The following is a 52,424-nucleotide window of genomic DNA, read 5'->3' on the forward strand; positions in this document are numbered from 1 at the left end:
CTGAGGTACAGACAGACACTCAGACTCACAGACACACACACACACACACACACACACACACACACACACACACACACAGAGAGACACAGACACACACTGAGGTACAGACAGACAGACAGACACACACTGAGGTACAGACAGACAGACAGACACACTGAGGTACAGACAGACAGACGGACAGACAGACAGACGGACAGACAGACAGCTTGTGTGTATATTTTTCATCCACCCTCTCCCGGATAGTGTCTGGTGAGGTGTTTTATTTAGATCAACATGAAAACATTTATCAGAAAGAGGGTCTGTAGAAACTGTTTCTGTTTCTTCCTCCAGGTTGGACCATGGTGGACCGCACAGACTCAGAGCTGGTCTGAAGAAATGTGAGTGTGTTTAAGTTTGATTCGTCAAACAGCCGCACAAAGACAAGTTTAAATCAGGATCTAGTTTGTTTTTGTTTGTGAATTTAAAGATTGTAGAATTAAGATGATTTAAAATCTACAAACTGTATGCAGAAGTCCAACAAAAATAAAAGATACATTTTGTTTGGGTTCATTATTTTTTTAAATGAACTCAGTTTGAAATTATAGTTGTGAACTTTTAATATGACCTCTGAGGGCAGAACAGTTTGAGACAGTGGATGGTTCACAGCTTCTCTGTGCTGCAGTTTTATTAGAGATACTTCATTCAGAGCATGAGTTTGATGATTTGGATCTCTGTTAATCTCAGACTGAACTGTTAACTGGATTTTAATTTATTATACCTGGATTATTAATGTCTAATACTGTTCATTACATTATTCAGAGCTGAATATGAAGTGTAAGGTTGATTAGCTCTCAGTAACTGTCAGTAAACAGAAGATAACCTGCAGCTGTGTTTGTCTCGTTCTCTCAATCAGATGCCTGTGAGCTGGAACTGGACACAGACACTGTGAACAGAAACCTCAAACTGTCTGACAACAACAGGAAGGTGACAGGTGTGAAGGAGCCTGAGTCATATCCTGATCATCCAGACAGATTTGACCCCTGGCGTCAGCTGCTGTGTAGTACTGGTCTGACCGGTCGCTGTTACTGGGAGGTCGAGTGGAGAGGAAACGTTAATGCATCAGTGAGTTACAGAGGAATCAGCAGGAAAGGAGAAAGTACTGGATGTTTGTTTGGAAAAAATGATCACTCCTGGGCACTGCTCTGCTCTGATGTAAATGGTTACTCTGTCTGGCACAATGACAAAGTAAGACACATCCCTTCCGCCTCTGCCTCTCACAGAGTAGGAGTGTATGTGGACCATCCTGCTGGCACTCTGTCCTTCTACAGTGTCTCCTCTGACACACTGATCCACCTCCACACCTTCAAAACCACATTCACTGAACCTCTGTATCCTGGGTTTGGGTTTGGGCTTGGGCTTGGGCTTGTGCTTGGGCTTGGGCTTGTGCTTGGGCTTGGGCTTGGGCTTGGGTATAGGCTCTGGACTGATTCCTTGCTGTCTCTGTATCGTCTGTTGCTTAAAGAAACACTGTTCACTGAAGATCAGCTGACTCTGTTCACTCTGTGAAGCAGATCAGTCTCAAACTATTGAATCAGTCTGATTTCATCTATTTGACTCTAAACTTTTATCACATGAACAGATAATGCTCAGTGATTTGTAACATCTTTAAAAAATAACATTTGTTCATTTGTATTTCATTTATATTTTGAATAATATCACATATTTTATTAAAGTCGCGACTTTATCAAAGGGAAATATATTATGAGTTCTTTCTTCAGTTGATTTTTAACACCTTCATTACATTCAGGTGTTCATCAGCTGTTCTATCTAGGGCTTCACACCTGTCCACCACCTTTCGACCGGGGCCAGTTGGTCTTCATCACACCACTGTCTTACTGTACAGACTGTATCTGTTTCTTCTTTATATCACTCTCAAACTTTGCTCATTACTCAGCACCTTAAAGCTTGATTGTAGCTCTGTTTAGATGATAAACTGCATTTTATTATTGTATTGCAATGCTCTGTATGCAGGGTTATCTAAACAATCCGTAGGAAGGCTTCAGTGCAGCAGCCAGAATCCTGACACACACAAGAAAATTCAAACATATCACCCGGTTCTCATAACACTTCATTGGCTTCCCGTCAAATACAGAATCAATTTCAAAATCCTATTATTAGTCCATAAAGCACTCAATGGTTCAGTTCTACAGTACATTTCTGACTTGCTCACAGTCTATAACCCGACCCGGACCCTTAGGTCATCAGGTGGAAGACTTTTAAGTGTACCCAGAGTCAGATCAAAGTCTAGTGAAGGGGCCTTTAGTTACTGTGGTCCTTCTCTCTGGGATAAACTGCCTCCTGACCTTTGGTCCATCACAGCTGTCAGTACTATAAAAAAAAACCCTCAAAACTTAATGATTGCCAGAGCGTATGAATAATATGATGAGTGATGTGACTGGCTGCATGTGCGGCAACACTAGCTTTTGGTTTGATTGCTGTGTGATGTATGCTGAGTGTATCTATTCTTTTTATGTTTTTATTGTTGTTCTTTGTTTGTATCCTCAATGTAAATCACTTTGAGATTTCGTGTAATGAAATCTGCTTTATAAATAAAATTGCTATAAATTCAAAACATTAGCATTTTTTTGTTATCATTCCTAGCAGATGCAGAAAATAACAGCATCTGTGTGACGTCCTCTTCCTGTCACTTTTCTGTTGGTATTTTATTTTCATTCAACCAATCCTGTTCCTCTTCCGAAGCCCAAACCGTGTAGCAGTTTGTGTTTGCTTTCTTTAACTGGGTAGACATCACTCACATACTTAGAGAAAAAGAACATTTTTATGAATGTCATAACCCGGCTCGTGAGCCAAGACAAAAGACAGGAGGAGACAGGAGTGATAAAAATGTTATTCAATATAAAATAAGTGAAATGAACTGAATAAGAATGGATATGAGGTGTTAGAAGTCAACAGTGTCAGTAGTGTGTGTGTGTGGGTGTGTGAACATGTTGAAGTGAGAGATGTTGAGGAGTGCACTAACAGGGTATCTGACTCAAACACAGCTGTGCAGATGCTGGTCTGACAGCAGAGAGAGGTCGAGGCTGCAGGAAGCCTGCTTTGATATCAGGTTTGGAGCAATGGGTCCAGGTGCTCCAGATCCCAGAGGATGATGCCAATCAGGTCTACTGTCACCTGGAAGAAACATAACAGCTACTAGAAGAACTCTAAACACATAAACCCAAAGCAGAGTCTAACACACGAGCCTTCAAAATAAGAGATGAAATGTGGAGTCATTTTTAGGAACAAGGATACACTACTGTACAACTTACTGTCTATAAATTACTATAAACCAGGGTTTTCATAATCAGATTCTTAATCTATGGAAACAAACAGCCTTTGTGTTTCCTGACAGTCTGCTGGAGCATCATGTGACTGCTTTCATTCCCTCTGACAGGTTAATGTGTGAAACTTGAGCTCAGTAGCTCTCTGACACATAAAGTCAGACTGCTGTGAAATCATCATTAAATGATCACACAGACAGTTAGTGTTAAAAAGGTGGATGTTAAAGAATAAAACTTTATTTCTGGTGTTTTCTTCATGTATAATGTCAGTCTGAATTTCTTCTGTTGGTTGAAAGCTGAGGTGTCACATGAGGACAATCTCTGCAGCTTCTGATCACACACACTTTTATTTCTTCTCATAAATCATAAATGATTAACTTGTTTCAGTAAGAAATGGAGGAAGTGATCTTTGAAACCCTGTTGCAGTGGTGATAAAGAGACATTGGAGTTTGTCCCTTCATTTTCTCCTGATGTGACGCAGTTCAGCTCTCCGTGTTGAAGTTTTGGTAAGTGACACTTTTAACTTTTTCAAAGACTCTTGGTTACATTCAACAAACTGTTAGCTTACTGTTAGCCTCCGGGGTCATTAGCTGAGAACAGAAACTGTGAGATTTCTTCTGCTCAACAGAGCGCCACATATATAAGCATGCTAACAGTGCTAATGCTAACAGGACTCTATAACCCTCCTGTTACCTGGGGTCAATTTGAACTCAGCAATTTAAACCTCCAGAAACTGATTTTTACCCAGGTTTATGTGTCAGGTACTTTATGTTTCTTTATTGACTACCTAAATAGGCCTTTAAATAAAACATATTTTTAAGCATAGACACAATTTAAAGCATTTAGAAGGAATTTATTTGTACAACAGAACATCAAACTGATGCGAGTTTGTCCTGATCTCGTCGGCCCTGTCTTGTTTCTGTTATCAGAACGTATAACACAGGACACATGTCTGTGTCTTCAGAGACATTGAGGCTGGAAATATTATATCTCAATCTGAAGGTTGGCGGTTTGATCCCAGCTCCTGCTATCACATGTGGAAGTGTCCTTGGTTATAGTGACCTCAATATCATCCAAAACAACCAAAACAAATGTGTGTAAAATGTTGATATTTAGTAATATACAGCTAAAACAGCCTGGGGTCAAATTGACCCCACGGAACACTGATGCGTACATTTTTTTTTACAAGAAATTGGAACATATCAACATTTTAGTTTTACGTTTTCCCAATTGTCCCATTAAATTAGGAAAAGTCATGAAATATGAAGCCAAAAAAATTATAGTCATTAATTTAGAGACTTTAAACATTGAATGGGGTCCAATTGACCCCACGGACAATAGGAGAGTTAAGACAGTCAGGAAAGAAGAAGAGGCTGAACATGAAACATCTAACTAGCTTTTAAAATAAATGTTGAGAGTTCAAACTGAATAAAAGTCCGTCTGTGATTGAAGCAGAGGTTAGAGAGCACACAGGGTTTGTTTCTTTCAGCTTTTCACAACTTTTCAAATCTTTTGTTGCCACTGTTCAAACTTTATTAATGTGCTGCTGACATCAAATTCAAAATGTGAATATAAATTTACGCAGAGATTAAATTTTCAAGTTTCAACATCTGTGGTGATATTTTCAATAAATAATGAATTTTAAATGTTTTATAAAGTTATCACATTATGTGTCTTTCTCCATCTTACACAGCGTCTCTTTTACTGAATGTGGGGATGTAAATTTGTATCAGCTACATGTACTTTCAGAAGAGAAATCACTGTTTAAATGTAATTCATTATATGGTAACATCCTTGCTGTTCTCATATGCAGTGTTTAATTTTCAAGTTCAGTTTTACTAGAAGGTGGAGTAGTTCCTTATTTGATATCTGGGGACTGTTTTTATCACTTTATGATATCCAATAATCTCAAAGTCTACTTGTATTACTGTAAATGTTACATGCTATGTTAAATGCGAAAAAACTTCAGAAACTTTCATTTTAAAGTTTAAATAATGTCCGAACTACAGTGTTTGCAGGTTAAATACACACAGTACACACCTGTTCAGTACTTTAGTTATAACTGCAGTACCAGTGCTGAGCTAGTTCAGAAAGGTCTTCTTATCCTGATGGTGTTGAAGTCATGAAGGTATGATGTTTGTAACCAGTGATCACTAAACAGGATTTCAACAATTATATGTTGTTATTAACAGAGTGAAATCATGTCTGAATGTCAGAGTCCTCTTTGAAACAATTTTCAAGCGTCTAAGTTAAAGCTATAAAAACTTGTTTTATAAACAATATTTGATTAAAGGATGACGAGAATGATGATTGTAGCAGATTTTCTCCAAAATTGTTTTACAGTTTTAGATTAACTTTTACACATTTCACTTTGATACAAACTCATATGTACAGAGATTAATGGGCAGACTGATGTAAAGAAGGTTCAGAGACATTGTAAAGGAAGCAGTTCTTCCACTGTGAAGCTCTGACTATAAAGGACAGACTTTGAGCTGGAAGTCTTGAGACTTAATCTGACTCTGCTCTAAATCTTTTCCTTGTTGAATGAGATGCACTGTAAAACAATAATTTTAGCCGCAATATAAACAAGATGTCTCTGTTAATGTGTGAGGAATCTTGTGACAGAACCCAGAGAGCATTTTTCCGTTGAAATGAGTTGTAAAAACGTCCAAAGAGTTCAAATTGAATGTTTTTTCAACATCTATTTGCAGACCATAATTCAAGTGCTTCAACCATAATTCAGCTTTTGTCACAAGGTTCATCAAACATTCACACACATACTAACAGTGATGTACTTTTTTAATACTTTTTATTGAAAGTTTTTAAGAAATAAAGTAGAGAGAAAATATACACACACAAAAAAGAACAAGACAAAACAAAGACATAACAGCATGTCAGCATTAGCATGGATGAGTTTGCTTATAATTTGTATAACACATCCATGAGTTTAGTGTTTGATAACTCATGTAGAAACAAACTTAAAAGAAAATGTTCAATTAGAAAGAGCTACAACAATGACAAGATTAAAAATAGAAATAATGAAAGAGAAAGCATAGAGCAAATTTAACCTAATTTTATTTAGGGCCTGGAAATGTATTTATTATATGTATCTATATATTTTTTTCCCCTTTAGTTTTTTTGCTGTTTGGGTCCTTACCGTCTGTTTCTGGCTCAAATACAATACTCAAGTACGCACACATCTACATTTGTCAATCATCTCCTATCATGTTACATCAATGTTAGTTAAAAAACATTGTTTAAATTCCCTATCCTATGTGTTATTCTTTCCATTTCAGCCAGTTTCTAGTCACCTCTTTCATTGCTGTTATTCTTAAAATCCGATACAGGTATTTGTCTGATGTAAGAAAGACACATCACCTGGGGGATGGTTCCTAAAAGAAGGTGTTGTGGACCTAGGGAAAGATTACAATTAAAGACCTCATTTATTTCAACTGAGGACCAGAACTGATTCAACACAGGAGAAAAGTATAATACAGTGGGTACGGAAAGTATTCAGACCCCTTCACTTTATCTACATTTTGTTATGTTAGCCTTATTCCAAAATTGATGGAATTCATGTATTCCCTCAACATTCTACACACAATACTCCATACTGACAAAGTGAAAAATGTTTTTTTGGGTTTTTTTTTTGCAAATTAATTATGAATAAAATATTATTTAAAAAAATATTCCTTATTTTTAGGAATTGATATTGTTGAGTCTAGTTAATTTCTTTCTCCAACAAATGAGGGGGCAGGTATTGCACTCAGTAACATTATTTCAATATTCCATTATCATCCTTCTTCCTTCTTCCATTACTTTCTTTTTATAAGTTACTGTGTTGAAATTAACGATGCTTTTCAAGCTTTGTGTCATAGACTTAGTAGCTTAGATAATTGTAAAGGGGACCAGTAATCATAGTCGTCATTGAAAAACTTAAAAACCTGACCCAGAATCAAACCTAGGACTCCAGCACTCATCACTGTCAGACACACTAATCTGGAGAGCTCCTGATCTTTTCACATCTCAGTCTCTCTTCATAGTCAGAGTGGCATTATGCCAAGTATTTTTTTTTCTTCTATTGTAGAGAATGTTTGAAACTGCTCCTTTTACAATGTATCTGGCCCTTTTCAAAACAACCCAGTACATAAAGATTCATGACTTTGTATGGAAAATAAATTGCATTGAAATTATATCATTGCATAGACTTCATAGCTTTAAAGTCACGTTGATGTCCAAGTCATCTGTTCAGCTCTTGAAAAATGATTGAACTCAGGTCTAAGATGTCTAAGATAGACCTGAGGGGTTCACCAGTAAGCCAGATTTGAGGTTATCAAGTTAACTTCAGTGTTAAGTCTGGATTTTCAGAACCACTAAGGGGGTTCATTCCCTACCAGTGTAGATCATAAGGGTTTCTAATGCTGAACTCCTAACCTCTTATCAAGAGGACTGCCCCCCCCCCCCCCCCCCCCCCCCCCCCCACCCCCACCCCAAAAAAAAAAAAAAATATATATATATTTAACAGAGAAATGCTCACTGTGCAGACTGATGACGATGGTGATGATGAAGCAGCTTCTTTTCTCTCTGTGTTTCCTCCACAGCTGAAGATACAAAGTCTCTGAGTCTGGATGTGACTCCAGCTGAACTCCGCCGCTGTTGTTATTGTAGAGACAGAGTTCAGCTCTCCCAGCAGGGGGCGCTCTGCTATGGATCAGAGTGAGGACACAGAGGAGGGAGCCCCTCCCTCTAAAATCTCTCTGTGTGAGGAACATGAAGCTCTGAGGTGAGATGAGGATCTCTAACTGTCCATGACTCTTCTCCATGTCACAGCTCATCACATCACTCCTCCATCATCACTCACACTCACTGTCATTCTGCTGCTCAAATACTGAAGAACTGCTTACAGTCACTGATGATGTTGTTTGTTTGTATCAGGATGAAGAAGCAGAGACCAGAGTCTCCTGGACCCAGCTGTGTGTCCATGAAGAGTGACCGGTCTAAAGACATCATTGACTATAAAGGTGGATCTCCTGCTGATAAAAGGTGAGAATTAGACACTAAAGTTTATGATCTCCCTCTCCTGAGAAAATACTCATGTCTCAGCCCAGAGCTTCAGAGTGTTGTAGGTCTCATCATATTGTGTCTGTGAAAACATCACAGCAGTGATCAGAGCAGCAGATGACTTCAGTGATGCATCTTCATGAACTGAGGTCATGATGTTGAAGGATCTCAGATTAATAAACAGAGAACACAAATGAATGAACTATGAACATGATCTGAACAACATTCCTGAATGTATCAGTGTAGATCTGGACCTTATGAACTGTATCAAGTAAAAGTAAAGGTACATGAAGCGGCTCAGTTTGTACGGTGCCGCAGAGACTAAATGGGGTTGTGTTTGCGACGCGTCTTGCCATTAAATCAAAATCAAAGTTCAAAGTATGTTTACTATTTATTATCAAACACTCAAAACAAATCAATATCAAAAAAGGTTCGAAACAAACAATGAAAATGACGATGACGGTGGCGGTGGCGATGGCGTGGCGGTCAACAAAAAATACTCAACCCCCACTCACCCTCTATGTGTGTGCCCCACCCCCAACTGAACAGGTAGATAAAAGGTAAACCACACCCATGAACCCCAAACCGGAAATGAAGTAAGCAATAAAAAAAGGAAATAATCATGGTTAACGAATAACATAGAAAATCAACATTATGGCCCCTACAATACCGGCCCCTAATTATTATGCCACAAAATAATAATTACATCATACGAGATGACATCATGCATTATAACATTTTAAATCGAACATAATTACAATCTTCTTACTGCATTGTTTTTTTGTTTTTTTTAAAGTTCGAAAGTTCGTTATTCAACAGTCCTTTCTTTCGCTTTTTTAAAGTTCGAAAGTTCGTTATTCAACAGTCCATTCTTTCGCCTTTCGGAAATCAGTAAGAATGTTCAGTCTGGGAAGGTGTGTGCTTTGGGCAAGGGGTAAAGTCAAAGTCAAAAAACAAAGATAAGTCAGGTTGACTCTCAAAAATCCTCGGCTTCCAGTAGAAGACAGACTTTGGTGATAGGTCTGTTCAGGAACCCAGTCTTAGTCCTGATCCGAAGCTGACGTACAAGTCCTCTTCTGTCAATGATGACCTCCACAACTTTTCCAGTAATCCAGGAGTTCCTAGGCGCCATATCATCCACAATGATCACAATGTCTCCTGGAGTGAAGTTGCGTCTGATGTTTGTCCACTTTTGTCTTTCCTGGAGTTGAGGAAGATATTCCTTTGTCCATCTTTTCCAGAATAAGTCCGACATGTATTGTACTTGTCTCCATCTGCGTCGAGCATAGACGTCCTCCTTTGCAAAGATTCCTGGTGGTAGAGATGGCGCTGATTTAAGAAGCAGAAGGTGGTTGGGGGTGAGTGCCTCAAGGTCGTTAGGATCTGTGGAAGCCTTGGTGATGGGGCGACTGTTGAGGATAGCTTCAACTTCACAAAACACTGTCTGGAGTCCCTCCTCGTCGAGGCTTTGCACAGACAGAGTAGAATTTAGTACCTTTCTCACTGATCTTATCAGTCTTTCCCACACACCTCCATGGTGTGAGCCAGCAGGGGGGTGGAAGATCCATTTTATCCCCTTTTGAAGGAGTGTATCATGGATTTTCCCATGATTCCAGCTTTCAATTGCTTCCTTCAACTCGCGCTGAGCTCCCACAAAATTGGTGCCATTGTCTGACCGCAGTTCTTTCACCTGTCCACGTCTTGCTTTAAAACGTCTCAGAGCATTGATAAATGAGTCAGTGTCCAGAGATGATGCCACTTCGATGTGAACAGCTCTTATGGCCAAACAAGTGAAAATGACGCCGTAGCGTTTAACAACAGTCCGTCCACGTTTCACTCCAAAAGGTCCAAAATAATCCACTCCAACATACGTAAAGGGGGGTTCATCTGGTGACACTCTATCCAGGGGCAAGTCTGCCATCTGCTGTTGACCAGGGGTAGCATTCAAACGCCGACAAACAACACATTTAGAAAGGATTCTTCTTATGGACACAGTGGCACCAGGAATCCAATACTTCTGTCGCAACCTGGACAACATGTGGTTGCGGCCGCCATGACCAACTTGTTCATGGACATGTCGCAGAATGAGATCCGAGACATGTAAATCTTTGGCCAGAATGACGGGGTGTTTCATCTCTTCTGGCATTGCTGCTCTGCTGAGTCTGCCACCAACTCTTAGAACACCATTCTCCAGCACTGGGTTAAGTTTATGAATGGGACTTGTCTTCTTTACATTCATTCCTTTTTCCAAGTTTGAAATCTCATCTGCAAACTTCTTCTGACAGAAGCAGATGGTGTCCATTTCAGCCTCTGCTAATTCTTCGACTGTTAGACCAACGCTTTCTTTAGCCTTTGATCCTCTTCCGTCCTTCAGTAGCAAATCTCCCTGTTTGCTATGTTGATTAAGTTGAGCTTGTTTCCTTTTCCTAGAGCGGTACAACAGAAGTCTTTTGAGTCTCAACATCCAAGCCACTGCCCTTTTCAGGTGAGTCCATGATGAGTAGTAGTGGATGAAGTGAGTCGTTGGGTCTGTATGTTCTGAAATGATCCGAATAGCGTTTACTGTTGTGTTTCTGATTTCTGAATCCTCTGGTGAAATTTCTCCCAGTCTGTCTGGATGTTGAGGCCATTCCTCCACAGGTCGAAGAAGAAACTGAGGCCCAGATGTCCAGGTTTCTTTCTTCAGGAAAGCCTTGACTGACAAACCACGAGAAGCCATGTCTGCTGGATTTATAGCTGTTTCAATATATCTCCATTGTTGTGCACGTGAAACCTCAGTGATTTGTGCAATCCTGTTTGCCACAAAAGTTCTGAACCTTGTTGTGTTGTTGTTGATGTATTTGAGAACAGAGGTGCTGTCAGTCCAAAATACAGAGTTAGCGAGTTCCATCTGCAGTTCTTTTCTCAACATTCTGTCCATTCTGCTCGCCATGGTAGCAGCAGTCAATTCCATACGGGGAATGGTAACTGGCTTTAATGGAGCCACTCTTGCTTTTCCCATCACAAATCCACAATGTACCTGTCCATGATTGTCGTGCTGCAACAGGTAACTTACAGTCCCGTATCCATCCTCACATGCATCTGCAAAGTGGTGAAGCTGAGCAGAGGTGATGGTTCCGTAGTCTGATGGTTTAAAGCATCTGTGTACTGTGAAATTTTCCAGGTTTTGAAGGTCCTGAATCCAGTTTGTCCAATCTTGTGCAATGACATCTGGTACAACATCATCCCAACCAATCCTTTTCCTACACAAAGTTTGCAGGATCCTTTTGGCATTTAACACAACAGGGGCAAGCATTCCAAGAGGATCATACACAGAACTGACTGTAGACAGAATTCCTCTTCTGGTGATAGGTCGGTCTTTCAAAGTGATTCTAAACTTGAAGACATCCGATTGTACACACCATTGTACACCCAGTACCCTCTCCACAGGAAGATTGTCACAATCCAAATCAAGATTTTTAATCTCCTTAGCTCTCTCTGTTTCTGGTATGGCAATCAACACATAACGACTGTTGCTGACCCACTTGGTCAGTACAAAGCCTCCCTTGGAGCAGATTGCTCGAAGTTCAGTGTACAGAGCGATTGCTTCTTGCTCTGAAGCTGCTGAGGTCAAGCAGTCATCAACGTAAAAGTTGTTCATGATGGTTTTTACAGCATGAGGGCTGAACTGCTCCACATTGTCCTCAGCACATTTCCTTAGGGCAAAGTTAGCCACACTTGGGGATGAAGTTGCTCCAAATAGATGCACTGCCATCCTGTACTCTTCCATGTTCTTTGTATAGTCACCATCAGGCCACCAGAAGAATCTCAACAAATCCCGATCCTCAGTTGGTACCTTCACCTGATGGAACATAGCTTCAATGTCAGCTGTGATGACAACAGGTTCCTTTCGAAATCTAGCCAAGACTCCAATCAGTGAGCTAGTCAGGTCTGGTCCCTGTAGAAGCTGAGAGTTCAGAGACACTCCCTGAAATGAAGCTCCACAGTCAAATACAACACGAAGCTTTAGCTTTTGAGGATGGTAAACCCCATGGTGTGGTAGATACCATTTCTTGCCATCGATTCGTTCCAAGATGTTGTCTGGTACTTTCTCTGCATATCCCTTGGATAGCATGTCTGACATGAAGTTTTTGTATTCCAGAAGAAAAGATGGATCCTTTTTGAAACGTTTCTTCAGGTTCAGTGTCCTCTGTTCAGCCACATGTCTATTGTCTGGCATGTGTATGGTTTTGTCCTTTAAAGGAAGTCCAATGCAAAAATGACCATCCACAAGCTTTGCAGATTTCGAAACCGAATCCATGAACTGCTGGTCTTCTTTTGAAGGTTCATGTTCATCTTTAACACATTCTGGAAAATCAGTCTTAAACTGCTGTTCCCACAGCTCATCCAGTTTCAACAACGATATCCTGTTTACAGTAATGGTTGGAAGCTCACAACCATTATCAGGTTGTCCTCCCAATGGTCCATTAACTGTCCATCCAAGAATTGTTTTTACAGCATAAGGTCCATTACCCACACTCCTGATGACCTCAAGTGGTTCCAGGGCCTTGGGAACATCCGAGCCAATCAACATCTCAATTTCAGAGTCAATTTCAGGCAAGTCAACATTTCTCAGATAAGGCCATTGGTCAATGTCCTTTTGACATGGAATATTTCCTTTATGCACAGGCATGGATTTCTGACTGTAAATACATGGGATTTCACAAAACTCATTGTTGCCAAGCTCAGCAACATCCAAACCTGAAACAATGCAGGTATCAACGACTTTCTTCTGACCCATGGTTCTCAGAAGAATCTTTGATCTTCGGCCTTGAAGATGAAGCTTATTCATCAGCCCCACTGTGCAGAATGATGCAGTACTTCCTGGGTCAAGAAAAGCATAGGTATGCACAATTGTGTTTCCCTTTCTGGCCTTGACTTGCACAGGCACTATCGAGAGCTTGCAGCTGTCCTCACCGGCCCCAGTGACTCCACTAGTCTGTACTGATGGTACGGCACCGTCCTCGGTAGCTGTCTTCCTTCCTGTTTGCATTTCCATTTTACGGTTGTGTATATGCAACATGCTGGGGTGCTTTAAGCCACATTCTTTGCAGCTCAGTCGCTTCCTGCAGTCTCTGCTTATGTGCCCTCTGCACAGACAGCCGAAACAAACACCATTCTCTCGAAGGAAAGCGATCTTCTCGTTGTGTGCCTTCCTTTCCAATGAAAAACACACATCCAAATCGTGTCCCCTTTTGCAAAACAAACATCCTTTCAAAGCGGGCAAACTCTCCTTTTCTGTACCTTCTTTTTCGGTTTTCCTTTCGGCAACTGACACAGTGGTGGCAAAGATACTTCCCTTTGACTTATACTGAGGTTGTGATCTTGTCTTTCTTATATCCTTGCTTGATGTAGGAGTGTCTTTTATGTCTCCAAATACTGGATCTGTCAGAATCTTTATTTGTCTTTCAAGGAAATCCACCAAGTCCCTAAAGGTGGCTCTGTGCTTCCGTTTCTCTTGTAAGTCACAGGCCACTGTTCTCCATTTATCTCTGAGCCGGTACGGCAGCTTCCTAATCACATGTAGCATGTTGGAAGGAAGATCAAGTTCAGACATATATTCAAGTTCCTCCATAGCATTGCAGCATCCTCTCATAAACAATGTATACGCTTGAAGAGCCTTTGTGTCGTCAGGTTTAATCGATGACCATAAAAGAGCTTTCTCAATTTGTGCTGAAGCTATCTTGTGCTCATTTCCAAAGTGCTCCTGGAGTAAAGACTTAGCCTTGCTGTATCCTCTCTCCGAAGTCATGTGTATGCAACTCCTTACAAGATCCCTTGGCTGTCCTCTTGTGTATTGTTCCAAATAATAAAGACAGTCTCGAGGGTTAGGGTTCTTGCTTTCAATGCTGTATTCAAACGATTTAATGAAGGTCTGATATTGAAGTGGGTCACCATCATAAACTTGAATTTCTTTCTTGGGCATGGAAGAAAGACACTGTTGCTGGATCAATAAAGCGGTGATTTCATTTTGTTTTTCCATAACTGTGAATATACTGTTTTGTTCATTGTTTCCTGCAGCAGGTATTGTAGTTGGTGGTGTTGCGGCTTGAGCTTCTGAATTTCTGATGCTTTGTTGGTGGGTCAAGGGTACAGAGGTAAGTGTCTGAATTTGTGTTATGGCTTTGTTTGTGGTTGTTACTGAAGTCCGTAAATTATTATCACTGTGGTTTTGTTGAAGTTGTCCATTTGGTTTGTTAGCCGTTTTTTGTAGTCCATTGTGATCCATTTCAATGAGAGTTATTTTCTTGTCCTGTTGTCCTTTTTCGAAATAAGAAGTCATTCCATCTGAAAGTTTGGATATTATACTGTGAACGCCAGATCCTTTTGATGCTCCAAGTATTTTCATTCTTGCCATTGTAGCAGCGATGTTAGCATCCATCTCTAACTGTTCTTTTTTCCTCCTCAGCTGCTCCTCCTGCTCTTCGAGGTTGTGTTTGTCTTGAAGGTGTTTTTGTCGAACCATGAGTGCAGCCATTTCTGCTTCGGCCATTATGCGTGCTGATGAAGTGCTTGAAACTTTTGAGCTTGAACCAGAAGAACATTTGCTTTTTCTGCTGCCAATATTTGAAACACTGTCACATGGTTGAATTTCGTCCTGTTGTTCTAGGTCTGATGTTGCTTTAATGTTTGGTTGAGAAAAGGGGGTGTCATGTTGAGGAATCATTTCTTTTATTTCAGCAGGTGCCTCCTCAGGTGAGATGAGTGAACTGTCTGCTTTTCCAGCCATGGGTAAAGCTGTGGCTACATATTCTGTTTCTAGCCAGGGGTGTCCAGTGTCCAAAAGCCATTGTTTCACATCCTCAACAAAGTTCGTTTTGGTTTTAGTTACCCGTTTAAACCAGTCATTTTGAGTTTCTTGTTCCTCCGTTGGAAGCAATACAAAAACTGATTCATGTGCAATTCTTGCATTTTCATAATTCTGAATAATTTTTCCAAGTTTTGTTTGCACATCCTTTGCATTTTCATCCTTTTGCATCAAGTCTTTGATTTCATGTGTGAGTCCTTTAATTTTTTTTCACGTTTGATTGACGTTCCTTTTGGAGTGTAATGATTTTGCAAGACAGCGCTTTGGCTGTGAGCTTCACCGTTCTCCTCTCCTCCATACCATCACACACGTCACTTTTTCCACTCATTTTGTCATTTTCCAACATTCACATTCCGTTGAAAACACATTGCAGCAGATGACATCAAAGCACAGGTAAACTGCATCCACAATAGCGCACCAACAACGCGCTCTCCAGCTGATCAGCACAGCAGCGTCTGCGCTCCACAAAACACACAATCTACAGCGTGTTCCACAACAAAACAGCACAAAAACTCCGCCGATCACGGCAAACAGAGCATCCACACACAAAAGCCAAAACACGTCCCCAATGGACAAGCGGCAGCCGTTCCAAACTGCGTACAAACTTTTCACAACATACACAAAGGAATACGGCGGGCCTACCGCTTCAGAAGGCTCTGTGGCTCTGCTGTCAATCAGCGAGTTTTCCGCTGCGGCTGCAGTCAAACGTGTCCTCTCACTTCAGCGTCCATCCTTTCCAAAGTGTCCGCGTTCCAATCCATGCTGAAGGAAGAGTGGTCCAGTGTTCCAAGAGTGTCCATCCAGTGATCCGGGTTATTTTTTGTTGACTAAATGAAGCGGCTCAGTTTGTACGGTGCCGCAGAGACTAAATGGGGTTGTGTTTGCGACGCGTCTTGCCATTAAATCAAAATCAAAGTTCAAAGTATGTTTACTATTTATTATCAAACACTCAAAACAAATCAATATCAAAAAAGGTTCGAAACAAACAATGAAAATGACGATGACGGTGGCGGTGGCGATGGCGTGGCGGTCAACAAAAAATACTCAACCCCCACTCACCCTCTATGTGTGTGCCCCACCCCCAACTGAACAGGTAGATAAAAGGTAAACCACACCCATGAACCCCAAACCGGAAATGAAGTAAGCAATAAAAAAAGGAAATAATCATGGTTAACGAATAACATAGAAAATCAACATTATGGCCCCTACAGTACATTTAAAGTCATTTCTGTTCTGTTTAGTTAGTTCTCTGTGATGATCTGAACTTTAATGACTTCTGTTGGTCACTCTGTATGTTATTCAAAACCTGTGCAACTGTTCATGAAAGACTTATGGGAAGTGTTCAGTATGTAGAGCTCTCTCCTTGAGATTCTCTAGTTGCGTTCATTAATCAGCTTTCTGTTTGTTTCAGGATGAAGGAGCAGAGACCAGAGTCTCCTGGACCCAGCTGTCTGTCCATGAAGAGTAACCGGTCTAAAGACCTTGCATTTACCTTCAAAGATGGACCTCCTGCTGATGGAAGGTGAAAAAGATCAACATTTTCTCTCCTGTGAAATTACTCATGTCTCAGCCCACAGCTTCAGAGTTTGTGTGTGAACATTTTTGAAGGGGTCGCAGTTGTAGGGAGGACTTCATAGCGAAGATAACTAGTGAGAGAACGTCCGATCTGAATGGCCGCAGCTACTTTCATGCCATTTGCATTTTTCAGACGGGTGGCTTTTTTCAGGTCTTTTGTTCTAGTAACCTTCATTAATCCGCTCTTTGCTTCAGGATGAAGACACAGAGACCAGAGTCTCCTGGACCCAGCTGTCTGTCCATGAAGAGTAACCTGTCCAAAGATCTCGCATTTACCTTCAAAGATGGACCTCCTGCTGATGGAAGGTGAAAAAGATCAACATTTTCTCTCCCGTGAAACTACTCATGTCTCAGCCCAGAGCTTCAGAGTGTGTGTGTGTGTGAACATTTTTAAGGGGTCGCAGTTGTAGGGAGGAATTCATAGTGAAGATGATTAGTAAGAGAACGTCCGATCTGGATGGCTGCAGCTACTTTCATGTTTTTCAGACATATGGCTTTTGTTCTAGTAACCTTCATTAATCCGCTCTTTGCTTCAGGATGAAGACACAGAGACCAGAGTCTCCTGGACCCAGCTGTCTGTCCATGAAGAGTGACCGGTCCAAAGATCTCGCATTTACCTTCAAAGATGGACCTCCTGCTGATGGAAGGTGAAAAAGATCAACATTTTCTCTCCTGTGAAATTACTCATGTCTCAGCCCACAGCTTCAGAGTTTGTGTGTGAACATTTTTGAAGGGGTCGCAGTTGTAGGGAGGACTTCATAGCGAAGATAACTAGTGAGAGAACGTCCGATCTGAATGGCCGCAGCTACTTTCATGCCATTTGCATTTTTCAGACGGGTGGCTTTTTTCAGGTCTTTTGTTCTAGTAACCTTCATTAATCTGCTCTTTGCTTCAGGATGAAGACACAGAGACCAGAGTCTTCTGGACCCAGCTGTCTGTCCATGAAGAGTGACCGGTCCAAAGATCTCGCTTTTACCTTTAAAGGTGGAAATCCTGCTGATGGAAGGTGAGAATGGAAAACTGTATTTATGCACAGCTCAGAACTATTAAAATATGAATAGATTGACATTATTGATTACTCCACTGTAAGCGTTATTTACCTTGGATATTGGGGCAGCATTTTCTGGGTTCAAATTGTAATTACCAAAAAAAAACCTATAACTACCAAAATCCAATTATATCAAATTGTTACTTTTGAATGTCTTTATTTAACTTCAGACAATATAGATAACATACATGATTCATGTTTGAAATTAATCTTGGATCCATCTCATTTAACAATGCACATGTCATTTAATTAAAAAAATTGAGATAAAATGCAACTCCTATTTCAGAAAATGTTGATACAACAGCATTTGTGTTATTTAGGCTATGTAAACAATTCAATATAATAAAGATTTTAGTGAAGACTGATGCTGAAAGCCATGGCAGAGATCGACCAGTGTTTTGGTCTAAAGAGGGACCCTGTTAACTGGTGATTTTCATCCCTCTCAGACATCTTTAGATCATCATTAAATACTTATCTGATGAGTAGCTTTACTTTGACATTTGACTGACTGACTGAGGACACACGCTCAAAAAAGAGAAATGTTGTTTTTTTCTTTTGTTTTTCCTGGCTTTCACTTCTTATATTGTGCCATCATAAGTGCACAAATATTTAAATCAAAAAAGTACACAAATCCTTCTTAACCTAAGGCAACAGACAACATTAAAAATAGCACCGACCACTCCCCAACCCAACTGAATCTATTTTTTTTACACTCTTGGGTAACAAAAAAAAAGAGAAACAAATATTATAACTTCCAAAATGAAGACAGAACAAAAACCACAAAACCAAAAACATCTTAAACTAAACTAGAAAAGCCCACATTACTGCATCTTACCAAATATTCCACATTAATAAAACTTTGCTTTAATTCAGGGTATCTGAAAATGTAGTACATTGGACATATTTGAGAAAGAGACCCCAGAACCTCACGTATTTTTTCAGCCTACCTTAGAGATTTTCTTTTTTTAAATAATCAAAGAAAAATGTGTACATCCCAAATTTTGCATACATCAGGAAGTCTTTGCCTTTCTTAAGAATGAAATAAATAGAGGCCTGGGTAAGTGTCACATGGAGGGACCTTGAATTAAAAGATTCGTTAAAGATATTAATAAGTAGGGGAGCCAACTTATGCCAAAATTTCCTATACAATTCTGACAGGTAACAATCGGGTCCGTGGCTTGTAATGAGGAAATCGCCATTCCCAGCTCTGAAATTTGCATTTTATTTTCCCCCTCCAAGTCCCAAATATGGGACTGAACTGGACTGATGTGCTAGCAGCTTGCTCGTTTTATCTCCCTGTTCATAAAATGTTTACCTAGTGCGAAGTACCAGTTTGCTGATGTACTGAGGCATAATGATATCATTCTCAGCCTGTACAACTACATGTTCTCTGAACGCTTCTCAAGTTTGATCAGCTGTGTTTGATGATATCCCCTTAGCTTAAAGTGTCTCCCAAAACAAAGAAGGGGAAGATAAAATACCTACTCTTGTAAATGTATGATGGACATGAGAAAAAAAAAGAGTATTCTGTCTTTGATGAATGAACAAAAGCGGTCAGACATATTCAATTCTTCCATAACTTATTTAATAACTTTTGATAATTCAGAAGCAGCACAGAGAGTGGAGGAGAAGTGTTCTAACACAGACAGCATTTTTCATTTGAAAGACACCCACCTGTGCAAATTCCCTCCAGGCCAATGACTTGCTCTCATTGCTCTTGTGGTGGACCCACGCTGTTTTTTGATGCCTGAGACAAGTTAAATGTCGTTTTTCCCCATGTTCTGCTTTTTAAATCATGTCATCTCCATTTGCACTCTGAGGCAGATTGCTTAAAAACACCAACAGCAATGACAATGGTTGAAACAGTCTGCAAAATTCTGGTTATTTCTTTTGGATTTCTTGACTGCTGCCTAAAGGAAAACTTCTTAACCTCATCAGTGAGGACTTTAAGCTCTGTCAGAAAGTAAACTTTTTATTTTTCTCTCTGCCATTTTTTCAATTAATGTGTTCATGACGCAAAGCCAGCATTTACCCTTTGCTACAAGGATAATTGCTTGCAGGCACATATTAAGGGCAAACTGTGCTCAGCTGAGAAACCTTTGGGGCGTATTGGCGTTGGGATATCTTTGGAGCAATTTGTGAATCAGACCTTGAGATGGAGCAGACAGCAGGGGGCAAATAATGCACAATTCTTGGTGCTAACAGCAGCCGCAGTCCATTCTCAATGCATTCCCCCCTGAGTGTACATCTATCCTGAAATGTGCAGCTGCTTTTGTGTGAAGGTCAGATTCAAAGCAGTATCACAAGATATCTCCACAAGGTTGTCCTGCTCTCTGGAAGTGAGACTTATTATGGTATACCCAGTTTTGGGGGAAATAGATTTTGTATCCAACCGTGTTGCTCATTGAGCAAGGGGATACTTCCCAGAGTTGCTTCTTCAGGGTGCACCTGCCACAGAGGACAGGAACTCCTTCACTTCTTCAAAGACAAAATTACACAGATTTTCAAAGAACACTGAGCTGTTTTGGCCACTCTGATAGCCCATAGCTTGAGCCTCCTTTTATAGGCTTCTATCTTACTGTGGACCCTAAAATCTCTTTTCTTGGATAGAAAGATTGAGTCTGTTCAGGTAGCAGAAAATTTCCGCAAGATAGAGAGGGAACAGGCTGCAGACACAGTGGAGCTCTGTAAGTGCATGTGCAGATATAAGTTGCGCCTCAGTTTGTCATTAGTTGTCATTTTCACAAGTTTTTGAACAATCTACTCTGTGTCACTGACTCCTAAAACTTGATGTTTTCTCACCAGAGTTCAGCAGAGCTCAGAGGATCTCAGTGATCACCCAGACCAGCAGCATCAAACAGACCTGGACTCCATATTTATGGTTTGTTCAGCATGTTATCATGAAGCACAATAACTAAGGACTTAATGCTTGATCATCATTCAGACAGAATGACAGATGGTTTATATATTGTGATTTGTCAGTTTAAACTTCATATGCAGAGTCTCTTTCTGTTCCAGCTGCTGGAGGAGAACATCATCACCTTTGTGAAGAAGGAGCTGAAGAGAGTCCAGAGGGTTTTGAGTTCAGATTACCCAGCATGCTTTGAGGGTCAGAGGGAGGATGAGGAGGTTTTAGATGGTGAGGATGAAGAGCAGAGGAGGAGCAGAGATGCTTTTCTGAAGATCACTCTGCACTTCCTGAGGAGAATGAAGCAGGAGGAGCTGGCTGACTGTCTGCAGAGCAGTAAGAGGAATTTAACTTATTAAACATGACAGAATGAGGAAATTCATACATCTTTATCAGAGTTCAGGATGGTTGTCTTTCACTGATGGGAAAGAAAAGTTCTTCTGTACTGAAAAAATTTATCCTTTGAAAATCCATTCATACCCCCTCTGACTCTCAGTGGCTTCAAGATGTCTGTTTTTTTTTTCTTAAACTGGGAAAAAGAGGGATGAGCTGAGAGGTAGTTCAGAGAAGTTCTTTGACAAATGGCAACCCTTTGTAACACATTACAACTCATTGGAGAAATTATGATTTTAATTAATTTTATATGTTGCTTTCATATTCAGGTTCTTATGATGCAGTGTGCCAACGTAAACTGAAGTCTAACCTGAAGGAGAAGTTCCAGTGTGTGTTTGAGGGGATCGCTAAAGCAGGAAACCCAACCCTTCTGAATCAGATCTACACAGAGCTCTACATCACAGAGGGAGGGACTGGAGAGGTCAATGATGAACATGAGGTCAGACAGATTGAAGCAGCATCCAGGACACCACACAGAGCAGAAACAACCATCAGACCAGAAGACATCTTTAAAGGCTCACCTGGAAGAGATGAACCAATCAGAGCAGTGCTGACAAAGGGAGTGGCTGGCATCGGGAAAACCTTCTTAACACAGAAGTTCACTCTGGACTGGGCTGAAGACAAAACCAACCAGGACATCCAGTTCACATTTCCCTTCACTTTCAGAGAGCTGAATGTGCTGAGAGAGAGAAAGTTCAGCTTGGTGGAACTTGTTCATTACTTCTTCACTGAAACCAGAGAAGCAGGACTCTGCAGGTTTGAAGAGTTCCAGGTTTTATTCATCTTTGACGGTCTGGATGAGTGTCGACTTCCTCTGGACTTCACAAACAATCAGATCCTGACTGATGTTACGAAGTCCACTTCAGTGGATCGGCTGCTGACAAACCTCATCAGGGGGAACCTGCTCCCCTCTGCTTGCCTCTGGATAACCACTCGACCTGCAGCAGCCAATCAGATCCCTCCATGGTGTGTTGACATGGTGACAGAGGTCAGAGGGTTCACTGACCCACAGAAGAAGGAATACTTCAGGAAAAGGTTCAGAGACCAGCAGCAGACCAGCAGAATCATCTCCCACATCAAGACATCCCGAAGCCTCCACATCATGTGCCACATCCCGGTCTTCTGCTGGATCACTGCTACAGTTCTGGAGGATGAGTTCAAGACAGGAGAGGGTGAAGAGCTGCCCAGGACCCTGACTGAGATGTACATCCACTTCCTGATGGTTCAGACCAAACGGAAGATCATCAAGTACGATGGAGGAGCTGAGACTGATCCACTCTGGAGTCCAGAGAGCAGGAAGATGATCCAGTCTCTGGGAAAACTGGCCTTTGAGCAGCTGCAGAAAGGAAACCTGATCTTCTATGAGTCCGACCTGACAGAGTGTGGCATCGATATCAGAGCAGCCTCAATGTACTCAGGAGTGTTCACACAGATCTTTAGAGAGGAGAGAGGACTGTACCAGGACAAGGTGTTCTGCTTCATCCATCTAAGTGTTCAGGAGTTTCTGGCTGCACTTCATGTCCATCTGACCTTCACCAACTCTGGACTCAACCTAATGGAAGAAGAAGAAGAAACAACATCCCTGAGAACAAGAGAAAACAAACCTGCAGAGGCACGTCTCTATCAGAGTGCTGTGGACCAGGCCTTACAGAGTCCAAATGGACACCTGGACTTGTTCCTCCGCTTCCTCCTTGGCCTTTCAGTAGAGACCAATCAGACTCTCCTTAGAGGTCTGCTGACACAGACAGGAAGTATCTCACAGACCAATCAGGAAACAGTCGAGTACATCAAGAAGAAGATCAGTGAGGATCTGTCTGCAGAGAGAAGCATCAACCTGTTCCACTGTCTGAACGAACTGAATGATCAATCTCTGGTGACAGATATCCAATGGTCACTGAAATCAGGAAGTCTCTCCACAGATGAACTGTCTCCTGCTCAGTGGTCGGCTCTGGTCTTCATCTTACTGTCATCAGAGAAAGATCTGGATGTGTTTGACCTGAAGAAATACTCTGCTTCAGAGAAGGATCTTCTGAGGCTGCTGCCTGTGATCAAAGTTTCAAGTAAAGCTCTGTACGTGCACAGAAATGTATTTATTCCAGGTTGACACTTGTTTTTCTTCATTCAATGCAACAACTATTATTTATAATGGATTTCTTCCATACACTTCTGACTGTTCATTAGGCTGAGCTGCTGTAACCTCTCAGAGAGAAGCTGTGAAGCCCTGTCCTCAGTCCTCAGCTCACAGTCCTCTAGTCTGAGAGAGCTGGACCTGAGCAACAACGACCTGCAGGATTCGGGAGTCAAACTGCTGTCTGCTGGACTAAAGACTCAGCACTGCAGACTGGAAACTCTCAGGTTAGTGTGCAGGACATGATGACAACATGGCATTCATTTTTTAGTTAATTAACAAACAATTGACTATTGTTGATAACTGGTCTGATACAGTCTTTTAGTAATGTTTATCTGGACTTAAACATGTACACTTAAAGTAAAAGAGTCCCCACAGCATATCTAACCAGCCAGAGGTAATGGTTGGATGGTAGACATATCAGTGAAGTGTCTTTTCTTCAAACTAAACAGTCCAGAAACATGGCTGCAACCCTGCCAATGTTACACCTAATGTATGTCATTGCCTCCCCCCCCCCCCCAATGTTTAGTACCCTTCCCCTGTGATCAATAAAAGTCTAAGAGAAATCACAAGTGGGTAAAAGAACAGAAAGCCAGGAAGCAGAAAACAGCATTGGTACACTCAGACTTTTGCGCCTTGCAGTAATATGACTAAATGTCTATGCTTAGAGAGAGAGGGGGGAGCTCAGTGTGTCAGGTCCCCTGTTGGTCTAAGCCTATAGCTGGATAACTCAACTTATTTTAAATGATTGTGTGTGTGTGTGTGTGTGTGTGTGTGTGTGTGTGTGTGTGTGTGTGTGTGTGTGTGTGTGTGTGTGTGTGTGTGTGTGTGTGTGTGTGTGTGTGTGTGTGTGTGTGTGTGTGTAGTTTGTCAGGCTGTCTGATCACAGAGGAAGGCTGTGCTTCTCTGGCCTCGATTCTTAGCCCCTCAAGTCTGAGAGAGCTGGACCTGAGCTACAATCATCCAGGAGAACCAGGAGAGAAGCTGTTGACTGCTCGTCTGGAGGATCCACAGTGCACACTGCAGACACTGAGGTACAGACAGACACCTAGCTCATCTGTTTACTTTTTTACACTCTCTCTTAAACAGTGTGTCCAATGAAATGTATTTTTTATATCAACATGAAAACATTTATTGTGAAGAGGTTTTGTAAAAGCGGCTTCTGTTTCTTCATCCAGGTTGGAACATAGTGGACCGCACAGACTCAAACCTGGTCTGAGGAAGTGTGAGTGTGTTTTAACTTTGATTCATTCAAACACAGCCACAGAGAGATGAGTTTAAATTAAGATTTATTTTTGTAATGTTAGTGTGGATTAAACAGTTTTACAATTAAAATTTCTTCAAATCAGCAAACAACAAACTAGACATTGATCCAACAACACTATTATATCAACTTTGTTTGGGTTCTTCTGTTTTTGTAGAAACTAAGCTTCAAATATTAGTTCTCGTATCAAGTGTACCAGCTGGGCGTAAATCAAGGTCTGCATAATACATGGAAGTAGCCTCAGTGATGTCACCCATTAATTTCTGAAGCCTCTGATTGGTGAAAGCCATGTTGGAAAAGCTTACTCAACCTAACTTTTGGTTGACCTAACTACAGGCACAGAGGTAGAGATGAGTCAGGCCTTTAACCTCCTCACTAACTAACCTCAATATCTTCTAAACTAGTTTTAAAGAAAATTACCCTACACACGTCTGCTTTGCTAAAATCTCATTGGAGCAACTCAAAATGATAATCAGTAGTTTGTATGGCCTCAATGTGCATGTACGCATGCTTGACAACGTCAGGGCATGCTACTGATGAGACCACCTGGCAGCGTCGGATGGACCGAAACAAAATATCAGAGAGGTGTTCTGATGTATTTAGGTTAGGTGAGCGTGGGGCCATTCAATGGTATCAATACCTTCATCCTCCAGGAACTGCTTGCATACTCTCGCCACATGAGGCCGGGCTTTGTCATGCATCAGAAGGAACCCTGGACCCACTGCACCAGCTAAGGGTCTGACAATGGGTCCAAGGATTTCATCCCGATACCTAATGGCAGTTAAGGTGCTGTTGTCTAGCCTGTAGAGGTCTGTGCATCCCTCAAGGGATAAGCCTCACCAGACCATCACTGACCCACTACCAAACCGGTATGCTGCCTGTAACAGGCGCCAGTGGTGGACCTGCAAATTCTGGTTTTCTGTGGCAAACGCCAATTGAGGTCCACGGTTCCGGGCAGTGAGCACAGGGCCCACTAGAGGACGTCAGGCTCTCAGGCCACCCTCATGAAGTCTGTTTCTGATTGTTTGGTCAGAGACAGAGTTTTATTAGAGATACTACATTCGTGTGCATGTGTTTCATGATTTTGATCTCTGTTCATCTCAGACTGAACTGTTAACTAGATTTTGATTTTATTATCCCTTGATTATCAACTAAACAGTGACAAATCAGATATCATCATCATCGGCCCCAAATCCCTCACCACAAACACCCACAACTTCTCCCTCACATTTGATAACACCACTCTGACTCCATCAACCCATATTCCAAACCACACCTTTGAAAACATGTCACTAACATCACCAAAACTGCCTTCTTTTACCTAAAAAACATCGCCCGACTACTCTCCTTCCCTGCAGCTGAAACCCTGATCCATGCTTTCATCACTTCCAGAATTGACTACTGTAACAGCATCCACTTCGGCTCATCATCCAAAGTCCTCAATAAACTCCAGTACATCCAAAACTCAGCTGCCCGTCTACTCACTCACTCCCATTCCCGTGATCACATCACCCCTGTCCTCCAAAACCTCCACTGGCTTCCTGTCCCCTAACACATTCACTTCAAAGTCCTCCGTCTGACTTACAAAGCCCTCCATCACCTGGCCCCCTCCTATCTCACTGACCTGCTTTACCCTCACAACCCCTCCCATGGTCTCCGCTCCTCCAATGAAAACCTCCTCTTCCCACCCTGTAGGACCAAGCACCGAACGTGGGGTGACAGGGCTTACTCCATTGCTGCTCCCACCCTCTGGAACTCTCTCCCCAAACACATACGCAACTCCACTGATCTACAAATCCCTGCTCAAAACACAACTCTTCAGAACTCCTTTTAAATATTAATGTTTTTGTATCCACTGGGTTTCTATTGTGTTTCTTTTATTGTGTCTTTTATTGTGTGCTATTTGTGAAGTGTCTTTGAGTTTTTTGAAAAGCACTATATAAATAAATGTATTATTATTATTATTATTATTATTATTATTATTATTATTATTATTATACTCTTTATTACATTATTCAGAGCTGAATATGAAGTGTAAGGTTGATTGGCTCTCAGTAACTGTCAGTAAACAGAAAATAACCTGCAGCTGTGTTTGTCTCGTTCTCTCCATCAGATGCCTGTGAGCTAGAACTGGACACAAACACAGTGAACATAAAACTCCAACTGTCTGACAACAACACGAAGGTGACACATGTGGAGGAGCCTCAGTCATATCCTGATCATCCAGACAGATTTGATGGCCACCCTCAGCTGCTGTGTAGGACTGGTCTGACCGGTCGCTGTTACTGGGAGGTCGAGTGGAGAGGAAACGTTAATGTATCAGTGAGTAAGAGAGGAATCAGACGGAAAGGGCAAAGTGATAATAATGTGTTTGGATGGAAAGATCACTCCTGGAGACTGTCTTGCTCTGATGATAAAGGCTACACTGTCTGGCACAATAAAGAAGGAACAAACATCTCCTCCTCCTCTGTCTCTGACAGAGTAGGAGTGTATGTGGACCATCCTGCTGGCACTCTGTCCTTCTACAGAGTCTCCTCTGACACACTGACCCACCTCCACACCTTCAACACCACATTCACTGAACCTCTGTATCCTGGGTTTGGGCTCTGGTCTGGTTCCTCGTTGTCTCTGTGTTCTCTGTAGGTCAGAGAAACACTGCTCACTGAAGGTCACTTGCTTTTCCACAGAGTTAAGCTCGGCTTCCCTGTGCTCCTCACCACTCATTGTTGCCACGGCTCTGGCATAATATCTGGGTTTGATTTCTAGACCAGAGACAATAATGTAGCTCTAGTGAAAGCTTAGACAGGAAGACTATAAAAGCAATCACAGCAGTTGTTTAACTCTCCTCTCCCTCGTTCAATAGCTCACCCGCTTCCAGCTGCACGCTCCGGAGCTGTCATTGGTTAATCAGCGGCGCCTGTCATCCAATAGCTCAGTGGCACGCCCTTATTGTCAGCCTATCAACTTTCTGCTGTCTTCTTTAATGTCTCTCTCTCCAGCTAGTTCCTTCTAAGTAGTGATGTTCAATACCACTGATTTCCTTTCCGATCTGATACTGAGTAAAATTCAGGCTGGTATCGGCGATACTGATCCAATACTGATACTTTGTGCAAATACACCTAATGTGTCTGTTAAATCTGAAAAAAGTAGTGTATTTCTGAGTTATTTATTTATTTATTTTAAACTCGTAAGTATATCGAGGTTGCGTCCTCATTTACACTATAGCCGAGCTAATACAACAACAGAAAAACCAAACAGAGGACACAATCATACAAAATATGTGAAAATTGTATTTTAAACACACAAAAAAAGAAAATAAGTAAAACAATAAAACCATTAAAATAAATGATTGTTTAATTATCAAGAACTGGAACTAGTAGTTCCCACCAACCGCGTATCATTTAGACAAGATCTCAATGGTTTAGTTATTTTCCACTGTGTTCCTGTTAATAATATACATTGGCTCAAATGACTGAAGTATCAAAAGTATTGATATATTCAATTTGAGAAATCGATTTTAGAGCATAAAGATCTGGTATCCGAAGTATCGATATTTCAGTATGGATCCGCACATCACTACCTTCCTGCATTAATGGTGTGCACCCTTCCAACTCACCATCCCCACCTGGTCTCTGCAAGTCATCAATTCCTAGGATTCATCAACCACCACCATCAGAGTCTGGACTCTGGGGGGGTTTCTTCTGCTGCCAAATTCACACATCCTACGCTCACAAAATTATCCCCATAGAGTCCTTACACCAAAGATTTCTGTCACGTTTCATTATTCATTACGTTGTAATAAATAACATTTCATCTTCAAACTGTGTCTCTCCTGACTGAAATGTCATTCATCCTTGTGCTCTGCTCCAAGTCTGCCACTTTGTTTTACAGGTATACGATGTGTTTGTCCTTCTCAGCATTAACATCTCCCTCTTGGCTTTGCCCTCAAGACAGCAAAGAGTTAGCTCAGCTCTAAATTCTGGAGGAGCTCTTTGTAAAGCGAAATTATTTTTGAGGTTACTCGTCCACTCCCCTGAGTTGATATCAGAATCTCTCCCGTTGAACCTACAAGTTACCATACTCCAGACCACAGCTGGTGATACTATACTACTACCACTGGTTTCTATTTAGGGCAACCCAGCCGGCAACCCCAGTTCTAACGGCACAGTTTGGATTCAGTAGTCAGTGAAAGAATGAGGAACAAACAACAGACTGTTAAAAAGGGTTCACAAGTTTATGAAAAGGGTAAATAAATAGATTAAAACAGGTAACACTGAAAGACCAGGATTCAGATAAGGGAGCTAAAAGTCACTTGGATGTGGGAGGGAGGTAAAATGTATGTGGCCGGCTGCACTCAGTTTTCTCTCCTGCATGTGGCCAAGCCGGCTGACATGACAGGATTATTATGCTGCTGTGCAGCACAGGATGTGGCTGACCTGTTGCAATGTCAATGTCAGGTGTAGTCCTTCTTTGGAGCTCTTCCAGTCAGCTGTGACTGTGCAGCTCTCCCAACTCTGACCAAGCTGCCACATATAATTGCACAGGCAGGGCCGGCCCGTGGCATAGGCAGTATAGGCAAATGCTAGGGGCACCGCCCGTCTGAAGGGGGGGCCATGGATAAAAAGTTGAAGACAGTATGAAGAAAGAAAAAGAAAATGTTTATCTGTCACTTTATTGCCTATGATTTTATCTTTATCATTTTCATGGTATTAATTAACAATGTTACAAAATAAGTCAAGAAAACATAACTACATCAAAAAGGCTCCATTGTCTTGCTCCCTCCTTGACCCTTGCCCAACGCATCACATCACTGCTGCACTTCACCTGCTCATTATCTGCTAATTGAGGGGGAGGCCAGGCGAGCTATTGATGAGTGACACTGCACCGATTAATATCAAGTTTATTTACAACCAATATGTCCAAAGAAACAAAGCCATCGGGAGCCCAGGGGCGAAGAAGGAGAAAAGAGGAGGGGGATAAGCACGAAAAAGACAGAGGTAATGTGACAAAGTTATCGACTATAGTTAGGTTAGCTGGTTATGGATGGATGATAGTCTCGCCTGTCCCTGTTTTATCTTAAGCAACAGATGGAGTTAACGTTATATCCACTGTACTTTTAGCAGGGAAAGGTTATTCATCATGTGTGAAGAAAATAACCAGTGAAATAAATACACAATTTTTCCTTTCCAAAGAGGCGATGGTGTGCTGGATGCCACACTTGAGACCTCATCTACTCTCAGATGGTGATTCTATCTAAAAGGTTGCAATCATCACAGCCTGTCCAGTGAGAAAAGAAAAAAAGAAAAGTTGGTGATGGCGAATGGAATCCAGGCTGACACACACTCTTCAGATTTCCACTCTATTATTTTTCTTTGACATGTATCTTTGTATATCTTTGTCTTTGAGTGTGGTTTCTACAGATAAGAATATACATTATATATAAACATGGAATCTGTACAACATAACATGACTAGAAACTTTATATGACAAGTAGACTAATATAGTGATAAACTATGAAAAACAATGAGCAAAGCTAAACTACACTCCTACTTCCAAGGGACAATCAACAAATTACCATGTGTACGACAGCCACTGCTTCTACCACACACACATATACAAAACACAGGAAAATGTCCTTGGTCCCTAACGTGAACGCACTCTCATGCTGCAGGATGGACAAGACGGCACTGAATCAATTAACTCTAAAACATCTATCAACACATCACATTAAATGTAAGAAACATGTTAAGACACAGAGGTCATTAACTATGAATTCTGTTTTCAAAACTAACAGAAATCCAAATGAAATCACGATATATAGAAATATTGCAAAACAATTAACATTATGGATGATATCAATATTACACTACATAGATGACTGAACTGGGGTTACAACTAATTCTAATGGACGCACAAAACTACGGAGTTGGAGGATGATGAGGGAAACAGAGACTTCTTCTCCGACCAGCTGCATCACCCTGAGCAGTGAGGTGTGCATATGTGACTCCGTCCATGACTCCTGCATGCCGAACATTGGGTCCTTCAAAATAAAGATACATATTCAGGGATTTGTTTTTATTTCTTTCCCATGTGTAAAAAACAAACAAACAAACATCCCTCCTTCCTTCTGCTCTTGTAGGAAATGTTGAATAAAAGCGAGTCATCGAGGTTCATCTGTCCATATCACCTGCTGCATCAATCTCCTCCAATATCTACACTGGGTTTGTTGTATTGTCCCTGGCATTATTTTAAAAAAGCTCGTTTATTATCACCAAAAACTAATTTATTTTAAATCTGAATATCCATCTGCCCTCTGTTGACACTTTAACTTCTACTTCATGACCTTTAAATGTTTTGCAATGAATATTAACTCCTGCAGAGAGGTCATGACTTAAAATACATGTGATCCAGTTCCTCACCACATCGGAATGCTTATCATCAGGGTCACGTGACTGTGAAGTTTTTACTTTCGTTTTCTCCCTTAATTTGACCTAATGTGACGCAGTTCAGCTCTTCGTGTTGAAGTTAAGGTAAGAAACACTTTTGAGTGCTTTAAATTCTCTCAGATAGTTTTATTAAAGATTAAAAACAGCTGTGAGCTCACGGTTAGACACTCTGAGCTGCTTTACGAACAGACACTGAGAGACTTCCGCTTATTCAAGACAGAGAGAGAGAGTGTCCGAGTGTTGGCATGCTAGCGTGGTTTGTTCAAAGTCACTCTGTAAACCCAGCAAGCTTTGAATAATTAGCCCCAATGTTGTTTAAAACGGACAAGGTTTTGTTTTTTCTATTTTTTTCTTCTATGAAATGTGTTTTTCTACAACTTAGTCTGTCATGGATTTCTAGGTGGTCTCCATGATAACCTACAACCTGTTTTACTGTAACAGTTTTAATAATAGGATGATGATGCTGTACAGTAAATCCTTTTATTTCTAGAAAGTACAATTTAGTTTATTTCAAAGATCTGTTTATTTGAATTGTTACACATTATATACATAAGATCAATGTGAACAATTAAAGCAAGTGATGTTTCTGTATAAGAAAACACAATAAGTGAATGAACGAAAATAAAAAGGACAATTTGAATGATAGATAAAAAAAAGTATAATTATTATTATCAGCTTATAACACCACGTTATTTTTATACACCCCTAAAGTAACTCTATGATGACTTTCAACTTGTTTGTATCACAGCATCTTGTAATTATAGGGAGTTAATGTAATTCCAGATACACACTTCTTAACATTTCATACTTATTAAAAAAACAAACAAACAAACAGCTCCCATCTACCTGGAATCCCTCATCCAGGCCTACCCTCCCTCCTTCCCACTACGCTCTGCTAATGAAAGGCCTCTAGTGCTACCGTGTCAACAGGGCCTAAGTCACTAGCCGGACTCTTCTCCTCTGTTGTCCCTCATGGTGGAGTGAGGTACCCATGGCCTTTCGTCCTGCAGAGTCCCTCTCTACCTTTAAGAATAGCTAAAGACCCAGCTCTTCCAGGAACACCTACACAGCTACACTTTCCTCCTCTGTAGTCCTCAGTGGTAGAACGAGTTACCCTATTGCAAATATTCTCTGCACTTAATATTAGTGCTTGTGATGATGTTTATGACACCGATATTGATGACGAAGATTGATTTTGTTACTGCAGATAAAAAAAAACAGCTTTCCCTCAAGCAAAAAGACAGCAGCAATTTTGCACGTTAACAGTTCTGGTCATTTATTTCCTGTCCAGCTTAAATTAACGTGAGTCATCTGACTTAAATGAATGTAAAAACTGATAGCTGTTTATTAAGATACCCTTTAAAATAGTGCCAAAGGTATTTGAGTTGTTGATTAATAGAAGTTTTAAAACATTTTTTAAAACAACATTTTCATATCTTTGAGCCAAGACTAGAAAAATATCCTGTGTTGTGACAATTATCACAGCAGTTATATTAAAACGTTTTAATTTAATGTTAAGACTAATTTCACCATTTATTAGATTTAAAATTATTATTGATACTAATTAAATAATGTTAAGTGTCGTATCACCAAACCAGTTATAATGATAGAAAATAATACATACTACGACTACTACTTATAATATTAATGATGAAAATAACAATAACAATAATAAGGAAGAATAATAAGAACAGAGCGGTCAATTTCTCAGAAATATGTGTAATATCGCTGATTATCATTATTACAGCACTGTTTACCATGTAAATCACTTGATTTTTCATATGAGGCTAATTTTAACTTCTTTCTGTACTGTGGCTGAGTGGCTTCATCTTAAAGCCTGACGTGACTTGTTATTTGATTTATTTATTTTTAATATTACGACTTTGCAAAGTAGCTCGTAATGAAAGCTGCTTTTCAATAAACCAAATGAAAAGTGCAACACTTCTCTCCAAAATGTAGAGAGTAAAAAGAAAATATGAATAATAATAGGGACAAATAAAAAATAAACAATAAATCACAACTTCCAAAAAAATACTTTACAAAACAATGACAACTGATTGTTTTTATTTTTCTTCAGCTCATTACAATATTGTCAAAACACACACTCATTTAGATGTTAATTAAATGATTTGACCCGACTCCTAAACAGTGGCAATAGATGTCTTTAAAAGTTTTCTAACTTACTGATGAAGATGAATCAGCAACTCTCTGTGTTTCCTCCACAGCTGAATGTACAAAGTCTCTGTGACTGGATGTGACTCCAGCTGAACTCTGTCACTGTAGTTGTTGTAGAGACAGAGTTCAGCTCACCCAGCAGGGGGCGCTCTGCTATGGATCAGAGTGAGGACACAGAGGAGGGAGCCCCTCCCTCTAAAATCTCACTGTGTGAGGAACATGAAGCTCTGAGGTGAGATCAGGATCTCTAACTGTCCATGACTCTTCTTGGTTTCTGTGCTTACAGTCACTAATAATGTTGTTGGTTTGTATCAGGATGAAGAAGCAGAGACCAGAGTCTCCTGGGCCCAGCTGTGTGTCCATGAAGAGTGACCTGTCTAAAGATCTTGTTATTAACTTCAAAGATGGACCTCCTGCTGATGAAAGGTGAGAATTAGAAACTAAAGTTTATGATCTCCCTCTCCTGAGAAAATACTCGTGTCTCAGCCCAGAGCTTCAGAGTGTTGTATGTCTCATCATTTAATTGTTTCAGCAGTGACACCCCAGAGTTCACCTGTTCAACAGTCACCTGACAAAGAGTTCAGAGATTAGGAACAACATGATAAACCATATCAGAGTGTTTGTGTCTGTGAAAACATCACAGCAGTGATCAGAGCAGCAGCTGACTTTAGAGATGGATCTTCATGAACTGAGGTCATGATGTTTTAAATACAGATCACTCTTATTATTCTCAACTCAACTCAACTTTATTTATAAAGCACTATAAGAACAACAGCAGCTGGACACAAAGTGCTGTACAGAAACATAATGGATAAAAACAAACAATAAAATCCTAAAATCAATAAAAACAATAAGATAAAATAATTTTAAACAATAAAAAATAAAAAAAAATAAAATGGCACTAAAACAAGAGCAGGGTCTCATGCTGAGTCGAAAGCCAGGGAATAAAAATGGGTTTTAAGACGAGTTTTAAAAGTGGACAGTGAGGGGGCTTGTCTGACGGCTAAAGGAAGCTCGTTCCACAGTTTGGAAGCAGCAACAGAAAAAGCCCTATCCCCCCTGAGCTTCCATTTGGACCTTGGTACCTCCAGGAGCAGCTGATCAGCTGATCTGAGGCACCGAGCAGGGGCGTAGAGATGGATCAGCTCAGAGACGTAGGGCGGGGCGAGACCATTTAAAGATTTAAAAACAAATAAAAGAATCTTAAAAAGGACTCTAAAATGCACAGGCAACCAGTGGAGGGAGGCTACAATGGGCGTTATGTGCTCCCTCTTACGTTCTCCAGTTAAGAGGCAAGTGGCTGCATTCTGGACCAACTGGAGACGTGCGAGGGAGGACTGACTGATTCCTAAATAAAGTGCATTGCAGTAATCCAGCCGGGAAGGAAAGGCTTCACCTTTGCCAGCTGCCTAATGTGAAAAAACTGGACTTTACTATAGAGCTGATCTGCTGATCCATCTTACAATCACAACTCTCTGTGTATACAAATGAGTTCAGCCTCAGATTGTAGCCTACTTAAAAATGCTGATGATATGGCACATGTTGGCCTCCTACAGGTAGTGGGCACTATAGGAAAGAGTGTGTATTTTAATCATGAAACTTCACTCAATAGGTGCATCCCAAAGCTCTAAACTTCCATCCTCGCGTCGTTCACTCGCGTCTTAGCACCACCCACCAGAGATGCGAGGAAATGAAACGAGAGGAGAGAGGAGAGAGGAGAGAGGGGATTTGTATTAAGACAAATGAGACGTCCTTTCCTCCGGAGCATCACGTGAAGCAACGTCGGTTTGTGATGACGGCTTTAACAGCTGTTTGTGTCTGCACACATGTTCACTGTAATAACTCTGATAAATATAAACAGTGCTCTGTCTCTGTACTTTCCCTGTTTAACACACACCTGTTTAACACACATGTTCACTGTAATAACTCTGATCAATATAAACAGTAACAGAGCTCTGTCTCTGTGTTTACCTGTTTAACACACACCTGCACATGAAGAGAATCTGCTCTCTGTTTATTCTGTCCTGAAGCATCACGGATCGATTTACCAGTAAAACGACTAATTATTAAATGATTTATTACTTTTTTTAAGTTATATATTTTTGGGGCTTTTGCCTTTATTCGATAGGACAACTGAGGAGAGACAGGAAATGTGGGGAGCAGAGAGCGGGGGAAGACATGCAGGAAATGGTTGCTACTGGGAATCGAACCAGCCACCCCTGCGACGAGGACTGTAGCCTCTGTATGTGGGGCACTTAGACTGCTAGGCCACCAGTGTCCTATTATGTATTAATTTAAGGGAAAATATAAATCATGCACCTCTTTTCAAACCCTGTGCTCATTAAGGATCAGCCTTACAGTGGATATCACAAGTCTACACACCCCTGTAAAAATGCCAGGTTTTGTAATGTAAAAAAATGAGACCAAGATAAATGATGTCAGAACTTTTTCCACCTTTAATGTGACCTATAACGTGCACAATTCAATTTAATGTTTTTTTTTATCTTTTAGGGGGAAGAATCAAAAATAAAAAAATAAAATAATGTGGTTGCAGAAGTGTACACACCCTCTTATAACTGGGGATGTGGCTTTGTTCAGAATAAACAGATCACATTCAAACTCATGACTAATAGTAGTCAGTATACACCTGTCATAATTTAAAGTGACTTTGATTAATCCAAATAAAGATCAGCTGTTCTAGGAGGATTTTCATGGCATCTCCTCAGTTGCATCTTAAAGTAAAAGCCATGGTCCACAGAGAGCTTCCAAAGCATCAGAGGGATCTCATTGTTGAAAGGTATCAGTCAGTAGAAGGGTACAAACATGTTCCAAAGCATTAGATATACCATGGACCACAGTGAAGACGGTCATCATCAAGTGGAGAATATATGGAACAACTGTGACATTACAGAGAACTGGACATCCCTTTAAAACTGATGAAAAGACCAGAAGAAAACTGATCAGGGAGGCTCCCAAGAGGCCTACAGCAACATTAAAGGAGCTGAAGGGATTTCTGACCAGTACTGGCTGTGTACTACATGTGACAACATCTCTCCTATTCTTCATATGTTTCAGCTATGGGTAGGGTGGCAATACGGAAGACTTTTCTTATAAAGAAAAACATCCAAACCCGGCAAAATGTTTCAAAAACATACATGAAGGCTCCACAAAGCATCAAATGTTTTATGGTCTGATGAAATCAAAGTTGAACTATTGGGCCATAATTGTAAAAGGTATGTTTGTCATAAAAACAACACTGCACATCACATAAAGAACACCAGACCCACAGAGAAGCATGGTGGGGGCAGCAACATGCTTTGGTGCTGTTTTACTTCAGCTGGAACCAGGGCCTTAGTCAAGGTGGAGGGAAGTATGAACAGTTACAAACACCAGTCAGTTTAACACAAAACCTCCAGACCTCCATTAGAAAGATGAAGAGGAATTTCACCTTTCAATACGACAGTAAAACTAAAGCATACATCCAAATCAACAACAGCATGGCTTCACCAGAAGAAGATTAAAGTTTTGGAATAGCCCAGCCAGAGTCCAGACCTGAATCCAGTTGAATATCTGTGGGGTGGTCTGAAGAGGGCTGTGCACAGGAGATGCCCTCACTATCTGATGGATTTGAAGCTTTTTTGTAAAGAAGAATGGGCAAATATCACCACGTCAAGATGTGTCATGCTAATAGAGTCCTACAGAAAAAGACTGAGTGCTGTAATACAATCAAAAGGTGCTTCAACAAAGTATTAGTTAAAGGGTGTGTACACTTATGCAACCACATTATTTTATTTATTTATTCTTCCCCCGAAAAGATTTTTAAAAAAAAACATGAAATTGAATTGTGCACGTTATAGGTCACATTAAAGGTGGAACAAGTTCTGACATGATTTATCTTGGTCTCATTTTTTTACATCACAAAACCTGGCATTTTAACAGGGGTGTGTAGACTTTTGCTATCCACTCTATATGAAACTGTATTAACCTTACAGGAAATATAACAAGCGTTTTTACTAACGGACAAACTTTACTGTCAGACTTTTATTCTCTTTCCTCTTTCATGATGAAAACGAGAACAAACGGGGAAACTAACAGGAGAAATAACTGATCATTTTTTTTTTTTTTTTTTTTTTTTTCTTTTTTTCTTAAAAGTAAAGCAGGCAGAGTAAAGAGAAATAAGGCCATGTAAGAGAGAAAGATGCAGAAACAGTGAAAAGGGAGGGATGGATGATGGAGGGAGACAAGGTTGGAAGCAGTGGAGGGCAGTTTGTGAAATCTATTGTTTCTCAAACTGGAAGGGGAAGCTGGTTTTGTTTTGCTGCGGGGCACACGGAGTGTTGAGAAACAGGAAGCCAGGGGACCTGCCCATCCTCGCGGACAGCTGGTGCCCTTCGATAGCTGTTCCCCCACTTCCTGTTAGCTACAAACAATGGTTCCCACCCTGATCCAGGCCACCTGGAAACCAACCTAAGAGACCAATCTCCACATAGTCTCATCTTGAAGGTATTAATGATTCACAGATCTGTTGATGACTACAGATACAACTATTTGGAAGAGCTGCATGTTTCCTCTGACTAGGGTCATAACTGATATCTCTCTTTCAATATATTTATTCTTAAATAAAAATTTCACAAATACACAAAAACCCCACAAAGAAAATAAACCCATAATGCTCACAGAAAACATTATCAAAACAAAGCAAAACAAGACAAAAAAAAATTAAAATAAAAGACAAATTTTTCTTTCACAGTGTTAGTACATGCAGCAAACACAACCTGAAACATGTATTGTATACATTTAACATTTTAATGTGATACATTTGATACCCCTATAACTGATCATTAATATATATTTTATCCATGATATTAGACTCTATTACTCTATTTCATTAGACAGTGAATCTGACAAAAACAATCAGATATAACATAATCCACCCTCTGTTATATTGAATTTATGATTTTGCTTTTATGTTCAGTATTTTGTGTTTAAAACTCACATGAAACACTTTTCAATCTTAGCTCATCACACACAGACTGTTTACAAACCGAAGCGTAGTTATGATCTGTCTCAGGGCACCCTTAGTGACTGTTTTAAGGTCTGTCCTTTTTCTAGAAGTCCGAGCCGCTGCAGCGTCTAATCAGTGAGAGGTAATCGATTAGAGGGCGTGTCAGTCAGAGAAAAGACTTCTGCAAAGTTTGCTCTGGTGTTTCCTCGATTATCGCTCCTCCGATCAGTCTCCTCCATCCTCTCTCCTCCAGCAGAGTTTAGAGCTTTGGGACACCACTTAAAATGGCAGGTCAGTAACTACTTCCGGTTTGGCGGAGGAGCAAGGAGAGAGGAGACTGAAGTTAAGAGCTTTGAGACGCACCCCAGGACTGGTGTCTGTGGACTCCTCTGGAGGTAAACATTAGTAAAACTAAAGAAATGGTTGTGTCTGGTAAACATTTTTGACCCATGCCAAACTCACAATCATGGGACAACCTGTAATAGAGGTCAATTGTTTTACATGTTTGGGCCCCTTCAGTGATAGCTACATGTACCTCAAATTCAAAGATAATACAGATGATGTTTCTAAAAGCGCAATGCAGAGGCTACACATACTCAGGAAGGGAAATGATTTTGGGGTCAGACAAGAGATTCTTGAAATGGTGTACAAGAATCTGATAGAAAGTGTTTTGTCTTTCAACATGGTCACATGGTACGGGCTCTTGGACGTCAAATGTAAAGGGAAACTGACAAGTGTCAATACAGCCAGTAAGTTCATTGGGGAACCACAGATGTCACTTGGTGACAGACTGAACTCTAAAAAGAAAGTCCTTAACATTACAGGTCACCTGTTCCATCCATTGTACTCCCAGTTTGCATTGCTCACATCAGGTCGGTGCTTCAGACTGCCACAAGACACTAAAATCTCTATAAACTAATTTGTCTAAAGAGAAATGTAATGACTAAATTCAAAAATATAAACCTCACACTCACTGTCACTCAAATACTGAAGAACTGCTTACAGTCACTGATGATGATGTTTGTTTGTATCAGGATGCTGAGGAAGAGACCAGAGTCTCCTGGACCCAGCTGTGTGTCCATGAAGAGTGACCTGTCTAAAGATCTTGTTATTAACTTCAAAGATGGACCTCCTGATGATGAAAGGTGAGAACTAGAAACTAAAGTTTATGATCTCCCTCTCCTGAGAATTACTCATGTCTCACCCCAGAGCTTCAGAGTGTTGTAGGTCTCATCATTTGATTGTTTCAGCAGTGACATCACAGAGTTCACCTGTTCAACAGTCACCTGACAAAGAGCTCAGAGATTAGGAACAACATGATAAACCATAACAGAGTGTTTGTGTCTGTGAAAACATCACAGCAGTGATCAGAGCAGCAGCTGACTTCAGAGATGGATCTTCATGAACAGAGGTCATGATGTTTAAATACAGCTCACTCTTTTTATTCTCTGTGGATACAAATGAGTTCAGACTGTAGGCCTCAGATTGTAGCCCACTTATACATGTAGGCTTTCCTGTGAACATCCTGATAACTTTTCCAGAGCAAAGACATTTTGATAATATATAGCTTTAGGCCTCATTCTGAATGCTGACAGCAGCAACTTGGTCAGCCAACAGGCAGCCTGAGTGAACACCATGAGGGCACAAGCTGGAGATGTGTCACAGTCATCAAGGTTTCCCAAAGAATAGAGCCGCTAATCCTTTTTGGCATCTAAAATGAAGATAACACTGCACATATAGTTTTTTTTTTTTTTTACCTTTCTTCTATGTTTAAAAAATAGTAGTGTTTTGATTTTGAAATCAATGAAGTATCCCAAATTATTGCAATGATGCTAAATTTAAAGGGTCTTTTATTTTGAAAAGACGAATCAGATTGAGAATGATTGACAGGATTAAACCATGACGTTTTCCACTATCGGTCTAAACTGAAATTAGTCAGTGGAAACTGGGATTTTTGAATTATTCTCTCTTTGAAAATATCTAAAATCATCATTTATTCAGAAAATGTAAAATTTGTGTTTCCGCGCTATTACCTTAATGCCTGTTCTAAACGCACACAACAGAATACAGTTGAGGGTGCCTTGACCTCAGTCTGATTTGGCTCTTTTTTCTGGCTCTCCCTCGCCACCAGCCTCCTCCTCCTCTCTCTCCTCATTTCGTTTTTTAAAATAAACAGCTATAGACCGCTTCATTTGTGGAAATAGTGAAACGCTTGTTGTGGAGTTCTGTCTGTCTTTGGTGTGCGCTGCGCGTGTGCGCTGCGCGTGCGCGACGGCGCTCTCTCTTCAGAACAGGAGAGAGTGCAAGTGGAGGACACTAACTACGCCAGTGAAAAAGAGAGCAACTTTGAACCACAATGCCTAATACAGTGCCTGCGTTAAAGGATTCATTCATGCACTCACATGAATGCGACCAGATGAAATTCTTACTCGCAAACGCTGAAACAAAGGTCGCAGTCTCGAGCCCTGGCCTTCCCTGAAGATTTGTGTTCAGCGTGTTTAGGTTGGCTGTCATGTCTACCATAAAGTGCAGCTTTTCCAGCCACTCTGGCTGTTCCAGCTCAAAAAAGATGAGCCCTTTGCTGCTCAGGAAAGTTTGCACCTGTTCCAGACATACGGCAAAGTGTTTCAGAACCTCCCCTCTGGACAGCCACCGGACTTTGTTATGCAGCAGGAGATCAGAGGTCTCCACCTCGTCCAGTAACGAACGGAACTGACAGTTATTTAAACCTTTTGCCATTATTTTAGTGACACTCTGAATGACATCATTACCTCTGTGCATTACAATAAAAAAAAAAAAAAACTAGGCTACTTAAATTGATTACTCATCATTTATTGTCCAAAGCCACACGGAGCCACAGCATAAGGATGACAGAGCTGCATGCAGCTCCAGAGCCGCGGGTTGCTGACCCCTGTGTTAGACAAACATTCCAGTCACACATCCTTTGAATACAGCTGTATATATCTTTCATAAGTCTTGGTACTTTGTGTTACAGCCAACATAAAAATAAAGTCAAAATTAGTACTAGTAAAAATAACAGGTGTTATTGTTTAAAAGCACATGGCATTTAAAACTGTTGAGTATTTTTTGACTAATTAGACTCTCAGGTAATGAAAACTCTGATGAACTGTTCATGTTGAGTTGATCCAGCATTGACATCAACAGTACACAGGCAGTAGAGTGCAGTGCAATGCCAAGTCATTTCTGTCAGACCATCCCTCTGGCCTGGTGTTTGTCCCAGAAGATGAAGCTGAGGGGTATGTTACTTCATCATATTTCTAGATACATTTTTAATTTATTCTTACCTACAGGAGTTGCTCTTGTCAGTAACCAAGCCCACCTTCACCAGACCACCACAGGTCATTCTCTCTGATCCACCACCATCTTAATCTTTCAGCAGCTTCTGATGTGATCTTGATGGTTCAGAGATGTTCAGCACTGTGTCTGCTTTGCAGGGTGTTCAGCCAACAAAGACTTTATATCCAGAATCCATGAACTGTGCATCTGTTGTTTATCTCTGCCTGAGACACAGCTTTGACATCCTCTGTCAGAAGACCCTCTTTGTCTCCTTGAACTCCTCAGTCTGTTTTTCTTAAGGTCCAATCAGCTCAAACAAGGTCACCAAGGGTTCTGGCCTTGTTAATGTTGGTGACATGATGCTTTTAGACCACCTACCTCCATGCCCTGTAATTGTATTGCTTTGTCATGAGCTCTTAAAACTTGATGTTTTCTCTCCAGAGTTCAGCAGAGCTCAGAGGACCTCAGTGATCAGCCAGACCAGCAGCATCAAACAGATCTGGACTCCATATTTCCGGTATGTTCAACACGTTTTTACAAAAACAACAATAATGATTTAATGCTGAATCGTCATTCTGTTTCCACCAGCTGGACTCTAAAATGAGATGAATCACATGATGTGTTCTGACAGTTTAAACTTCATATGCAGTGTCTCTTTCTGTTCCAGCTGCTGGAGGAGAACATCATCACCTTTGTGAAGAAGGAGCTAAAGAGAGTCCAGAGGGTTCTGAGATCAGATAACCCAGCATGCTTTGAGGGTCAGAGTGAGGATGGGGAGGTTTTAGATGGTGAGGATGAAGAGCAGAGGAGGAGCAGCAGAGATGCTTTTCTGAAGATCACTCTGCAATTCCTGAGGAGAATGAAGCAGGAGGAGCTGGCCGACTGTCTGCAGAGCAGTAAGAGGAATTTAACTTATTAAACATGATAGAGTGAGGAAATAGAGGTTTATGAATATTTCTAAACTGTAGTTAATATGACTCATACATATTTATCAGATCACAGGATGTTTGTCCTTCACTGATAGGAAAGAAAAGTTCTTCTGTACCGCTCAACCCCTCTGGATTTACATCTGGATGTTAGATCCACTCTTTGGATCTGATATCATTATAGATGTCATTTTAAATTCATATCAGCTTCTACTATCACGTACAAATATTAACTTTTGGCAATGACACAGCAAAGGCAAAGAATGCATTCAAGATCTTCATAAAGACAATGGGCCTCATTCACTAATAAATGCATAGAAATGTTCTTACTCTGCACATAAAACAAGTGCATACTCAAAATCACCATCGGATTCATGACACTTGCATACCTGTCAATTTTGTTCTGACCACCTTGCATATATTAGTGAATCAAAATAATTCTAAACATATTTTACCCATTTTTGTAAGTATAATAAAAAAAGCATCAGTAGCAGCAGGTTAATTAATAACATCACAGGAAACAGAGCCACATGTGCCTGTAGCAAGGCTAAGACCAGCTAAATTAAGTATGAAGCAACAGTTTAATTACATCCGGGGACAGTGGGGGTTGTGAGTCTTTGACACCTGCATTTTGGGGGTCGCGGCCTGAAAAGTTTGGGAACCCATGTTATAGCGCACCTCTTGGGGGGTTTCAGGATTCGCAAATGGAGTCATAAGCCAGGTTTTAAGGCCATATCCCCGGCCTCCTTAACACAACAACATTTTAACATAAGGAGGATAGAGACTTTAGATAAAAAAAACTATGACATAATTATGCTCACCGACAAGCCAAATGTTTCTTAGAGCTCCTGCCTCTAATCGCATCCCCACAGTACTGTTGTTTAAAATGAATGTGAGATCTGTGGTCAACTAGTGTCACTTGATGGATGATCTAAAACCAAAATGAAGAAGAAGAAAGGTACTTTATAAATCCCCAGGGGGGAAATTCAAATTTTTCACTCATGCTATTTTTGGACATGCTACACATACAGTTTATTTTGGTATATACATACAAATGCACACACATGCAGCGAACATGCTTAGGGAGAGATGTCAGAGTGAGGATACTGCCGTCAACCAGCGCACCCAGAGCAGTTGGGGGTTCGGTGCCTTGCTCAAGGGCACCTCGGCAGTGCCCAGGCAAGTGAACCAGCACCTCTCCAGCCACCAGTCCACTTGCCAAACTTCGTCCATACTGGGACTGGAACTGGCAACCCTGTGGTTCGCAAGCCAAGACCCTGTGGACTGAGCTACTGCCGCCCCAATGAGACAAGTATTTGAACAAGAACAGGACATCAAATGTACAGAGGAAGGATTTAAAGGTCCCACACAAGCTTTCTCTGTGTTCAATCTGGACTCATACATTTCAAAGTCCTAAACAAGGTTCATTTTCTAAGGCTAAGTTGTCTTGAATGTTTCCCCGAGCAGAGGCCAAATGTAACAGATGCCATATACTGTAACTTCATGAAACTTAAGTCACACGTTCTGTTTGTTCTCAAAGTTATCAAATCGCTGGAAGAACTACAACTGTACTTTAGGACCATGTCCAACATATGAAGAGTTAATGTTAAAAACTGTCCTCTGACTGGAATAATGAGTGGCCCTCAGGGACATCATGTCTTTTCTCCATTGGAAATCCGATCATACCCCCTCTGACTCTCAGTGGCTTCAAGATGTCTGTTTTTACTTAAACTGGGAAAAAGAGGGACGAGCTGAGAGGTAGTTCAGAGAAGTTCTTCGAAAAATGGCAACCCTTTATAAAACATTTCAACTCTTTGGAGAAATTATTATTATTTTTGTGAACCGACAAGTAAATATTTGTAGAACATGCACTAATTGATACAAAATTTAATTCAGTAAATATTTTTATAAACCCAATCATGGTTTATATGTTACTTTCATATTCAGGAACTAATGCTGCAGTGTGCCAACGTAGACTGAAGTCTAACCTGAAGGAGAAGTTCCAGTGTGTGTTTGAGGGGATCGCTAAAGCAGGAAACGCGACTCTTCTGAATCAGATCTACACAGATCTCTACATCACAGAGGGAGGGACTGGAGAGGTCAATGATGAACATGAGGTCAGACAGATTGAAGCAGCATCCAGGACACCACACAGAGCAGAAACAACCATCAGACAAGAAGACATCTTTAAAGGCTCACCTGGAAGAGATAAACCAATCAGAAGAGTGCTGACAAAGGGAGTGGCTGGCATCGGGAAAACCGTCTTAACACAGAAGTTCACTCTGGACTGGGCTGAAGACAAAGACCACCAGGACATCCAGTTCACATTTCCCTTCACTTTCAGAGAGCTGAATGTGTTGAGAGAGAGAACGTTCAGCTTGGTGGAACTTGTTCATTACTTCTTTACTGAAACCAGAGAAGCAGGACTTTGCAGGTTTAAGGAGTTCCAGGTTCTCTTCATCTTTGACGGTCTGGATGAGTGTCGACTTCCTCTGGACTTCACAAACAATCAGATCCTGACTGATGTCACAAAGTCCACTTCAGTGGATCGTCTGCTGACAAACCTCATTGGGGGGAACCTGCTCCCCTCTGCTCGACTCTGGATAACCACTCGACCTGCAGCAGCCATTCAGATCCCTTCATGGTGTGTTGACATGGTGACAGAGGTCAGAGGGTTCACTGACCCTCAGAAGGAGGAGTACTTCAGGAAGAGGTTCAGAGACCAGGAGCAGGCCAGCAGAATCATCTCCCATATCAAGACATCTCGAAGCCTCCACATCATGTGCCACATCCCGGTCTTCTGCTGGATCACTGCTACAGTTCTGGAGGATGTGCTGAAGACCAGAGAGGGAGGAGAGCTGCCCAAGACCCTGACTGAGATGTACATCCACTTCCTGGTGGTTCAGTCCAAACTGAAGAGCATCAAGTACGATGGAGGAGCTGAGACAGATCCACTCTGGAGTCCAGAGAGCAGGGAGATGATCGAGTCTCTGGGAAAACTGGCTTTTGAGCAGCTGCAGAAAGGAAACCTGATCTTCTTTGAGTCCGACCTGACAGAGTGTGGCATCGAGATCAGAGCAGCCTCAGTGTACTCAGGAGTGTTCACACAGATGTTTAGAGAGGAGAGAGGACTGTACCAGGACAAGGTGTTCTGCTTCATCCATCTGAGCGTTCAGGAGTTTCTGGCTGCTCTTCATGTCCATCTGACCTTCACCAACTCTGAACTCAACCTGATGTCAGAAGAAGAACAAACAACCTCCATGATGTCTGGAACAAGAGAAAACAAACCTACAGAGGAACGTCTCTATCAGAGTGCTGTGGACCAGGCCTTACAGAGCCCAAATGGACACCTGGACTTGTTCCTCCGCTTCCTCCTCGGCCTCTCACTAGAGACCAATCAGAATCACTTACGAGGTCTGCTGACACAGACAGGAAGTAGCTCACAGACTAAAACAGAAACAGTCGAGTACATCAAGAAGAAGATCAGTGAGAATCTGTCTGCAGAGAAAAGCATCAACCTGTTCCACGGTCTGAATGAACTTAATGATCGATCTCTAGTGGAGGAGATCCAACAGTACATGAGATCAGGACGTCTCTCCACAGATGAACTGTCTCCTGCTCAGTGGTCAGCTCTGGTCTTCATCTTACTGTCATCAGAGAAAGATCTGGACATGTTTGACCTGAAGAAATACTCTGCTTCAGAGGATGGTGTTCTGAGGCTGCTGCCAGTGATCAAAGCCTCAAATAAAGCTCTGTATGTACACACACAACTATAAATCATAAACCATGTTTTTCTTCACTCTGAAGAACACACTTCTCTTCATAATGACTTTCTTTTGTGTACCCCTCACTGTTCTTCAGGTTAAGTATCTGTAACCTCTCAGAGAGAAGCTGTGAAGCTCTGTCCTCAGTCCTCAGCTCACAGTCCTCTAGTCTGAGAGACCTGGACCTGAGCAACAACTACCTGCAGGATTCAGGAATCAAGCTGCTGTGTGAGGGACTGAAGAATCCTCACTGTCGACTGGAAACTCTCAGGTTAGTACAGAACTGTGTGAAAAGGAAAACCTCTACTATGATATTATTTTATCATCTAGTTATTCACTTTACGTTTTATGATCCCCTTCAGGCTGAGTATCTGTAACCTCTCAGAGAGAAGCTGTGAAGCTCTGTCCTCAGTCCTCAGCTCACAGTCCTCTAGTCTGAGAGAGCTGGACCTGAGCAACAACGACCTGCAGGATTCAGGAGTCAAACTGCTGTGTGAAGGACTGAGGAGTCCTTACTGCAGTCTGGAAACTCTCAGGTTAGTACAAAACTGTGTGTAAAGGACAACCCTCTACTATGATATTATTTTATCATCCAGTTATTCACTTTCCGTTTTATGATCCCTCTTCAGGCTGAGTTACTGTAACCTCTCAGAGAGAAGCTGTAGAGCTCTGTCCTCAGTCCTCAGCTCACAGTCCTCTAGTCTGAGAGAGCTGGACCTGAGCAACAACGACCTGCAAGATCCAGGAGTCAAACTGCTGTCTGCTGGATTAAAGACTCAGCACTGCAGTCTGGAAACTCTAAGGTTGGTGTGCAGTTGTACGGAAATTCTGACCACACAGGCATCAATTTTCTTAATGAATCTATTAATTTTTAAGACGTGGATATACAGTAGATATCAAAAGTCTACACACCCCTGTAAAAATGCCAGGTTTTTAAAAAAAATTAAGACCAAGATAAATCACGTCAGAACTTTTTCCACCTTTAATGTGACCTATAACATGAACAATTCAATTGAAAAAAAATATTAGCTTCCGGGTCACGTATGGAGTAGACGTGTTTTCCTCGAGCTCCCACCTGAAGATCCTGAAAATGGCAACGAAAGCAACCAAAAAGAAATGCGATTTGCTGGCACCACTTATCACCAAGGATAACATGGCGGCCCTCACAAAGCTACTTGAGGAGCATAAAACGGCCCTCTCTGCAGAGTTTAAATCAGCCATAACACCACTGGAGGCGAAACTGGACTTTGTCCAGACAACGGTCACAGACCACGGACACCGTATTACCTCACTCGAGGAGAATGCTGACGAACTCAGCGATAAACTGGAAGTACTGGAAGCTAAATGCGCGGCTATGGAAGATAGCTATAACAAGCTAAAGGCTAAAACCATCGACCTCAAGTCAAGTAGCCGCCGCAATAATATAAGGATAGTTGGCCTCCCTGAGTCGATTGAGGGTACGCAACCCACGGCCTTCCTCTCTGAACTATTGAAGGAGATTCTCGGCGAAGAGATTCTCCCCAAAGCTCCGGAGCTTGACCGTGCCCACAGAGCCCTTGTAGCCAAGCCAGCCCAGGATCCAGGCCCAGAGTGGTAATTGCACGCATTCATGACTACCAAACCAAGGCGGCGATCGTCCAGGAAGCCCGAAAGAGGAGAGGTCAGCTTTCTTACCAAGGGAAACCTGTTGCAATCTTCGAGGACTACTGCCCCGAGATAATCGAGCAACGCATGGCCTACCGGGAGGTGATGTCAAGGCTGTACCAACAAGGCTGCAAACCATCGCTCCTGTACCCAGCTAGGCTACGGATCTCGACCAGAGATGGAAGGAAAAGGTTCTTCACTTCGGTGGAGGACGCCACAACCTTCCTGAAGATGCACCGTGGAGACAAATCGCAATCTTCAAATGGGGAATAGTGTTGATTTTCACGACGGCAGCCGCTGTCCGGGTTTACATATGGCTACCTCTGTTTGTTACCTTAGCATAACTAGCTAGTGTTCATAGCAACAGTGTCTTACTGCGTTCGTATTTTCAGCTTAATCACAGCATAATGACTGTAGAGTACTACTTCTTTCATACGAATTCAACATATATGTTCAAACTGTTGTTAAAACTGTGGTAATAGCTTCGCCGGCTAACACGGGGCCTACTTGGTTTGTTTACATCACGGACTCCGTTGCATAGCAACCACGCCATGCACCCACCAACCCCCTGCCGGTTTTGCAGACAAACTACCTTACACAGGACTGAGCCTGGACTCCTTCTGACAATTTTGTTACATGCTGTGATGCACATTGGTTATATATCAGTATTAATATATCGTTCTAATCTTATATGCCCATAACTCCCTCACTCATAGCATAGCGAAAACTGAGCCAAGGCTGTCTTATTGCAGATACTCTTATTTTATTTATTTGTTCTAATTACTATTTTTACTATTATTTCATCTATGTTTTTATTTATTTCTACCGAACTAGAATCATTCAAAGCATGTTTAACGACTCCCAGTCGCAGCTAGAGGGTGAAATCTAACTTTTTTGTGGCGGGTCAGCCAGATAAGGTCATTGACGTGTAGTGACAAGTTTGAGAATGAAGAGAGCTAAGCGAAGTATCGCGTGGGATCGCAGCCAAAATTGACTGGTATTTTTAACTGTTAATACTTCGTTCCACCTTGACCAAGGCCCCGATTCCAGCTGAGGAAAAACAGCCCCAAAGCATGTTGCTGCCCCCACCATGCTTCTCTGTGGGTATGGTGTTCCTTATGTGATGTGCAGTGATGTTTTTACACCAAACATACCTTCTGGAATTATGGCCAAAAAGTACAACTTTGGTTTCATCAGACCATAAAACATTTCCCACGTGCTTTTGGGAGACTTCATGTGTGTTTTTGAAACATTTCGCTGGGCTTGGATGTGTTTTTTTGTAAGAAAATGCTTTCTTCTTGCCACCCTACCCATAGCTAAAACATATGAAGAATAGGAGATCAAATCAAAGTCACTTTAAATTTTGACAGGTGTATACTGACTACTATTGGCATGAGTTTGAATGTGATTGGTTAATTCTGAACACAGCAACATCCACATTTATAAAAGGATTTGTACACTTGTGCAACCGCATTATTTTAGTTTTTTGTTTTTATTCTTCCGCCTAAAATATTTTAATATTTGTTCATATTATAGGTCACATTAAAGGTGGAAAAAGATCTTACATGATTTATCTTGGTCTCTTGGTCTTTTTTACATCACAAAACCTGGCATTTTTACAGGGGTGTCTAGACTTGTGATATACACTGTATATATTCTGTTGATCACGGCATGTTATAGTTTTAACTATGTGTGTGTGTGTGTGTGTGTGTGTGTGTGTGTGTTTGTGCGTGTGTGCGCGCGCACGTGTGCATGTGTAGCTTGTCAGGCTGTCTGATCACAGAGGAGGGCTGTGCTTCTCTGGCCTCAGTTCTTAGCTCCTCTCATCTGAGAGACCTGGAGCTGAGCTACAATCATCCAGGAGAACCTGGAGAGACGCTGCTGACTGCTCAACTGAAGGATCCACAGTGCAAACTGCAGACACTTAGGTACAGACAGACAGACTGAGTGCTTGTGTGTATTTTACTGATAGCAATTAGATGTAGTATTTATATCAACATGAAAACATTTATCAGAAAGAGGGTCTGTAAAAGCTGCTTCTGTTTCTTCCTCCAGGTTGGACCATGGTGGACCGCACAGACTCAGAGCTGGTCTGAAGAAATGTGAGTGTGATTAAGTTTGATTTGTTCAAACACAGCCGCACAAAGACGAGTTTAAATCAGGATCTAGTTTTTGTTTGTTTTTGTAAATTTAAATATTGTAGAATTAAGATGATTTAAAATTTACAAACTGTGCACAGAAGTCCAACAAAAATAAAAGATACATTTTGTTTGGGTTCATTATTTTTAAAATAATCTCAGTTTAAAATTATAGTTGTGAACTTTTAGCTTAACGTGACCTCTGAGGATAGAACATTTTGAGACAGTGGATGGTTCACAGCATCTTTGTGCTGCAGTTTTATTAGAGATACTTCATTCAGAGCATGAGTTTGATGATTTGGATCTCTGTTCATCTCAGACTGAACTGTTAACAAGATTTTAATTTATTATACTTGGATTATTAATTTCAAATACTGTTTATTATCATATATCATATCATCAACATCATATCATATATTACATTATTATTGTTTACTACAACTGATCATGGTACTATTTGGTACTTTGGTACTTTTTACGATTCTCTTTATCTTCATACATTCATATTACATAACCAATTTTGATTATTTATTTATATTGCTTAATCTGTCATAACCAAATCATAATCACACCATGTTAACCTGTCACTAATGAATCATTTTAATACTGCCGGTTATTACCACTATTTAAACAATTTTTAACATTTCTATACATCTTTAATTTGTATTATTTCTTCATGTATTTTCATTTTTATTTTTACTTATTTAAACTTATTCTCGATTATACTTGTGTTTGGGTTGCTGCAACAACCAAATTTCTGCCCGGGGATCAACAAAGTAATATCTTATCTTATTACATTATTCAGAGCTGAATATGAAATGTAAGGTCGATTGGCTCTCAGTAACTGTCAGTAAACAGAAGGTAACCTGCAGCTGTGTTTGTCTCGTTCTCTCCATCAGACGCCTGTGAGCTGGAACTGGACACAAACACAGTGAACAGAAACCTCAAACTGTCTGACAACAACAGGAAGGTGACACGTGTGAAGGAGCCTGAGTCATATCTTGATCATCCAGACAGATTTGACTTCTGGCGTCAGGTGCTGTGTATGACTGGTCTGACTGGTCTAACTAGTCGCTGTTACTGGGAGGTCGAGTGGAAAGGAAGGGTTGATATATCAGTGACTTACAGAGGAATTATCAAGAAAGGAAACAATGATGGATGTTTGTTTGGACAGAATGATCACTCCTGGGCACTGCTTTGCTCTGATGTTAGAGGTTACTCTGTCTGGCACAATAACAAAAGAACAAACATCTCCTCCTCTGTCTCTAACAGAGTAGGAGTGTATGTGGACCATCCTGCTGGCACTCTGTCCTTCTACAGCGTCTCCTCTGACACACTGATCCACCTCCACACCTTCAAAACCACGTTCACTGAACCTCTGTATCCTGGGTTTGGGCTTGGGCTTGGGCATGGGTTTAGGCTCTGGTCTGGTCCCTCATCAGATCTGAGGTTTCTGTTGCTTGGAGGAGCACTGCTGACTGAAGATCAGCTGACTCTGTCCTCTCTGTGAAGCAGATCAGTCTTAAACTATTGAGTTAGTCTGATTTCATCTATTTGACTCTGAACTTTTATCACATGAACAGAGAATGCTCAGTGATTTGTAACATCTTTAAGAAATAACATCTGTTTTTTTGTATTTCATTTATATCTTGAATAATATCACATATTTCATCAAAATCTTGACTATGTTGAGGGCACATATTGTATTACTTCTGCCTTTAGGTGGTTTTTAACATCTTCAGTATGTTTATGTTTATGTTTATTTATTTGCACAATTAAAAGAAAATACATACAAAAAAATAGCAAAGATAAATAATAGAATGTGTAGGAAAAGGCAGAAAACTCAGAGGGCTTATTTGAAGCCTCCACCCAAATAGTGTTCTAATATAAAAAATGAATTAAAAAATACTATTCAGGTGTTCATCAGCTGGTCTATTTAGGGCATCACACCTGTCCGCCACCTCTCAACCAGGGCCAGCTCATCTTCATCACACCACTGTCTTACTGTACAGACTGTACAGCACCTTAAAGCTTGATTGTAGCTTTGGTTAGATGATAAACTGTGTTTTATTATTCAGTGCAAGAACTTGTATAATGTCAAACTTGTATCATAATCTAATCATATTTTTTTTCTAATGTAAATAATAAAAACTATATTTACCTAAGTGAAACTGTTTCCTTACTGAATGACTGCAGGGTTCCCACACGTCCTGGAATACCTGAAAAACCTGGAAAACAGTTGACCAGTTTTCCAGTACTGGTACACACCTGGAAAATGGGAGAAAAAGTAAAATGTCCTGGAAAATCACGTATTGTCCTGGAAAATGTTTCTAACACGAATGCATGTAACCTGACCCTATTAAAAAAACACATCCCCATTCATTGAAAGTTGAGCGCACGCTGTGCTGGAAAAGACAGTGACACTGCGCAACTTTTTTCCCATCTTTTCTCCCTCACTTGGTCATAATCATGCATTCACAGAAAA

General features: G+C 41.0%; 3 protein-coding genes across 4 annotated transcripts in view; all 3 read left to right on the forward strand.

The window, feature by feature from the left end:
- LOC117818624 (NLR family CARD domain-containing protein 3-like) overlaps positions 1-2,552 on the forward strand; it is an 8,576-nt gene extending 6,024 nt beyond the window's left edge. The window contains exons 5-7 of the mRNA XM_034691576.1: positions 1-5; positions 331-377; positions 893-2,552. The exon at positions 1-5 is cut by the window's left edge and continues 163 nt beyond it. Of these exons, the coding sequence (XP_034547467.1) occupies positions 1-5; positions 331-377; positions 893-1,545 (705 nt within the window). The 3' untranslated portion in view covers positions 1,546-2,552. The remainder of the gene's footprint in view (positions 6-330; positions 378-892) is intronic.
- A 14,788-nt stretch (positions 2,553-17,340) lies between these two features.
- On the forward strand, positions 17,341-27,300 carry LOC117818625 (protein NLRC3-like). Its single transcript, XM_034691577.1, has 9 exons — positions 17,341-17,450; positions 17,699-17,809; positions 20,657-20,732; positions 20,870-21,095; positions 21,422-23,222; positions 23,334-23,507; positions 24,147-24,314; positions 24,459-24,505; positions 26,658-27,300. The coding sequence occupies exons 1-9, from the start codon at positions 17,341-17,343 to the stop codon at positions 27,185-27,187; spliced, it is 3,243 nt and encodes a 1,080-aa protein (XP_034547468.1). The 3' UTR covers positions 27,188-27,300.
- A 3,474-nt stretch (positions 27,301-30,774) lies between these two features.
- On the forward strand, positions 30,775-52,104 carry LOC117819435 (NACHT, LRR and PYD domains-containing protein 12-like). 2 transcript variants are annotated; one of them, XM_034692800.1, is made up of 13 exons: positions 30,775-31,074; positions 33,216-33,397; positions 33,481-33,591; positions 39,205-39,315; positions 41,909-41,984; positions 42,135-42,363; positions 44,341-46,147; positions 46,255-46,428; positions 46,520-46,693; positions 46,787-46,960; positions 49,562-49,729; positions 49,857-49,903; positions 50,839-52,104. In XM_034692800.1, exons 2-13 carry the CDS (start codon positions 33,321-33,323, stop codon positions 51,447-51,449), a joined length of 3,759 nt encoding a protein of 1,252 aa, XP_034548691.1. In that variant the 5' UTR covers positions 30,775-31,074; positions 33,216-33,320; the 3' UTR covers positions 51,450-52,104. The 2 variants fall into 2 exon arrangements, with proteins under 2 accessions (XP_034548691.1, XP_034548692.1); XM_034692801.1 differs by lacking the exon at positions 30,775-31,074 and having other exon boundaries at positions 33,067-33,397.
- The last annotated feature ends 320 nt before the right edge of the window (positions 52,105-52,424 follow it).

The sequence above is a fragment of the Notolabrus celidotus genome, chromosome 9 (genome assembly GCF_009762535.1).
Source record: "Notolabrus celidotus isolate fNotCel1 chromosome 9, fNotCel1.pri, whole genome shotgun sequence".
NCBI classification, from domain to species: domain Eukaryota; kingdom Metazoa; phylum Chordata; class Actinopteri; order Labriformes; family Labridae; genus Notolabrus; species Notolabrus celidotus.

Coding starts and splice junctions, on each gene's coding strand:
- LOC117818625 (XM_034691577.1), top strand. CDS start 17,341: ATGAAGACACAGAGACCAGAGTCTCCTGGACCCAGCTGTCTGTCCATG. Junction 23,508..24,146: donor TGCAGACTGGAAACTCTCAG/GTTAGTGTGCAG, acceptor GTGTGTGTGTAG/TTTGTCAGGCTGTCTGATCA. Junction 24,315..24,458: donor TGCACACTGCAGACACTGAG/GTACAGACAGAC, acceptor TTCTTCATCCAG/GTTGGAACATAGTGGACCGC.
- LOC117819435 (XM_034692800.1), top strand. CDS start 33,321: ATGGATCAGAGTGAGGACACAGAGGAGGGAGCCCCTCCCTCTAAAATC. Junction 39,316..41,908: donor GGACCTCCTGATGATGAAAG/GTGAGAACTAGA, acceptor TTTTCTCTCCAG/AGTTCAGCAGAGCTCAGAGG. Junction 42,364..44,340: donor GGCCGACTGTCTGCAGAGCA/GTAAGAGGAATT, acceptor TTTCATATTCAG/GAACTAATGCTGCAGTGTGC.